Source organism: Polyodon spathula, chromosome 22, assembly GCF_017654505.1.
Source record: "Polyodon spathula isolate WHYD16114869_AA chromosome 22, ASM1765450v1, whole genome shotgun sequence".
NCBI classification, from domain to species: Eukaryota; Metazoa; Chordata; class Actinopteri; order Acipenseriformes; family Polyodontidae; genus Polyodon; species Polyodon spathula.
The window spans coordinates 7,835,298-7,893,601 of record NC_054555.1 but is presented as its reverse complement, the minus strand read 5'-3'; the positions used below and the strand labels follow the sequence as shown (position 1 = coordinate 7,893,601).

The following is a 58,304-nucleotide window of genomic DNA, read 5'->3' as shown; positions in this document are numbered from 1 at the left end:
ACTTTCCATGTACTGGCGATAGAACCACGATGGGGAACCTTGAATTTATTTTAAGGACACGTAATTACAGAATGTAAACTGTTGGATTTCAACACCGCCCAGTGCTAATGCACAGGACATTGTCTTTTTATATGACTATAAAATAATTCCCAGTCGTTTTTTTGTAACGTTTCGATCTCTCAGATACACATTTTATGTACAGGACGATATTAGGCTATTCAAATCAGTAAATAGTCACACAGAAAGCATAAACTATTTTACATTTCCAACAGTGTCCTGGTGGTGACATTAACACTAAAACAAAACCACATAACTACAGCTCCCATATTCCTCTTCGGTCCAAACTCCGCCCTTTATCCTCTCTGGTCCAATAGTGCTGTCGAGAACACAAGCGTAACCAAGTTGTCTCTAGGAAGAAAGCTCGACGGAAGCGGTGTTGACCCACCCCCCACGTGAGACAGTTGCACCACGCGCGGAGACAGCGAATCGGCTCGGGTGGCGACGTCAGTGCTGCCGAAACCTCACACAAGAGCGCAGAGCAGGATAAAATACCGTGCGGAGCGGAGGAGCCAGGTACCCGGGGGGCGAGACAGCAGCCAAGCGAGTCCGGTGATAGAGCCGGGCCTAGGCGGGGTAGGGACACAGTCGCTGGGCTGCTAGGGGAAGTAGCAAATTGGTGGGCTTTAGGGCCTGGGTGGGATTACAAGCACCGCCGCGCACGTAACTGTGAGACAGAACCAGTCAGTCTTTTATTGTCGGCAAACCTAGGTAAGCGCCATGTGGGAAGAGAGAGCTGCAGTTATAGGATTGTGAAGCGGGGGTTGGGGTGTAGTTACCGGCTCTGGCTTTGGGGTGGTTCAATTGGATTGTATCTCATTTGTTAGTCTCATCTGTGTGTGTGTCTCTCTCTCTTTCACGAAACTCGCAGGTGCCGAAGCGATTACACCAAAAATGGCGGACGATCCGACAGCAGCCGACAGAAACGTGGAAATTTGGAAAATCAAGAAACTGATCAAAAGCTTGGAAGCGGCCCGAGGGTGAGAACTGGAGGTTACGATTGGGCGGGTGTGCGTACTGGGTGTCAGTCTGCCTGCGAGAAAGATCGAGTGGCGCGGGCCTTTGGCCTGGAGCAGCTGGGAGTGTAGCAACAGCTGAAATTGGGCAGGGAAAAATACCTAGACCGAGTAAATTAGGGATTCAGGCTTGTTGGCGTGCAGATCGCCCTATAGAACCGAGTATTGAAAGACCACTGAGGAAGGTTAAGGCAACCTAACGCCGCGGCAAGGCATAGGGGAGGGGGGAATATTTCAGAAAGAGGCCTTTCTGATGCAAGTGGGCCGCAGTCTTTTTGGAATAATTACAAACAGTGTGTTTTTATATGTGCTACTGTTAAGTGAATGCAATGTGTTTGAATGGGAAAGGGTAAGTGCTTGCTGCCACCTCTTAAATGGGTACCATATTATAACATACCCAGTGATCCACAGTACAGCAACCATGTTGCAGTTCTGGGGAACTGCTAAGCTTTTAAAGTATGAGTCAGTGTAGTGCTACAGACTATGGTTTAAGCAGAGAAAGGAAATGGGGTCTTTGTTTTGGTTTTTTTTCTTAGCCACAGATATTGAAACTGGAGTGAGGCGTACTGTAGTTTTAAGTGGATTTGCGTATGTGAGTGCTCTTTATGGTAGCCTGAGCTAGTAATTATTTGCCCAGATATGTTAAGGTGTGTGTTTTTTTTTTTTTGTGTGGGTGTTTTCATACTAGTGAAGTTGGTGTATTAACCTGATGTATTACCAGCTAACTGATTTATGTTTTGGAGTTTGTATTGCATTGTAAATGAGCTAATTAATGTATAGATGGGGAGGAACCTTCACAGCCCAAATTGTGATAAGCTGGTGTGTAGGGTTTGTTTGTTTTTAATTGGCATGCAGGGGCAGATCATTCTTTGTTAAATTAATCATTTTCCTTAGTTTCATATGATGCGTCCTCATCCCCCCCATTTTAATTTTTGCAATATTTAATTTAAGACAATGTTATAGTTGTGTTTGTTTGAGAGAATTCTTAAATTGTCTGCAGTATTAGAAGTTCAAATAAAACTGAATTAAATGAAGTAAATACCTTGACTGGGAACTAAAAATCACAGTCAACACAGTTCAGGATTTTGTATCCATTAGCCAGACACAAGGTTTAACATACAAATCAGGGTATGAATATGGAGAAAAAAGAACTTTTAAAGTATCTAATTTACTTTCAGACTAGCGTAGTAAGTAGTTTCTCCATGCCCACTGAGTCTGGTCCTCAGCTACAGACACTGGCATGAAGGCAGTTCGTTTGGGAGCTCATTTTAGTAAAGTAACTACCTTGGATTTTAAAATTCTATGTCCAACTGTCAATTGTAATCATTATGGTATTCCAGTGTTCTCTGCAGGTCAGTGCCTCTGTGAAAGGAAATGTTTTAGTCATCTTTAAAACAGGATGGTGAAAAAGTAGAATTCTTAATGAAAATGGACTGTCCAGTGAAGAGACTAATCATGAAGGAGGATGGCTGCTATATCTTTACAAAACTGAAGCTGATAAGTGTAGGAAAGTTATCTGTAACTGTTTAGGTACTACACCCTTAAGTGAATAAGATTTGTGTGCTGTTTGACTGAGTTATAGTGTATTGTAAATACTCAGGAAAATTTACAAGCATTGAGTGTAATGACATGTTGTTATATGAACATGATGCTGGTAGTCTAAAGTAAATAGTTTGAGAAGCTAGTTCTGTTTGTTGTAAAACATTGAAATTGAAAACTAACCTTGAGTCTAATTGTAGGACTGCTTAACACATCTTGTGGAGCTATTCTTGTTTTTTTAAATTTTAAAAAAGGAATGTGCATTCTCAATCAGTTATACAATTAAGCCCAAAATTCCCCAAAAAAGAGAATGGCTGTCCAGCACCAGTTTGGATCTTCTGAAGGTTTCAAGTGATAGATGGAGGTATGCAGGCAGTGTAGAAATGGAAGCCTTTTCTGTATAGCAGGCCAGCGCTGTCCATGATGTACCGAGTCATCCGTGGGGCGGATACCAAACTGCCCATTGGAGATATAGCATAGATACAAATCTGCCTCATTGACAAGTCTTAATACAAAAACCTGAAGGTTCTACAAAGGCTTAATTTGTTACAGCAAAACTCCCTGGCCTTATAAATGTCACACGTTTAATAATTTCATTTTTTGGGAAAGCAAAGCTTGCTGCTTGATTATAAGCTCGTTGCTTACAGTTCAAGGGGACTGGCTTGTGATGAGATACCAAAGTTACGGTCCTGTCTGTGTAGTGCAGGGTTAGAGGTTAAAATGACTGCTGAACAGGTGATTAGGGGTTTTGCGCTTGCACAACACAGGCAGTTTCAAGTTACAGAGCCTAGCTATGCCGTGTTGGACCCCACCGTTTGAGTAGTCTAGACACGAAGGCAAGGGGGACAGCAAGAACTAAAAACAAGGTCCAGTAGACAATGTCTAACATTTTGTAATGCCTTAAGTTCTTCAGTTTTATTCAGACTTCATAATTCTGTGTTTAAAGAGAACTTGCAGGCTGTAATGTATGCACACCTCTAGTAGTACAATTGGCTCAATAACAGTTAAGACTGCCTCTTGTTAACGCGTTTACATGACGGCTACACTAGGTTTAAAGATTTCAGTTCCTTCTAAAGTGTGTCGGTACTAAACTGTAAGTATTGGAAAGGTATAACAGTGTCATCTACTTCTGTACAAACAGTTATAAAATATGTGAGGAGTCTTGTGTCTCAAAAGAAGCTGATATATGTCTGGAATAGCTGTTGATTACACGTGTTCAGATTCATGAGGCGTGTGTAACAGATTCCCGTCATTGTCTACTGAACCTTTTGTTATTCAAGTTCTAAACTTCTGCATGATCAGCATTTTTCTACATTGTCGTGACTGTTCACAAAGCACACATGGCACATCTACCCTAATGACTTGGTACTGTGCCAGAGTTTACATCCTGATTTTTTTTTTTTTTTTTTTTTTTTTTGCGTGTATGTGTTTTAAAGATGGACTAGTTTCGCCCATTTTACTTTAAAAAGGCCACCATGCACATTGAACAGTTGTTTCATTACACTGTTACACAAGTTTTGATTACCCAAAGCATTTTCAACTCGCACTGTGTAATTAGAATGTGTTCTAATTTTTCTAATGTGATCTAATACTTTTTCTGCATCAATAAGTAACAATCAGAGTTCAAGTGTGTACTCACTGCTGCATGAAAGTGTAATTTAAGCAACAGTCGAACTAGGGAAATGTGTAACCGCACAGCAGTACGTAGAGTAGTGAAAAAAGTTGACATCAAATCATAATGTTGGTAATAAACACGACATTTCAAAACTTTTTATGCATATTACTATAAAAACACCAAGCATGTATTTCACAAACTACAGTTGGTAATGTAAACAAACTGTTAAGCCAACAGTGTCTGGTTTCTGATGAAGCAGAGTGCACAGGAGGCAATCTTGGAAGAAATGTAAAATGTAATATGATTCTGGGACACTGCAGTTGTAAATATCTAGAGCCTGGAACATAAATTATTTAACAGTTGTCATTGGTCTAGATCAGGGGTTCCCAGCATTATTCAATAGAGGTCCACTTACCTCATATACTCCTCGCTGAGGTCCATGAACACACATCAGCACACAGCTAACCACACTTGCCAGGAGATCAGTCCAATATAGAAAATAGCAGTTTTGGCTTTGTTTTTTCTTAACTATTTACAAAATTGTCTGGCGTGAAAAATTACACTGCGTTGCCAACCTTTTGATGTCAGGGGTGTAGGCTGTGGTGGCAATGTGAAGACACTGCTGCAGGTGCTCATTAGTTATTCGGCTGCAGTGTTTGTCTTCTATTGCGCTAAAGCTGTGAAACCGCTAACTGAATTCGGTGGTAAGCTTACTCAAAAAATCTGAAAAAAAAGTACCATGAAAGGTTATTTTCTTCCCTGAAAGACTGTGATAACCATTTTCAAAGTTGGAAATTGAAAGAGGTCTATCGACTGAATGTCTTCCTGAAACTTGACCAACTTTTTCTTGAATGCTTTTCATGTTTTCCCAAAGATCAGCAATTAACATTTGTTTGCCTTGTAGTGCTAGGCTTAGTATATTTTCATGTGCTGCTCATCGTGCATAAAATTCAAAAATTCGTTCAAAAAGACGAATGTATAGACAAGAATAGCACAATGTCATCCTTCAAAGCAAAACATTTTTTTGGCGATGTTGCTGATTTACTACGAATGAAGTCCACTTGTCTTTAAAAACTCGGTTTTCTAAGTCAAAGGCAGCTCTAGTCTTTACCTGCACCAACAACTAATCTTAAATTGCACAAGTTTCAGACTAAACTAAAAGGCCAGACAAATGGCTGATGCACATGAGGTCTGGGAAAAAAGGTCTGCTAGTTGGGAAAGCCTGGTCTAGATAACAGAAGTTTGGACAGATTTAATAACAGAAATTGTTTAAAAAGCAGCAAAAACAAACCAAACATAAGAGAAAAAAATACATGGTCCTTTATACTGACACATTAAGAACCATTAAAATAATGGCACTTTGCAGCCTATTAGTGGCACCTTTCACCTTTAGGAATCAACCACCGATATTCTAATAAGGGCAGGGTACACAGAGTACTTAACCTAATGTCACTATACTGACAAGGCAAATAAAGTGGCTTTATAAATTGGACAGAAAAAAGGTGCCACTTAAAGGTATTTCTAGAACAGTGACCCTGAGAGCTTTATGAATCCAGCCCATATTTTGTGAACAGTAATTATTTATAAGATTTAATAAATGTTTATCATGTGCACATATGTTGACTTAAGAAAAACATTTTATAAGGTGATTTGTTTTAATTACACTTGAGTCAGAGTGTGTGAAGTGTTGAGAGGGAGAGAAATGCTCTTCTGTATAGTAAATGTGTTTTTCAGACATACTTTGTGTGATATTTTTTTGATAGCTATTTATGAATTCTGGTAAATAAACAAACACTTGCTGGTCTAGTTTGCATGTGGTGTGTGTACTGTGTCAGATTCTCAGACTCTTTGTTTTGTTTTCCTTCAAGAAATGGCACCAGCATGATCTCCTTAATCATCCCCCCTAAGGACCAGATCTCACGGGTGGCAAAGATGTTGGCAGATGAGTTTGGCACTGCATCCAACATCAAATCCAGAGTCAACAGACTGTCTGTATTGGGAGCCATCACATCTGTACAGCAGAGACTCAAACTTTACAACAAAGGTGAGACAGGAAGGTGATGAAAATCACTTTCTTCTCCTACCTTTCTTTCTTTTCTCCTAAACTTAAGAGAACACCGTTCATGTGTGCAAGACTGTGTATATATGGAAAATAATACAAAATATATATTAGATTTTTTAAAACAAATTGTCCATGCACTGTGCTGTGTAAGCATTAAGGTTAACACCTGTATTTTGTTATGCATATATTTTACACTACGCTTAGATATTTTTTGTATTAAAACTTTGTCCCAGCGCCATGAATATGTGATTGTATTAAAACAAAAATCTGTTAGAATGGCTAAAGAGAAGATAGGTATTACCAGATCTGCTTTTTTGCTAGATTGACTATGTAAATGATTCTGTGAAAACTCAAAATAAATACACAAAGCAGTCATCATAGTAAAATGCCCCCAAATACTTTAAAAACAAATATTCCCTTAAAACTCTGTTAGACGGGGCTGGTTTCAACAGCTGGTTCTACATGTTGTCTTTGGTGCAATCACATTCCTGTTGAAACAGCTGCTTGAACAAACCCTGTTTTAAAGCAAGGTGGTGGTTGTTTTAGTGCCTTTGAAATGTTAAGTCAAACCATCATCTGAATTGTGTCTAATCCTGGATAAAACCGGAAAAGACATGACAACTTTCTTATGCAATGAATAATGGCTAATTCCCATCCAAACTGAGGGTTTCTAGCATGACCAAAAAATGTATTGTAACAATAGAATTGGGCAGGCATTGTACAGTCTGAATGACGTGTGTGGCCTTGTGTTTGTGCTGCAGTGCCACCAAACGGGCTTGTTGTCTATTGTGGAACAATCGTAACGGAGGAGGGCAAGGAGAAGAAAGTTAACATAGACTTTGAGCCGTTCAAACCCATCAACACGTCGCTTTATCTGTGTGACAACAAATTCCATACGGAGGTGAGATGAAAAAATACCTCTTCATTCTTGACTGTACTTTTAGGTATTATAATTTGTGCAAATCCTCCTTACACTGCCTCTGTCTCATTAGGCTCTGACAGCGCTGCTATCAGATGACAGTAAATTCGGCTTCATCGTGATTGACGGGAGCGGGGCGCTGTTCGGTACACTCCAGGGGAACACGCGGGAGGTCCTGCACAAATTCACAGTCGACTTGCCCAAGAAGCACGGTATGCGTGTGGGGGAGAAGGCAGGGGGGTCGAAACAATTCTTTATGATTTCAGAGTTAAAATGCAACAGCAACTTCTATTTTGTTGTAAATGCTTTCTGGTTGTGAGTGTCTCTAAGTTTAGTCATCTTGGATTGTCAAACTGGTTTTATCTGCATGACGTGAGAGATCGGAGATCGCCGGTTGATATGGGTCTGTGTATTTTTGTTTCTCCAGGCAGGGGTGGTCAATCTGCTCTGCGGTTCGCCAGGTTACGAATGGAGAAGAGACACAACTACGTGCGAAAGGTGGCGGAGACGGCAGTGCAGCTTTTCGTCTCCAACGATAAAGTCAACGTGGCTGGGATGGTGCTGGCCGGGTCTGCGGACTTCAAGACTGAGCTGAGTCAGTCTGATATGTTTGACCCAGTGAGTCAGCACACTCCATGATGAATTAGACACAGAATATTGCAGTATTACTAGTTTTTTTGCTTTAAAAAAAAAAAAAAAAAATTGATTGTTTCATAAACCTCTCTGGTTAGGGCTCCATTGCTAATCCCATATAACCGTTTTCAAATATATTCTGTTCATTAAAACTAGTCTCAAGACTTTATCTTTAGTGCCTGAAGCACATAAGTTAACAGAAGCTTTGCAATATATGCTGTATACAGCAAGAACTAATTATTTTTCTGGTAGGTCCACAAAGGCTCGATTTATGGAATGCACTAGGTCTGTGTCGGCATTATTTATGTAATTACAACTCAACCTAAATTACTCTTTGTTTAATTGAGTGTTTTCTCTTGCGCTCAAATACGCCAGCTAAAGAAACCCTTCCAGAACTGTTCAGTTACAAAAATAATACTGTATCTGACAGTACATTAAGTTCCGTGTGACCTGCGCATGACTGCAAACACCAGAAACCAAGCAGTACGGACCGGATGTTTATACTGGAAGCAAGGAGCAAGAATTTCCACTGCAAATACTGACTCACAATACTTGTATTCGTTTTACTTTTATTTTGCTCCCAAAGCAAGTCATTGAGTATTGAGGCTACTTCTGGTGGTAGATGAGTTGATTGGGTAGTTTTGTTTTTTCCTCTGGTGTAAAGCCAAACATTAGGGAGTTTAGTTAAGTATTAAGCTTAGTCTGAAAATAGTATTGGAGCTATTGAGAACGTGCAGTGTACCCTTCAGTTTTGATTGTAAAAGCACAATCCCTGCTCTTATCCCTGTGTAACTAAGGTGGCTCTTGCTGTGTTTCTGTGACAGAGATTACAAGCCAAAGTGCTGAAGCTGGTGGACATCTCGTACGGAGGAGAGAACGGTTTCAACCAGGCCATAGAGCTGTCTGCAGAGGTGCTCTCCAATGTGAAGTTCATTCAAGAAAAGAAGCTAATAGGTACCGGCCAGGCATCAACACCGTTGCTTTTGTTCCATTATAGTTTAAAATATTAAACCAGCTGGAAGAACTCCCATTATGTGGAGACATTGCATAATAAGTTATCTGGGGGTATAATTTACCAATAGTTACCAAATAAACATCAGCTTTTCAGGATCTTGGAAACATTTGATATTGCTTGTAGGTGATTAATACATTTTATTGCAGAAGTACTGGAAGCAGTAATTTAAATGAGTGTTCTCTTTAAATGAACATTCAGAATTCTGTGCCTCTGTCGTTTTGTTCAATTAGAAACATTTAGTGGAGACTGTCACAGCATACAAAACAAATGGTCTTAACTGACCAAATGGAAAAAACCCTACTGGCAGCAATGAGCCATGTTTTCCCTTGTAATACTGTATATTCACACCTAGTATTGTTTAGCAAATGGTACAAGAGAAGTTTGCAGTGCAAGAGTGTTGGGTGGAAAGTGCAGTTTGTGTTTGTCAATGTAGTAAAAGCCAGACAGAATAGGCTGCTTCACAGAGAATCACTCCGATTGTCTGCCTGTGTTGGTGCAGGGCGGTACTTTGATGAGATCAGCCAGGACACAGGGAAGTACTGCTTTGGAGTGGAAGATACACTGAAGGCTCTGGAGATGGGGGCTGTGGAGATCCTCATTGTGTATGAGAACTTGGACATCATGCGATATGTCTTGCGCTGCAGTGGTTTAGAAGGTAGGTACTGCAGTCTCACTGCCAGGATGAGTGGCCTTTTCCACTATGATTGTCACCAAAGGTTTTGCATCACCCTATGAATTAACTAATTTTGCTTCATGAAGTGGAATGAAACCTGTTGAAAAGATACATTATGTAATTCAGTACATTAACATATTAAATTACATACCGCTTTGTAGTTTTCCATGTGACTACTATTATGGCTCCTGGTAGACTTTAGTGATATCATTTTGTGATTTATTTGATTAAATATCTAATGTTCGGATAGTTTTTTTTGTTTAATAGTCTCAGTCCTAAAATTGTGGGTGATACAAAACTTTTGGCCATAGCTGTATATTAGGATACATGCCTTTTTTATTGTATAGTGGCTTCATATTCGCAATACAATTCTCGAGATGAGTTTAACCCAAGTGAGACTGATCTCTTTTTTTTTTTTTTTTTTTTTTTAAGAGGACAAGGTGCTCTTCCTCACACCAGAGCAGGAGAAGGATAAGTCACACTTTACAGACAAGGAGGTAAGACTCAACAACCCAGCGCCCAGGACATAATACATTGATTTTATTATTTCCAGACGTTACCAATGAGAGATTAGGCTTTGTACTACTGAATCAACCTGATAAAGAAGTAAAGTCTGTCAGGTAGATTTAGCAAGTTCAGTCGTTGACACTTTTGGAAGCGCTCATCCTTGTAATATCTTAACTGTTTCCTCTCCTCTTTCTCAGACCGGGCAAGAGCATGAGCTGATCGACAGCATGCCACTTCTGGAGTGGTTTGCCAACAACTACAAGAAGTTTGGAGCCACACTGGAAATTGTGACGGACAAGTCGCAGGAGGGCTCCCAGTTCGTCAAAGGGTTTGGTGGGATTGGAGGTGAGGACCACAGACTTAACAGGCACACAAAGTTTTAACAAACAGTGTACCTGCTAGATAGAGGGTGCTTACTACATATTACCTAGAGCTCTGTTGAGATGCAAGCATTGCCCATTAGGAAGGTTAAGTTGTCTATCTGACAAGATGTAGATAAGTTTAATATAGTACTGGAATGATTTTGCTAATTTTAAAAGATTGTACATGAAAGATGCTTTTTTTGCGCTCTCGCTAACTGCTGTCTCGTTTCATCCCCAGGAATCCTGCGATATCGAGTTGATTTCCAGCTAATAGAGTACCAGGGAGAAGATGATGAATTTTTCGATTTGGATGACTACTAGGTAGTCCAAACATGGCTTGGGGATATGCAACTATCCCTCCTACCCACTGAGAGACCACAGAAAGAAAGAACAAGAACAAGAAAAATAAATAAAATCTATCCCTGCCTTAGAACACAATGTCACAACTTCATTGGATATAACCATCTAGATCTCCACGATTGTAATAGTGTCAATGCAACAGCAAATCCAAACTAACTACTGTGTTACCTATACAACAGTTTTGGACTCTTAATTTTTTTTTTTTTTTTTTTTTTATTTCTTACCTCCTGCGGTTGCTGTTGTATTTTATGAAAGTGAGAATTTTTTTACCTCTGTATGTAGAGGCGAAGTGTATTAAATTTGAACTAAAAATAATTTGCCAGTCAAGTGTCCCATTTCACTGATTTAATTATTTTTTTTTTTATCATTCTTTTAGAACAGGGTTTTTTTTTTTTTTTTTACAACAAACCCGGCCATTGGCATACTGACATTCTGTGTGACGTCATCCACACAGGACCTGTTTTGGGAAGGGTGGTTGGTGGAATTTAGTTTTATTGATTAGGACCAATCTGCAATAAAGTACCCATAAATGTAGAAATGTACAGAATGTAGTGTGAGGTAGCATCTGCTGTACCAGGTGTTGGAGAGAGAAAAAAAAAATGTTGGGCTCAAAGTCTGCACACACCACACAGAGTGCTCCACAATTATCTATACAATACTAGCTTCCTTCTCCAGATATAACCTGTATTCCATTCAAAAAGTTTTTTTTGTTGTTGAAAAAGCAAATTCCATATATGCTAGGAAACTACAGCTCTGCATGGGCTACATATTTAATGCAAGTTACTGGATGTCCCTAAATCCTGTTCTTTTAAATAGATCTTAAATAGAGACCATGGTGATCAGTACAGTAGCATGGAACCCAGAGGACAAATAATTAAGGTTACAACACACAGTATGCGAAGTAGGAGCTTGAAGGTTAAGTAAGCTGAAATTTGTTTTTTATGTGAAGGTAATGTTGCCACAAAAACACCATCTGAAATCCTGTCTCTTGTGTGGTGTGTGCATTTTGTAAGAAACACCCCCTACCTAATGTACATTTCTGTGGGATTTTGCGGACTGGATGATCAGGAGCCAGGATCTCATGGGAGCTTTATGCAATGGGCTTCATAAACCCACATTACAGGGATTTGTTTTTTTGTCTATAAAGCAGCTCCCCTAAACCTTGTGCTACCTTGTTTAGTTAGTGTGAGCTGCTTCCAAAGCCTAATAGAATTATAGAAACTTAATTTAAGGTAAATGATTTGGGTGGTGCGGTGGGTAGTGCTGCTGTCTCACAGCTCCAGGGCCCTAGGTTTGAGTCCGGTTTTGGGTCTGTCTGTTCGCGTGGGTTTTCTTTGGGTACTCTGGTTTCCTCTCGCAGTCCAAAGACATGCTGGCTAAGTGGATTGGCCTCTAAATTGCCCCTTAGTTGCCCTGCGATGAACTGGCGTCCCGTCCAGGGTGTAGTCCTGCCTTGCGCCCTGTGTCTGTCGGGTTAGCCTCCAGCTCACAGTGACCATCTATAGGATTAAACGGTTACAGTTGATGGATGGATGGAAAGTTAGATTTATTTGATTTCTTTTTGATAATCTGTATAGTCATGTATTATATTTACTACATCTTGAATATCCCAAAGTGCGGCAATTTTTTTTAAAATTATTATTATTTAATCAAACCATGCTTTTCAGATAAGTAAATGCTTTTAAATACTCCCTGCTATGTTGATTTTTACCTGCAGCATTGTACATTTCTATGAAAAAAAAACACAAAAAAAAACAGTACAAACAAGTGCACTTAAATACAAATCCTTTGTCATTCAAAACACCCCTAAATTTGTCCTAACATTATATATAGGTTGAGAGAGAAGTTTCTCTAAATTGAAGTTTTTCAATGAAAGACGAATTACACCTATGAAGCATTGCATTTGTAAATACAGTAGTGTGTGACAAAATGCCCACATTTCAGTTAGTTTAGTGAGACGTTAGGATAGTTAACATACAGGCTAAAAAAAACAGCCCAGCATTCTAGAAATTCGGCTGTAATTCTTGTCTTCTGTTTAGCTTATGTAACTGCATAGTGAAGCAGACAGTTCAGACTAAAGGTTTGATTCAAATTTTATCCAACAACTATTTTTGTGAGTCAAACAAAAATTGCATTTGAACACATTCTTCACTTCCATTCCCTAAGGTTTTGTGAGTCCAAACAATCTATATATATATATATATATATATATAATTATATATATATATATATATTTTTTGCAGTAATTTAAATTTAAATTATGACATTTTTGGCTGTTAAATAACTAATATGGTGTCTATTGGTTTTACTGTGCTTTCAGCCAATTTACCTGATTTTCAATAAAGTTTTATGACACCTTGGCATATTGCCTGTAATTGATAAATATAAAAAGTAAGAGAAACCTTATTGATCATCCTGTCCTGTACTGTGTTTACAACATCTACTGTGAAGATTAGTCTATTGGTACGCAGATGATTTAAGTTTAATTTAGCTGAAAACAAAAAACATTTTTTGTTTTTGTCACATCTCACTGCTGGCATGTGGAGGCTAAAAGCTGATGTCTTTGAAAGTTGTTGCTTAATGGCCAATTAGTGTGAAAGGTTTCCATTGGGATAACAATAAAAGCTATTAGGATATGTTGCTCATTTATGTAGTTACCAAGTTTCATTCTTCTGCTGTGAAGTGGAAAGTTACCAACTTTTGAGTTTGTGTACCAGATAGTGATCAAATTTAAAATCACCTGAATTTAAAGTCACCTGGCCTTACTGGAAAAATGACCTGGAGTGATTTTTATTAAACACTGATTGATTACTCATCCTAGGCTAAATGTTTCAATTGCCTTTGTGTGTGTGTTTAATTTTTTGTTTGTTTATTGAAATGCTTGTTATAGGAAGCTGCACTTGCCATTTGTTTAAAAAATGAAAGCCCAGCCATGTCTGCTGTGGAGATCAAAAATACATTAAATAGGTGATTCTACTGAAATCATTTTGAAATTAACACTTGGCTCTATGCAAGCATATGAATGCCGCAAACAATGTCCCCTTCAAAGTTAAATTTAATCAAACCGAACCGACACCACCTTTAGTATACAACTTGAGTCTGAGATACTTGGACGCTAATGTGGAAGTGAACCAGTAAAACAAGTTAGTTTGCACTAAAGGGTGATGATTTAAAAAGGAACCAATTTCAGTTGAGGATATATATATATATATATATTATATATATATATATATATATATATATATATATATATATAAATTGTCTAAAACCAAGTTGTAATCCCATTAGCAGAGCTAGGTAGTTAGGGTGAACAGATATCCTGGTTTGACTGCTCTTATGAAATGAAAATATATTTAAATATATTGAGAAATATAATTTTGTATATTACCAAATGTATTATACAATGTATGCCAACATATTTAAATCATTTTTTGTTCCATGAGGGCGTGACAGTTCCCTTTTTCCATCAACTGTCCCTGTGTTGACATTTTTACCACAAACCTCAAAAACATACCGGTTTGCAATGGCACCAGATAGCACTGCTTACGTGAGTAATGTAAACAGTCACTAATCATATTAAAATATGGTTCCAGATTTTGTTCATATTGGTTACTGTAGGCCTACTAAACTAAAGTATGCAAAATGAGGGTTAGAATAGGAATTTGTATTTTATAACATAATTGTAAACGTGGACACTAATTGGAAAGGGACAGTGAAGTGGTTGTGTTGACATTGGAGGTTGTTTTTTGCATGTAATCTGAAAATAGCAATAGTAATAAAAGCACTATATTCAAATATGCATTCTTCAAAAGAAAAAAACAAAGGTATAGCTTTAAATCTTTCCCTTGGTTCTTGGGACAGGAATGATTCTGAATTCTGTTGTCCTGTGATAGGAAGTACAGGTTTGGTAAACACATGCAGTTTGCATCTCTTACACTGGCCCATACCATTGCACAATGGTACTTGAAAAACAGGAACCGACATTACAGAACATGCATCCATAAACTAGTTGAAAAAAGTGAGTATTGGAAACATACAATTAAGGCAATAAAGTGTTTCTTTGAAAACATATGTCAATCAACAGACACAATGTTAGGTGACTTAGCATGTGCTTTGTCATCTAGCTTAATTGCTGATTCTTATTATCAGTAGTAGTGTATAATTATTGTAATACATTTTAGGTGTTCTAAAATTACTTCAATTAAAGTTTCGGAATGAATGAACTCGTCTTTAGGTAAAATAATATGCCTTCTTGGGTTTGTTTGGCTGCTAATTTAAACTCTAATAAGCACAGACTAGGCAGAGAAAGATACCGCCTTCTCCGCGCCCAATGTCCAATGGTCAGAGCTGATTAGACCTGCGTGTAACAGTGTGTCGTCCCTCTGGCTACGGTAACGCTCCTTCTGCTTATACGCGTTGACGTACGCGCCGCTGACGCAGGGCTGGGTTTCCATTTTCGCTGCGAGTTTCGGGGAAACAACAACATGGAGCCCGAGATCGAGGATAAAACACTGGAGTTAATGGTGAGTCACCACCAAGCGGGACAGCTACACTCGAATAGTAGGGCCGCGAAGAGAAATGGCTCTGATTGTCGGTCCAGGGGCCGCGGGGAAAAGATATCCCAACCCGACAAAGGTGGAGTGAGGAGAGGGAGCCAGAGGTCGATTGTTTCATGATCGGTTTAACCAACTAACCCCCCCCCCCCCCCCCCCCCCCCCCCCCCCTTTCCCCACTTTTTTTTTTTTTTTAACGCACTCATGAAAATACCGATAAAATATATGTATTACACTGAAACCAGATGCAATTTGGGAATACACTTGAGTATGAAAGCAGTAAATATGTTATATTTTGTATATTGCGGCGGAATTTGAACCTTTTCTTGTTGTGTTGGTAAGGTAGGTTGGAATCTGGTATCGTGGTGGTACAGAGAGAAGTACGTTTTCATACTGCGGTTACCTTGGGTACATTTACATAAAAATACATTACATAACTAATTTTAAATGCAGCAACAGATAAGGTTTTATTTTGAAAGTATGCGTACCATGTTAAACTGTTTTTTTGGTAATCGGGAGAAATATGTTTTGTGTCTTTTTTTTTTTTTGGGGGGGGGGGGGGGGGGATCCTGACTAGGACGATATTTAATGTAACGACGTTCTAAAAGATTATACTTTTGTCATAACTGTGTGTGTGTGTATGTATATATGAATTTTAAATTGGGTGGAATGTTTTAGATGCTATAATGGTTTGGTAGGAACAATAGTGTACGAATAACCTAATTTGTCGTGTATTTATTATTTTTCCAGAAACTTATTTATTTCTTTTGTATTTAAGATGCCGGTTAAATATTAACATACATCCCACACACACTAAATCGAGGTCTATCCTTTGTTTTTGTTATTAGTTACCAACTGCGTTGAATGCAGTGTCATTGTTTGTCAATGACAAGGATTGTTGTAAGTAACATATTTAATTGGTATTTTATATTGAATAGTAAAATATATATTAATATATATATATATATAATATATATATATATATATATATATATATATATCATATATATATAATTATAGAGAGAGAGTATTGCATTTTGAGATATATATGTATGTGTTGTAGGTCTTCAAGAACTTGCATCTAAAATAAAATGCTGAAACAGATCAATTATATATTATATAACCTGTTCTATTTCAGCAAACCCTTGAGAGTACCAAATTAATTTGCTGAAACTCTCCTACAGATTTCAAGGTATAGGCCATTGTGAATGTCAACAACAAAGTAATAACAATATTTCAATGAAATTTTATGACAGTTCTGGCAGAACTGATCAGGGAATATTAATTTTGACTCAAGCTGTTCTGTCAATAAGGGATTTATCCCTCAATCGTACTGTATTTAAAAAAGACATAGGTTATAAATTAGTCTTGAAGAAATATTTTCACATTCAGACAGACTCTTGATATATTATTTCTTGGCAAAAATGACAATTCATATAACACAATGTACAAATTAAACCAGTGTCTAAAAGCTCTCTCAAGTATGTGGTTTACTGTACAGAAGAGCCTTTCTCTCATTTAATAGGCAGTTTGATGGATACTAGATGTTTTTGACTAAGATGCTGCAAATGGAATTTAAGCAGATCAACATTTAAATTCAAAATTTGTTTACATTTTGAAAGAATATAAACAGAATTTGTTACAAGCCTAAAAATATAATCTAACAATAACAACCCAAAGAGGGGCTTAAAAGGGGCTTTAAAGAAGTAAGTATTTGGTATGCTAGTTCAAAATTTTGTTAATTCCTCTCATCTTGAGGGTATTGCAATGATTCTGGTTAAATCAATGTGATCAGTACATTTATTAATACTTGAACACCTAAAATGCTGATGTCTTGAGGAACACAAACCCGATATTTCTACACTGGCTCAGTTTTCAAGTGTAGTAACACTGAATACTGTTTCCATGATCACAGGCTAAGTTGAATAAGTAATCCACAATTAAGGAAGAATGTGTTATTGTGACTGTAACCAAACTTAATTCCTTGTCTTGCTTATGATTTTAGATGTTAATGTATTTAAATTTAGCGTATAGTAATGTGTGGCATAAATGTGTAATGATCCTGTGTAATGATAATGACCAGTCAGCAACTGATTTCTGTCCAAGAGGCAGGTAAACAGTAAATCTAAGCTGGGGAGGAGGCTGTCCTAACCAGAGAGGGATGTTATTAGTCTGATATTGACCTTGTGTTTTGAGTGGGAGGGGGTGGAACATGCAGGCTGTAAAACACACAAAAAAAACCCAAAAAACAGTGGAGCTGTGGATAGTGGATTGAAAATAAACTTTGGCTATTAAATATTGATAAGTGCAGTGTTAGCAAAAACAAGTGATATTGCAGTGTAACTTTAGGGAGGAAGTGTAGGTCCTGGGTGTGAGATTGCACATCCCTCGAGCTGATCATTAACATGGACAATGTGTGCTGCTGAGGCTCTGTATTATAAACTGGTTATAAATATAATGTTACCAGCTAGCTCGGGGAATGGCAGCTGTGTTTCCCCGCCAACCCGGGGACAGGAATACATTATGGAAATGGGTGAATACTTTATATAAATACATGCAGGGCTGTGCTGAGAGGACAGGAGATGTCTTCTCTACAGTTGACCGTTAATTCACCAAGCCATGTTGTTCACGTTTGATGAATTTGCAGTTTTACTTCCATTGTCTGCAGTAGTTGAGATAGGATGTCCATCTACTGCAGCTGAGAGGCAATTAAAGGGTAAATCCGTGTACTTGGATTGTGGTTGAAAAGCAGTGTGTTGTATGGGTGGGGGTGGCATTTTACAGACACGATGAAGATGAAAAAAATTGGAGTCGTTTGTTTTAAAGACATTAGACATATTCCACAGCAGCTAGGGGTATTGTTATACTTGTTCCTTTGCCCAGAAATCCAGGGCCGTCATAATCTTCCCAACCTCTGCAAGGGGCACAGGGCGTTTTTACTTTGTAGGAACAAGTCACTCAAATGGGCCACCTTTGTATTACTAGAGATCTGTTGAAATAAATACAAAATATACAAGTGGCATGACTCCAGATTACAGCTGTGATGGCGGATTCGCCCTTGTGATCCTGAGGGCACTGCGGTTTGTGCGCGGTTCGGATAACAAGCTCATTATACAGCCCAGGTCATAAATTTTTCTGTGAACTGCAAATCCCAACTACTGCTGTCCTGGCTTTGGCTTTATATTGGATTAGGGGGACTGATTTTATAGGGTGTACTATGGATGGCGGGCTCCCAGCATCATCTTTTAGTGCAGGGATCTTTCCAGAGAATTAAAAAGTTAAGAAAAAAAATAGTTTCCTCCCTGAGTAACTTAGTATCCAGTAACGAAGGTGTTTTCAACCGGGGTTATGCATACCCCTGGGGGTACTTCATCGGGGGTACAGAGGACAACTCAGAAATGCACAAATGAAAGTTAAAAGAAAATAGTATAAGTGTTATTATATCTAAACCATTGTGCACGCATGTAACATTTGTTTGGCAGCTTAGTGAACCGCAGATGGGGTGGGCGCGACAGAATCTATCATGTCCGTACTTTCCACAGGTACGCATGCGTGGTTTTGATTGAGTGATTTTCCACTCTTGATATGGGTGGATGAAGCAGGGGTCTGGTGATTCATCCTGTGGAGAGCGCTCTGTGCTGCTCATTTTAACTTTGCTGTTTTCAACTTGTATAATTGAATACAAATCAGTGAAGCACACATTTGTTTATTTATTTATTTAAAGTATAAATGCTCTGGTAAACATAAATAATAATCACAATACTCATACTTTGACTTTTTTTTTTAAATTTTATTAGGCATGGCTGCATGTTTTGTAACAGCAATAGGGCTGGTTGAAATGGATACATAAGAAAAAACAAAGGAAGAAAACACAGGAGTACAGAAAATGCAAGTGACAGTTATACCAAATCGCTTTGGACTTTTTTTTTTTTTTTTTTTTTTTTTGTCTTTAATCAAGAAGTTTATCAATGTTAGTTATTTTTTCTTGAGGTTAATGTTTTTGATATTGTAAATATTTTAAATGGCACACAGTTATGCTGAGATGGGAAGTAAATGGTAATGTGATAAACATTTACAATGCAGACTATTTTGTATTATAATAGCTTTGGCAATAGAAAGGGAATACCAGTTTCCAAAGAGATTCCTAAATACTGTCTTTTTAATTCTGTGCATGTACTTAAAAGTTAAGAACTAGGCCTATTGTTTAGTATTCTGGCTTAAACATATATATTAAATGCAATATGTAATATTCTGCCTTTTATTGCAACTGTGGTACCATTCAGTCGAGGGAAAATTGTAAAGGATACTTTAGCTTAAAACTCCACACAGAAGGGGTAGAGTTTCAAAAGAAGGTTGTAAACGCCTGTAGTAACATCAGTACAAAAGTATGTAGAAATGTTTTGCAATTTCTGAATTGAGCATAGGATTGATCTACAGTGTTTGGATGAGCACAAATATATATTCACTGTTTTAATAAAATATATATATATATATATATATATAATATATATATATATTATATATATATATCATATATATATAGCACAGACCTGTCCAAAACAATAGATGAGCAAACATAAAAGTTCGCTACCCTAAACCAAGAAAAATAGATGAGCAACAATATTTTCAAGCATGATGGGATGTTTTAATGCTCTAAACAGCATCTGAACCTAACATTAATATCTTAATCTCCCAAAGGGTGATTTATTGACCCTTTGCTAATATTGCAAAACACAATCAAAATACGAGTGAAGAGGCTTGTAATTTCCATGGCCAACAATGTTTTGTGCTACATATTCAATATCTTTTTAGTAATATTTGTTTGAGCTTTACACGTGTATGTTTGTTCTGTGGTCTTGTTTGGACTCTGTAGGATACCTTTGGGACCATACTCCGTGCATCAGATTTTAAAATTAAAAATGGTAGTATGGTGCTTCTACTGTCTGAGATTAGACGCACCACATCCTTTGTAGGAAAAAAGTACTATGTCTTGGTAATGTCTTTTAGAACCCCTTAAAACTGCAAGTATAACAGTGGTGAGAATAACCCATAACTACTCCTGTAAATATAAAGCTCACCAGCAAGTTTCATCTTTAATTCTCAAAAGGTTTAGCAGACTCATTAAATATTACCAAAAGGCAGACAATTCAACACTAAAGTGAAGTACCAGTACCCTTCTCTTTAGACGCATTTGTGTGAAAAGAGTAAATTCTCGTCTGTTTTATGTTTGAGGTCAGTATTTTACTGTACTCCCATCCATTCCATAAGAAAATAAAAAGCAAACTGAACAGGACATTAGTATTACTGGTACCATACATCGATATGCCAAAACTGCCCTTTTTTAAAAGATTTTTATACATAAATATTATTTTTGATGAATTGTGCTTATTTTTTTCACAACTGATGGGTTTATATCCCAGAATTGATTATCGGTTAAATTTTTTCAAATTTACTGTGGGGGGTAAAAAAAACACCCTGTGAATTCTCGTCATGCTCTGAAGTCTGAAAGATGCTCCCAGTTGCTTTTGTCCACATTGGAGTTCAAATAATATTTTGCTTTCTTATGGATTATGGGTTAAAGGTTTTGCTCTGGGGAGCCCCTAGTAGCTCAGCTGGTAGAAGCGCAGCCGTGTGGTGCGCAGGGTGAGCCCTACAGCGCAGGTTTGGATCCTGGCTGTGTGAAGTAGGCTGGTCTTCGATGGAGATTCTGAAGGTACTGTTGCATTGACTCGGGCGCTCCCGTGGGTTAGGGTGTCAAAACCTGCAGGGGCTGTTTCTCTTCATCGCGCTATAGCAAACCCTGTAGGCCAGCCAGTGAGCTCAAAGTCGGACACTTGCAGGGCTGGCCTTTGTCCTCCAGAGGTAGGCAACTTGCTGACATCCGCTCTCGAGTTCCTGGGTAAAAATGAAACTGGCTTAGTCGTGGGATCGGAGGACGCCCACTGAACCTTTGGGTCTCCTTAGCCATGTAAGGAATTGCAGCAGTGAAAAAATAACTGGACACAAAATAAAAATAACTTTTGTTGTTTGCAATAATTAGTAATAAAAATTAAAATAAGAAATACTAGACCATTGCAGAATATTTTGGAAATGGGTGCAAACAACATTGCTAAATGTGATGAGGTTGAGGATGAATCTGCATTGTTTTAATGTATTTTTAAAGTGTTCTGGATTTCCACAAAGTCGGTGAAAGGATCAATTAAGAGGTAAGATTTGTTTTATTTAGGTATTTTTTTGGAGGTGCTGGGGTATTTTGTATGTGTTTGTTAAACAAGCTGCAATACCAGCCTTATGCATGTAGGGATATTCACATTGCAATTGGACTGTAGTATTAAGCTTGTGCATTAACAACAGTGAGCATTTTACTTAGACAAACAACTGGGATTTTTGTTCCAAGTATTAGGTTAACGAGTTTATGGTGCGGTGTGCTTTGTATGAAATGTTTTCGATTTTATCATTTGTTTAGGTAGCTTAATACTTTTAAAACAGCCCGGTTATTGAACAGAGGCATGTTTTCGATACTGTTTATCAATTTAGTATAGTAATGAGCAAGTCCTGCAGAGGCTGCACTTCACATCCCTGACTCGGACGTGCCATGCTTCAGTGATTTCCAGTAAATTGCCTTCCCGATCGGGTGACCTTAGTGATGCACCTTGTGGAGCTAGGGTGGTCTCGACAAAAGTTCACTGAACTTTGTTTGCAACTGGTATCGGTGCTGGACAAAGTTTGCCTTTAAAATGTTGAATATTTCCTTTGTCAAATGTTGAGGAAGGAAGAGTGAATGCTGAATTTGGTCATTTTCACTAGTGAAATAGCACAGGGTGGGTGTGAAAAAATGGTGGTTTCAGGGTTGCCTAGAATTGCAGCATCTACATGTAGAGCTGAGCGGTGAGGTGATATAGTGGAGGAGGGAGACTGTGGCCTCGGGTGAGGGGATGCTGCTGTGTTTGTGTGTGTCTAAGATAGGGACTCCCTTGCTGGGACAGCCCTTCCACCCCAAAGGAGCCAGCTTGCACAGTGAGTTGGGCAAGGAGAGAAGGGGTGGGTGTTGTTCTGCTGTCTGAACACGCTTGGGAGATCAAGAACTGAACATGCTGCTGAAGCACTTAATGGAACAGTAGGCGTGTTTTGCATTTACAAAGCCATTTTTTCTAAAGCAAGCAGTGTCCTGGTTACTTAGAGCAGCCTACAATTGTGACAAACCATACAAACAGTTGACTCCACAGCCACCACATACTCTCAAACAATATAGAATGGATAAATGCCCTTTGAACATACAGCGGAAGCTTTATTTTATTATGCACCTGACCATTTAAGTCACATGATGCTTAAATTATTTCTTGCCATACCTGTTTGTGCTTTGATCTCTCTCTCTCTCTCTCTCTCTCTCTCTCTCGCTATAGCAGCCCTGGCCTGTATTTGTTTTAATGCAACCTGTCGATTTGCTTGTTGTAAGTCAGTTTGAATCAAAATAGGAAGTCTGCTGATCTGTTCCATAACTGTAAAACACATAGTGGTGGTGCCAGTAGTAATCTTCAGTGTTTGTCACAGACCATAATTCTGACAGATTGCAGATTGAGAGAGCTGTTCATGGTAGTTACTTCATTGACAGGGGTTTGTGTTGAAGAGGTGATACAAATTATTGATTTACAAAGGGCAATCCCAAAAGTGTTTTTTGAGAACTTAATGCGGTTTTTCCTCCAACAAAATGTGTGTTTAAGACGGCTGTGTAATACCCTTTCACATTTTACACCATTAGCCTGCTGCTTTGTTCAGGTGCATACACCTGGACAGGGTCTTGTGGATGCTTATTTTTCTACAAAATATAAAGGGATGGAAAACCAGTTATTTTGGTTGAAACAGACCTGCCATTTTTTATTTATTTGCAAACTTAATACGCAAATGAAAGTATCGGTAATAGCATAACTTAATAGTATTAAATACAAAAAAAAGTCAGACGAGGAATAAGAGCCCTGTGGTTGATAGGTTCAGTGCACGTGGGTCAAACAAGCTGATGCTGCTTATCCTTTCTGTTTTTCACTTATTGCCAACAGATTCTTCACTCTGGTCCTCTGCAGTGCAGTATCAGCAATATGGTAGAAGTGGGTCATTATGGGATTTCTGCATTTTCACTGTTGGCTGCCAAACGCTGTTGACTTTAATTGCGATATTTGACAGGTTGATTTTGTCAAATATATTTAAAAATAACACCTTGAAATGACACAGGGCTTGCCTCTGAACGTAATCACAATAACCTGTGTGAATGTTTTAGTTAATTTACATTCCCTAAAGATAGAGACACAAACTGCAGCCAGTTGTTCAGGGCACCGTGATGAAAATGTTAACTGCTGCCTCTGCAACTGCCTGTGAAGATAGTGACATCACACTTGTATATTCGGCAAAGCAGCGTCACACTTGTTGTTTATCATATTTATACAGTACAGGATGGCAGTATGTTTAAACCAGCCCCTGACTATTCTGTACTGTAACCAAGTTGAATCATTATCTATCAACGGTCATTTCTTTATGGAGCCAGAAATGAAATAGGATCTTTTTCACTAAGTCGGGGGTGGAACTTGCAATATGCTGTACTAACATGCCAAGGATAAAGAAGATACAGTAAGCAAGCTATTTTAGGACTCAGTTTAATAATGTTCCTTGCTTTGGGATGGGCACATGCATGCCCAGCAAGAATTTGGAATGGCTGCCTGGTGGACTCTTATTTGTGTGTGTATCTCTAAGGCAAGGGTGGGCAACAAGTCCTTGACTGAACAACAGTTGGATGGAAGTTTTAAATGTATTCAATCAAAACATGTTGAACATGGTTTGAAAGTGGAGCTGGACTGGAATGGCTCTGGTTTCCCAGCTGTGCTTTGAGGACTCTGTCTGGAGGATGTCTGATGTGTGCAGGATATCCAGGCTGACTAGACTAACATTGCTGTGGCTTTGCTGACATGTTTTCCATCCTCACCAGGTGCTTTTGTAACTGCTGTCACACCTACTGCATAGCTGTGGCCTTTTTCCTAGCATTTATCTTGGAAGTGCAATTATAGTACTAGTCACCAGCATGTACCTTCCTTCACATTTTGTGTCTTTTTTTTTTTTTTTTTTTCTTTCTAGATTACTGAATCTTAGATACTGTATGGATACTAAGTTTTACTCTATTGGAGATCGGGTCTAGCAAAGAGTAGGATTGGGAGCCAAGTGACTAACAGTGGGATGCAGTCATTATTAGTAGGAAAGCTGTAAATATTTGATACTGAATTAAATATTCTGAATTCAAAGCTATAGTCAAATAATTTCATAAAAGCAGTAGTGCTGTTTCTGCTCACAAAGTGGAGCTAATCTTTAGTATTTTGAACAGGTGGCAAAATGTCTCCACCTGGTGGATCAGTTCACACCACCCTCTCCCAAACTGAATTGGAAACTGGCAAACTGGTTCATGCGAGCAGTAGCTGTGGCAACCGCAGTGTACCTGTGTTTGTGATTGTGTGTGGCCCTAACTGCCTCTCTCTCCCTTCCTCTCTTGTTTTTTTTTGTCCTCCTGCAGTGTTCTGTGCCCAGGTCTTTGTGGCTAGGCTGCTCCCACCTGGCAGAGAGCATGTGTGCACTGAGGTGCCTGCAGAGCATGCCCAGTGTCCGGTGTCTTCAGGTGCCTCTCTACTTTCCTTGTTGTGCAGTGTTGACTGATCGTGTCTGCCTGTTGCCTGCCAGCCTGCCTCTGCTTGCGTGCCTGTGTCTGCTTTCTTGGAGCTTGCTCTGAATCGGTCATGCTTTGATGTATGTGTTGCCTGTGAGCACTAAAACCTCTCATCAGTTTTTGCAGATCTGTCAACTACTGTGTCGTGGGTGACTACGGTGACCTTATTGGGAATGGTCAAGCATGTGTTATGCTAAAAAGCATTAATACTTTTACTGCATGAATGTTGTCATAGGGATCTGTTCTCATGAGTCCTGTCAGCTACAGCTAGGTCCTAACTTTTAATTTGAGAACTAAGCAAAGTGTGACTGCAGATGAGGCCTCACTTTTTGAAAGTGTGATCTCCTGCAACGTTTACTTTTCTTATTGGAAGTGCTGAAAGTTGGGAGTGGGTTGAGTCTTAAAGGAGGAAGTGTTTTCTCTTTGGTAGAGAGTATTTCCGAAATGTGTAAATTCAAAGTGCAGCAGCAGCAGCATTGTTCCTCATCTATCTCTGAGTTTCCTGTGTTCAAAGCCCAGGAAACCTGATTCCTTTATTGCTTCTAGCATTTCTTTAGGTACCTGCCATTCCATCTTCTTATTTTTATTTTTTAACAGTAGTTGGTACAGGCGAGTGTGCAGGAAATGTGACTGTTTTGGCTAAGCAAATGGTTATACCTGTTGGCAATGTAGTGTGACAGAGCACTGTTGGCTTTCAGTATTTCTCTTGCAAAGGGAGATTCCGGTCAATGTGTTCTACCTGTACGCTGTTTTAATAGTGCGGAACGGGTGGGTGGGGGATTTTGAAGATGGCTGGTGCCCTGTACTATAGTAGGTCTGACATGGAGATTAGCTGGTGTGTGGGAGTCAGTGCTGTAGCAGGGCAGGATGTGGGACTATGTGAGCTACAAGACTACCAAGATGTAATTTAAACTGAGTTATCTACAACAGTGGTTCTCAACCCTAGTCCTGGGGACCCACTGTGTCTGCTGGTTTTCATTCCAGCTGAGCTCTGTTACTTAAGTGGACCCTTAATTGAACGGATAGTTTGCTTAATTGGACCTTTTCAGTTGTTTTCAGCGCTTAAACAGTTGCAGAGCTCAAGTTAAGTATAAAATGTTATAGCTAACTGATTTATAAGAAGAATCCTCATTTCTGCCTGTTTGTTTCTGGCACCGTAGCTGATGGAGACTTCCTTTTATGTTTGATTGTAGTCAGTTCATTCCTGGTTTAAATGAACACCTTGGGGTCTATTCAGTTAATTTTAACCAGCGACAGATCTCAATATATGAACAGTTGGAACTTAGATTTTGTTACCTTGGGCCTTTTTTTTATTAATTGTTTAAATGCTGGTGGAACTGTTATACATCATAGTTCAGATCAACTAAATAGATCCCACTGTTTTACTATAGCCATTTCTAACTAGGATCACAAAACGACGGTCTTGTTTCTGCTGTCTGATATCTGACCATGACTACACTGCCTCACACTGACTTGTTGAGGAGAGGGATGGAGGAAGATATGACGAAAAGCTATAAATTCCACAACCTGCCAATCCTCATGCATCCACATATAATATTTTTGATCAAATTTAATGTCTGCTTTAGTTACCTTTCTTTTTAGTTTGAGAATTGAAACAACTCGTCTGGTTTTCAATGCATGTGTTAAGAGGTGTCAAACCACATTGACTGTTTTGACGGGTTTGACAGATTATCTGATCAGACATGATTTATCAGGTTAACCAGGCTTTGTGTGCCTGTGTAGAGAAGGATTTAATCTTGTCAACAGAAAATATTTTTGAAAGGCTGCTTAACTTCTGTGATCTTCGACCTGTTTTTTCAAAAGCGCACAGGAAGTCTCTCCACTACTGCATTTGCTCACATTCCTGACACTGATCAAAGCAGTCTGCAGTCTCACCCCTGAGCAGGATTCACGCGATAGTGGTCTGCCCTGCAAGGGCGCTGTGATACTTTTTTGTTTGAGGCTCTAAAATGGCAAGTGGCACAGGTATTGTTGTTTTCAGACCCACTTGCGTGTTTACCCCTTTGTTAAACCAGTGTCTGTGCTGCAGGACCTCCTTCCAGGATTGTCCTTGTAAAACAAGACTATTTGGAAATGAGTCATATAACGAGTTTACCTTCTATCTCCCATACTTTTTGTAGTTCTATGAACACTGTGAATTTGTTCTCCCAACTGCCACAATCTGACTTTTTTTGCTTACCGACAAAGTGCTTTGAGAAATTAGATTTAAATTTGATGCAGTTTTTTTTTTTTAGTGTTGGGAAAATATTGAAAATCTTTGAACAGGTAATTGCTGGATTAAAAAAAAAATCGTAATAATTGCAATTATTGTTTGCTGCTGCTGCTGGTTAGGCAGATTTAAAAAAAAAAAAAAAAAAAAAAAAATACAGTAGTCCTTCGCTAAATCAAGGACCGGTTACCTGGGATAATCAAGTGTCTGGTTTTAAAAAAAAAAAAAAAAAAAAAAAAAAATGTATACTGCTCCTAATTTAATGTGTTCTTTGTACACATTACATTAGGAATGACTGTACAGTATGGTAATCAGATGAATACTCATTTTTTTACTTTAGCATATAGGTTTCTGTAAATAACTAACACACAATAAGTCATGTCTTCTCTGTACAAATTACTTTAGAATTTGGAAATAAGATTATTTTAAGTTGAAATGAAAGGAATTTGGCGCACTTTTTACGGAACTACTTAATGCACAAAACAATAGTTCCCTTTAATGCATTTATAGCTATGCAACTATGCAGTACCATATATATATATATATATATATATATATATATATATATATATATATATATATATATATATATATATATATATATATATATATATACTGCACGCAAAGAAATAAATCAATTTTAAATTTAAATAGAATAGTTTAGTGTATGCGTGGCTGCAAGAAACACAGCCTACCTGCTGTTTTCTGAAATAGTCCACAATTGTTTTCTGTTGGTATAATAACCTTGGTGTGGCATATTTTGCACGTAGGGTACCATATTTTCTCCAAAAATACAGAAATAGATAATTAACTTGTTTTTTTTGTTAAGCTGGTTTGAAAGCATGCTCACTGCTGCTATCACTCTGCCTTTTCTCAAAGAAATCTCGCACAAGCCTTACAACCACTGGCTCATCCTTGGGGCGGAAGTGGCGGCTTCTCCAGTACACTACAAGACATACTAATTCAATACTACTAGATCAGATGGAATACTTGAAATTGCTTGTAGAATAGTGAAACCAAAAATAGCATAAATTCAGCTGTCGTTAAAAATCACCATAATCAATACAATATCGTACATTTCGTGACTTCTGTTTGATACGATCTTATCGGAAATCGTCCCAGCCATAGTCTTTTTTTAGTTCTTGGGATATGGTATGGGTATTGTCAAGGATGTTTGTTTGAATTTTGTAATTTCTTCATGGAATATAAATTTGAATAATTTAGTAACTTTTTAAATCTGGATTTTGTTTCTGAATCTTTTTTTTATTATTAATATTATTATTTGTTGCTTGGGTGGCCAAACAATGAAGTGAAACAATGTAGGATTGAAGCATAGGAAGCAGCTATGTTTGAAAGTCACAGCAGTAAGTCATTCACAGATTTGGGAAACAGACAAAATGGAGGAAAAAAAGAATCTGGATCTTTTTTATGACCTAAATTGATCATGTATTCTTATACCTCCTGAAATCCACTCATTACTTACAAAGAGTCTAATATTCAACACTTGACACACAAACTCTAGAATAGACATGTTTGAAACTGTTTTGTGTAAATCAGTAAAATCTAATTCAGCCAGGAAGTAACTAGTTATGAGAAACCTTCCTAGCAGTATCAACCTGGAGGTGTCCCTGTCTGCGTCGTTTTTATTTTTTAATTGGATTTGGCCAGTACTGACTGGATGTGAAATATTAAACTCCAGACCGCCTTAAAAATAAGATCTTCAGAATAGGTTAAATTAGACAAATGGCTTGCTTCTGTGTGCTGCGGAAGTGGGTATTCATGCAGGTGTCTGTCAACGTGCATATATTAGATACCTACTTCTGCTCTAGTAAAGTAATGTACAGTCTGGAAGCATTGCCCCCATGTTTGGGATAGGCTGGTACAGTCTGGGGTGTGGTTAGTTGTCTGCCAGGATATAGTGCTGGTGCTGCAGTGGCTCTGCAGTGTTTGGGAAGAAGCTGAACCCAGAGTGCTATGATCCTCTCCTCAATCCAGTGATAGCGAGAGACTGGTGCAGGGATGAGTCATCCACAGATAAAGCAGAGCTGCTTCAGACAGGGGAAGGGTGGGAAAGTGCTGTGGGAGTAAACCATGAATCAGCACTCAATCATAATGTTAGCATTCAGGAGATTGCCCTATTGCAAACACAAAACACATTTTAGCATGATATACAGAATTCAGAATAGTTTAATTAGTTATGTTTATTTTTTTGTGCAAGTGATGACAATATTAGTCCAAATAACAATAATATACTGGAAACCCATTTTACAGTCAACTTCTGAAACTGTATTCCTCAGTTTTATTGTAGTGCAGTTTATTAAGCTTCATTGACAATAAACCATCACAGATTGTGACTGTACAAATATATTGTAGAAGTAATTGGGGTGGGGGACTGAGCTACATCCCTTTCTCCGTTTTTAGTCTGCATGCTTGTTGGTCGTGTATATCTGACCAGCTGTCTGTCAAGAACGTCTGCTAGTGGGTCACGGAGAAGCTTTTTTTTTTTTTTTTTTTTTTTTTTTTTTTTTTAACTGTACCAATATTCTTTCAAAATTCAAACTAATAAATATACTTTAATTTGTTAGTTTTAAAAAATATTGCAACAGCTGTCATTTATGCATTTGTTCTTTTCTTTACACAGTATGTATTTGTACACATTTTAGAAATTGTCACATGAACTTGATCTTTTGCCTTTTTGAATATAACTGAAGCAGTATTTTTGTCCCAGCACTATTTTCCACAAGCTACTTGTGTGGGTATTGTTTTCTCTTGTCTAACTGGGGTCTGCTCATTGAATCTTATGATCCTGTAAACGCTTCTGTCTCAGTTGCTCACTCGCTCACAACATTTCTGCCTCATGCTTTTTTTTTTTCTGTGCCTCACACCTTTTTTCTTCCCTTTTTTTGCAGAATACTTCTGTAATGGAGGCACAGAATGAAGACGACTCCCCCAAAAAGAGCACAGTGTTCCAGGTAAATGGACGGCCCTGTCATTCTAGCTCCCACCCACCGCTAGAGCTTTTGATAAGGTTCTGATTGTTCTGTCAACAGCCTGTCAAGCACTTCAGATTATTGGATTCAAATGTTTTTTTTTGTTTTTGTTTTTTATAAATTTTCTTGCTCATAGTACTTGAAGCTTGAATTAAGTGTGTAATACAATTAAAACTTCAAACAAGAAGAAAAATGCTATAAGCTGTTAAAACTAACCTGCCTACTGCATTTTTCTAGCCATGCACTTCAGCAGGCACAGCTAGTGTTAAACTCCTTGAGGTGTTTGCTTTTGTTCCCCTCCAGCAGCTGTCCCTAAACCACAGCCTGTCCTGTTCTTCAGGGGCACTTGCAGTTCTAGCCTCCCACTCTCCTCCTTTCACAGATCAGTAACGGTCCCTCCTCTGTGATTGTGTCACGGAAACGGCCCTCGGAGGGGAACTACGAGAAGGAGAAGGACGTCTGCATCAAATTTTTCGACCAGTGGTCAGAGTCGGACCAGGTTGAGTTTGTGGAGCACCTCATCTCCCACATGTGCCACTACCAGCATGGACACATAAACACCTACCTGAAACCCATGCTGCAGCGGGACTTCATCACTGCCCTGCCAGGTAAGGAAATGCAAAAAAGCATAAATCAAATCTGCTAAGATACTGCTACTGCAACTACTGCTGCTACTACTACTGCTGCTGCTGTCAAGATTTACAGCTTGTGAGCCATGGTTGTAATGCAGCCACCTCTGGATTGGAATTTAGCAACTTGGATCAGCTTACCAGTTGGATTTCTACAGTAATTTCCCAGTCCGAAACACAGTAAACTTTTTCCTTCTGACCAGTGTAGATCATTTGAGCAGATATGCTTTTCTTTCACGCTTTGTTTGTATAGGGCAGCTCAAGTTTATGTTCATGTTAGTTTTCTGGGATGTGACCATGTTTCTAGCCTTTGTTACCTGTTAAATAGGAAACCTAACACCATCAGAAGGAATTGGAGACTAGTCACACTCAAATCTCTAAATGAAAAATCCTATAAAATGTTTTACATATTTCAGTGCCAGCAGTCAAATAGCACGTCATGGACATAAAACTTTTGTTGCAAAGCAGTGCGAGAGAGCCTAGCTGCCTTTCCCAGGTTTTACTATGGGCTTTATTTTCCACCTGACCAAGTATTTTCATCTTGGGCATCAATCTGCAAAGCTGTCTAAATCGGTGCAGTTTTGTAGAGTAATAGTGGTACTGTAACTAGACGTCAGTAAGAGTAGTTTTAGATGGACCAGAATTGTAGCATTTTAAGGTGCACGGGTTAGGGAGCAGTTTTGGTGAGTGCAAAAGCTGTTTGTAGTTGGACTGGTTTCCTGTAATAAACCTGCAGGCTCTCCCTCAGTGGTGGTGCAAGAGACAGGGGTGGCAATGTAGCTTGTCTCTGCTGCACCAGCTGCCTCTGCAGGGGAACGGAAAACTGCTGTAGCCTCTACACTGTCCAGTGGAGGGGAAAAAGAAAATGTGAAATATCTGCTTGCTTCATACTAATGCCCTGCTGGCATGGGGATCTGGTTTGTTGTCTGGTTCCGTGTGACCACGTTGTGGGGTAATTGCTGTGTTTGTAAAGCTTTGCTGGAACTATAAAGATCGCGTGACGGCCGAGAACCTTGCCAGGGTGTCTGTGACAAGTGAGGATGTGTAATAGATTCCTATTGCTACAGTTTATAAGTGATTTAAGTGGTCTGTTTTTTTTTCACTAACCACTAGGTGGCAGAAGTAGTCCTCATTTCACTGTCACTCCATTTTATAAAAGGGTGCGCAAGAGTAACTTTACAGAAATTTCCTAGGAAAACTAATGAAATGGTTTCAGTGTCTACTGCTGATAATTTAAAATGTACAATTGTCCCCTCTCTCAGCCCAGGGCCTGGATCACATTGCAGAGAACATCCTGTCATTCTTGGATGCTCGGTCACTGTGTGCAGCAGAGCTGGTGTGTAAAGAGTGGCAGCGTGTCATCTCGGAGGGTATGCTGTGGAAGAAGCTCATTGAGAGGATGGTGCGCACTGACCCGCTGTGGAAGGGGCTGTCCGAGAGGCACCAGTGGTGAGTGAGAGGCAGACCAACACTCCTACAGATAAACTCCAGGGTTGAGCAGCATATTATAATTAGAAAGATTCTAGCTGTAATTTGGATCCAGTGTGCTGTATTTTTTGTAATACCTTGTCTGCATTTCTTTTTCTAGGGAGAAGTACCTTTTCAAAAACAGAACGACTGAGATCCCACCAAACTCTTACTACAGGTCGCTGTACCCAAAGATCATTCAGGATATTGAGGTAATGTTTCAAAAAGATTGGGCCAGGTGGAAGAACAGAGCCAGTTTAAACTGAAACCAAACACACACACAACATACTGGGTGCTAGTAGAAATTCATCATAATGAATGAGCAGTCCTGTTCATATCCACACCGTCTTACAAACTTCCTGGGTCATGCACGGTTGACCTTCGCTGTGCGTGTTTCTCTTTTCTTTCCCGCTTTACACAAGGGGTCTGAATTGCTCTCCAGTGAGGGAGGCAGTGGCTGTGTTTGGAAATGTAAACTGGTTTAGCTGGCTTGTTGTCCCCCCCCCCCCCCCCCCCCGAGAGTGTTTACAGAGTGACAGCTCTCCTGAAATTTACTGGTCCTGTGCTCTACAGCTGCTTCATGTGGTTTGCAGGTTTCTAAATTAAAACTCTGGTTAAATGCCATACTCATACAGCTGTGTTTAGTGTCCTTGGGAATGGAGCTGGTCTCATTCTCATCTTTTTTCCTTCTCTACAGCACACACCTCTTTGTGGCCTCCTTTCCTGATTCATATTCCCATTGGAGGTTATGGCACAGTTTTTCACCATTCGTTACAATGTCATTTCCTAGTGCTTATCATGATCAACATATCTAGATGCTTTCTTTACCTGGGTAGTTGGGTCAGGCAGAACAATACGTTTTAAGATTTAATTTTAGCAAAAGAATCAGAGTCTTGGACATCCTTGGGCAGTGAACTCCAAAACATGAGATGAGACAATTAACTAAACTCCCAAGGAAAGTTTAACAAGTGGTTTCTTTTGTATTTCTTGTTATTTTAAACATTCTCTGTACCCGCTTCCCCAGAGAGGCGAATGCTTCTGGGTTTCTGGACAATGGGGAAGAAGCAGATGTCCTTGGTAGCTCAATTATCGGTCATTAAGTGTAATCTCTAAGGTTTCATGTAATCCCAGGGATTAACTGTGGAATGGTTTCAATGTTGGAAATGGGTTATGGAGCAGGCAGTATTGTGCTCTGTTTGCAGGGTTGCCAATAAATAGCCTAGAGCTTGGCAGGACAGCAGGTCGCTGGGACGTCTTCAGATGAATCCTATTTATGGAAAAATTGACATTTTGATAATTGACTCCTACAGCAGTTGGAGATTACACAATAACATATTTAATCTTTGTGCTAACCCGATTTTGGTGTACTTACATTTTACAACGAGACCTTACTACCACGAAAATGTAAAAAATTAAACTATGATGCACTACACCTTTTAAATGTTGCCAGTCTCTACTTCACCACTGCATCTCTCCCTTCCAGACGATCGAAGCAAACTGGCGGTGTGGACGCCACAACCTGCAGCGGATCCAGTGCCGCTCAGAGAACAGCAAAGGGGTGTACTGCCTGCAGTACGATGATGACAAGATCATCAGTGGCCTGAGGGATAACTCCATCAAGGTGAGTTAGGGTAGCGGACTTGTTGTGGAACTTGACAACTCCTTAGAAATATCTTTGAAGTAGAGGTTGTATCTCTCTGGTTCTATAATCAGAATAAACTAAGCTTGCAGTTCAGATTGGACACCAGATGGCAGAATATTGCACTATTTGACAGCAAGTTTAAACATGTATACGCTTCAGTTTACCAAAGCATTTAGTCTTTTTCTAAACTTTAACCAAGACTAAGATGTACGAGTTTCTTAATTCTTAAAGTACATTGTTCATTTGCTTTACTGTATATGAACAGTTAAGTACATTCTGTATTACTTACTAAATGAACAATGTTTCATATGTATAAATGAGGTTTGTTTATATCATTTTACTTTTGACTTGGTCCCTTTCTAAATTTGGCTACTGCAAATGTACTTTTACTGCAAGCCTCAAACAATACCAGCCCAATTCGTACAATTTCTACCAAGTGCCTCTTTGCTGTGCTCTTAGTGTCTTTCCTTGCGCCTTCCTCCTAGATCTGGGACAAGCAGACCCTGGAGTGTCTGAAGATCCTGACAGGCCACACGGGCTCTGTGCTGTGTCTGCAGTATGATGAGAGAGTCATTGTTACAGGCTCCTCAGATTCCACAGTGCGGTAAGAGGAGCTGCGCGATTGTTTGTGATCTCTGCGGCCAACACAGGGGCATCACAGTAGCGTAACACACCATACAAAGATATCTGATTTTAACAGTGGTCCTCCTACAACTTGGAATTTGTTATTGGGTATCATCCTTGGAGTAAAGTGTGTCCTTGTGACAATGGTGAATGTCCTATAGTGGTGCAGTGGTTTACTGATGTGTTTCTGGTATGACGGATGATTCCTTCTCTAGGGTGTGGGATGTAAACACTGGGGAGGTTCTCAACACGCTAATCCACCACAATGAAGCAGTGCTTCACCTGCGCTTCTGTAACGGGCTGATGGTGACCTGCTCCAAGGACCGGTCGATCGCGGTGTGGGACATGGCTTCCCCAACTGACATCAGCCTGCGCAGAGTCCTGGTGGGCCACCGTGCGGCAGTCAACGTTGTCGACTTCGATGACAAATACATAGTCTCTGCCTCTGGGGACCGGACCATAAAGGTGAGACTCCAGACAGGGCTCCAGCACAGCAGTCTGCTTGTCTCCCTGTCAGAAAGGTGTCGATAGCAAGTCAAAGGATAGCTGTTACTTTTACAATGGCTTGGTGTATGCCAAGACTAGGAGCTATATCTCTAATGGTCCAATGAGTTGTAACTTCTTGTTTTAGAATGACTTCCTGGGATGCAGCAGATTACAGTTCACAGCCCTAAATAATATCAATGGTTAGACATTTGCATTTTGGAAGACTCTTTAATGAAAGGTTTCAGTGGTTTTATACTTGATTGTCATGCATGTCATTTAAATACGGACAACTTGGTGTTAGCTTTTCTAGAATGTAACTGGATTGTACAGCTAAAACTGTTCAACCTTATCTTTTAATAAACATTTACCTTGTTGAGAAATAAATCCGTTAAATGCATTTCATATTGTAAAAGGCCAGACTTGGAGAGAGAGGGTGGGAGGGGGCATCTGGAGCTCAGTAAGGACTCCCTGTTGATAACGTGTGTTACAAACCACCTGGGAATGTCATAGTTCTCTGAATGCATCTCCTCTGCAGCTGTATTTTGAGAACTTTTCTCATGATAAGGATTTAAAAAGAACACTTCTCAAAGCTGTCTGTAATAATCCTCTTGTTGAGTAGGTGCAGCTGTGTTACTGGACCATTGTTTCTGTCTTTATTTATTTTTATTTATTCCCCCCTCGCAGGTGTGGAGCACAAGCACGTGTGAATTTGTGCGCACTCTGAACGGACACAAGCGCGGCATTGCATGTCTTCAGTACCGGGACCGGCTAGTGGTGAGCGGGTCCTCGGACAACACAATCCGGTAGGTCTGGCCGTTTTAAGTGGACTTGTTTTAAATTGGTAGAGCCATTGACTGGTGGACATTAAGTGAAAATCTGGCACCAGAGTTCTGTAGTTTGACTTAAACGAAAAAAAAACCCCCCCCCCCCCCCCCCCCCCCCCCCCCCCCGCCCCCCACCAACCCCCCATCCGAATTCACGTTTAGGACCCGTGGTTCTCAAAGACCATCATAACTGGCCTGAGAAATTTTAAATGCTTTAAAAAAAAACAAAAAAAAAAAAAAAACAAACAATAAGAATAAAAAAAACAAAAAAAAAAAAAAAGAAAACAAATACAAAAAAAGGGAAAATTAAAAAAAAAAAAAAATTTAAAAAAAAGCGTTTTTTTTTTTTTTCCTCCCCCCCTCAGGGGGGGGGAGGGGGGTATATAGTACTTCCTAGACTATTTAACTTCAAATTAATATGCATATTATACGTTTACTTTGAGTTGTAGTATAGTTGTGTTAAAAGAAATCTAATGTTGGAAAACAAGTATAGAAATTTAAGTCGGAAGTTGCATGTAGTATATGTTTGTTTCAAATGTGTCTATTTTTGTTTTCTTTGTGCACCTAATAAGTAGTTTGCATTGTGGTCTGCATATCACCATAATCAAAGCCAAGCAGGTTCATTGGCATGCTGACCTAATGCATCATTTTCCACGTTCTTGCTTCAAGAGTCTTAAAACTCCATCAGATCAGTTATATCACTATTCCGGTGTATTTCCACATGAGTCAGCTGTGCAAAGCTCATTTCAATTATGGGAATTTTGAGCCTGTACTTTTGACAGTCACTATGTAACACAATTTTTGTTCCTGGGTAGTAAGTGTTATTTCCTAATTGCTTATGCCTCAAAAATATAGAAAATGGCTATTATTCCCCACAAACTTTGCTTTTGTGACCAGGACAGTGATATTTCAAAATATCACTATTTCCAGTGGGAAAACAGGCAAATGTGTGCCTTTTCGTTCACATAGTCAGAAAAAAACAACATGAATCCAAATTAGCATGTATTTATACTAAAGTAATACAAAAATGACTACAAAAGATTTAAGTGAGTAGTTTTTCGAGATTTCTGATTATACTGTATTTACTACAAAAGATTTAGAAGCGAGTAGTTTTTCGAGATTTACGATTATACTGTATTTACAGTATAATCATAAAAAAATTGTTACATGGTGTGATCCTTGCAATTAATGGAAACAATCGTTTTAAGATGGAAATAGTCATGGGATTAGTTGGATAGAAATAAGGCACACTTCCCATAGCCCAGCATTTGAATTGAGCAACTTGAGTGTCCTGTTTTTTACCCTTCCATGTGCATCCCCAGGCTGTGGGACATTGAGTGTGGTGCCTGTCTACGAGTTCTGGAGGGCCATGAAGAGCTGGTCCGCTGTATCCGATTTGACAACAAGAGGATAGTCAGCGGAGCCTATGACGGGTGAGTCTCGCAGAACATTGTCCTCGCCATGCTTCACACATCTGAACTTGGAGAGATGCATCTCGTCAGACGGATACATAATTAAGGCCCCTGTAATGAGTGAGAACAAAAGAAAGGTACACCTTCATCCATAACACTTAATCATAAATGTGTGGCTCATGCATTGATCAGCTTCACTTAGCAATCACAAATTCCTTGTCTGGGGATGTCAACCCTTTGACTTTCCTTTTTCCAGAAAAATTAAGGTGTGGGACCTGCAGGCTGCTCTGGATCCCCGTGCCCCAGCCAGCACTCTTTGTCTGCGCACCCTTGTGGTGAGTATCTTGTCCGTGTCGTGCACTGTGTGTAATTGCATCTCATTATCAGAATGCGTTTCTCACTCCTTGTTCCACTCTCCTCTAGGAGCATTCTGGCCGGGTCTTCAGGCTGCAGTTTGACGAGTTCCAGATCATCAGTAGTTCTCATGACGACACAATCCTGATCTGGGACTTCCTCAACGTGGCATCAAGCATGGCTCCCAACGGACAGAACGAGGGGCGCTCTCCGTCCCGCACCTATACCTACATCTCTAGATAACAGACTGCAACCCCACCAGGTACTAAATTCTCCAAGTCCCCTGTACCCCCTTGTTTCTGCAACGCCCCCCCCCCCTCCCCCCCAGCACCTACACCTACCAAGATCTCCAGGTAACTCCCTTTCTTCCTCTTGCACCAACATCTCCAGAGAACGGGTTACTACCCAGCCAGGTAATGAACCCCTCCTCTCTGTACAATTCTTCCTTTTCACACAGCTCCTACAAATTTAGTGGTACATTTTCTGTGGCACCATTTTGTACATCTGTGTGTGATCACTGTAAATGTTCTGTGGTGTCCCATTTAAATGTATTTGCAGATACAGATGAACCTGCTTTGTCACGATTGCCGTCCATGACAACACATTACGAGTGCGGGGGTGGAAACTAAAGAAATGAATTAATGAGCAGTTTTTAATACTGTACATTTAGTTGTTTATATCTAAACAAATGCATATAGTTTACTGCAAGACATACGTTTTGTATCATTAACTGGAACGAAACAATTTGCCTCTCCTAAAAAAGGCATGAATTGTCGCCCTGATGAGAGCTATCAATTAGGCGTTGCACTTGGGGTTTTTTTTTTTGTGTGCATTTGTATAGGATTGACTGTTAAAGAACAACAATTTGGTGACGCTGGTGTTTTGTAACTGAACTGTATCCCGTTAAGACCGCCCATGCAGCATTTAACAGGCTGCACAAAATGCCAGTTTATCAGCAGAGATGATTAATGGTTGTTAGTTGCATTGGAAATTAATTATATCCTGCGGTTACTTAGTATAGCCCGGCCACGCAGAATTTGACAGGCTTCACAAAATGTGATAAGTGTCTTTTGTGAGATGATTTTAAGAGGTAATTTCTTAAAAAACCTGTGGTACATGGTGAGTGGTTTTGGAAAAGTCGTGATAAAAATGGGGTATGATATTAAGTAAGGTGATATAAAATGGGTTAATCTGTATTTTTAAATGTATGCTCAATGCACATTGATGACAGTTGGTGGTTATAAGAATATAAACCCTGGCAGGATTTAATGCACACCCTGTGTTGCTCCCAGCCAGCACAGCCATGTTTCCAGCGTTCCCTTGTAAACACAACTAATAGCTCAGTTACGATTTACAAGAGCCCACATCTCTGTTCTCCAGCACTGAGGCAGGATGGCTTTTGACAGCTCTGGCAGAGCCCTGCTGGAGAGAGCCCCAGCCACTCTGCTAAATGCATTGTGATCGATGTAATGCAGGAAAAATTGCTACCAGATGAAGCCCTAATGTTTTGTGCAGCTCAAAACTGTGAGACAAAAATATATATATTTTCCCCTTTTTTTTGGCAATGTTACACCTTGCTGTTTGAGAATGGAAAAACGTGCTTTTGAAAAAATTGTTCCCATATGATATAGCCACACTTTTTTTTTTTTTTTTTTTTTTTTTTTAAACTAAGTAGTGGAACTTGTACTGAACAGTGTGAATGTCAGGCGAGAGATTATATTGTAAAGAATGTCTCATTTTGAGCTTGCTGGTGAGCAGTCATAGACTGTGACGGACACTCTGCATGTCCTATTAATTCAGTACCTGTTGTCTGCTGTACTGTGTCGATCACCCCTTGAGTGTATGGTGGGTTCCAATGAGGCACTGTGACCAAGATTAGCCTATCATGACACATGCTTTCTAAATCTCAAATTTGTGTCGCATTTCTCATACAGCCAGTGTTATTTTAACCCTTTGCGGTCCTATGTCGGACCAGGTCCAACATTACAATTTTCCCTTTCCAGTCCGATGTCGGACCCTGTCCGACATCAAAAAGACGTAAAGCACCAGGTCTCTAGTTGTTTTTTCTCCGGAAAAAGCAGAGAAAACCTTTTAAATTGCAGTTAGACCGATGGGAGCAGAGAGAAGTTGTTAAAAAGGGCAAGTCTGATAGCCCTATGCACCACAGAGATAACAAGGACGCAAACAAAGGAGATAGTCTTAATGTAAGTGACTCTGCATATAATACACAGTTCTCAGCCTACCTCTGTAAAGCGCTTTGTGATGGTGGTCCACTATGAAAGGTGCTATATAAAAATAGCTGCTATTTTAGCTGCTTCCGCAGCCATCGCTCAAAGATCATCACAAACATTTGCAGAGCTTTTTGAGATGTTATAGTAACAAAATAATGACTTGGATCGCATTATTGAGGAGTTTGGTGATAAAACGAGTGATCAGGAGAGGATTTATCGGTATGCACGTCTATAAAGAGGTATGTGAAAAATACAGTGAACAAAGGGTGGGGCTTGGCTGGAGATACACTGCTGATGTCCTTTTGCCATACACTGCCTTTTTAAACCTGTTTTACTCTGCTAAAGAAAATTTAAACGGCTCATGTAAAATAAAAGGTGAATGTGAAAATAAATTGAGACCTGATGCACCTGAATAAATGGACCGCTAAAGGTTAAGCTATTCTCTCTCTGTTTTAGGGGGTCCCCCATCTCTTTGGCTGCTGGATACCTGGCTGCTCTGGTGGAAGCTATGGAGGTACTGAAGCCTCATGTCATCTCTGCCGATGGGAATGTGCATCCATCTGTTGCTGGGGGGGTTGATGGACAGACTTGGACAGCAAATCACCTCCATCCTCTCCTCCTTTCCTATTTTCTTTTCCTTTTATGGTGACTATTTGAACTCCAAATGTTACTCTATACTCACCCCTCCCTCAATGAAACCCACCAGTCCCTTCAAATAAGGACCGGCATTTCACCTTTTGACCTTGCTATATCGCCTTTGCTTTTGTCTTGTGCCTCCTGGAGAGCCCCAAAGTGCTGGACAGACAGAAGGAGCAAAGCGCTTTGTGCTGGGAGGACTGGCTCCTAGTTGCATTGTTGAGAAAGGACTTGGCTGCCATCGCGGTGCTTTGCACTCTTTCAGGTGTGGTGAAAGTTTGGAGGGGTGAGCTGTTTGGAAACTGTCTTGAAATCAGGATGCCTCCCCAACTGGAATCAGTTGAAGAGAGAACTGTACCTCCTATTACCCCTGGAGAGATGGATAAATTCCTTCTTTTTCTTTTTTGTGAAAACTCACCGCCATCACAGAGGGTGTGCATGTTGGATCTGCGATAACGGGCGTTATCTGACTTTTTTTTTTTTTCTAAAGTTTCTTTTCCTTTTTTTTTTTTTTTTTTTTATATATAATATTGTACTAATAAGAAAGCAATGGAGGCACACTCTGCCTGCTTAGAATTTACATTTGCTGTGAATTCAAGCAGAGTTTAGCTGTAAACAAATGTCTTGTCAATTGTGTTGTATATTGATTTTTTTTTTTTTTAATATTATTTGAAAAGAATAAAATACTTGACTCTGTATCATAGCCCAGTAACCCAATGTAAACGCATGTAAATAGACTGACGCTGTGCTATACCTTTGTCTGGACTTGCCTCTTGGATCCATATAGTATTCTTAACAGATTTTATTCCCAAAGAAGCTGCATTAGAGCTGTGAATGTACTGTGCTGATTCTTTCAAAGCAAGGTATTTAACCCTGTGTTGTGTGCTGTGGAACAAACCACAGAATCAGTCTAAACCCAAATTAAATCTTTCTAGATGAAGTATCTAGTATGCTGCACAAGAGCATGTATTAATTCATCTGCTGTAAGAAAAATGTGCAAAGAATCTAGGGCTGTAACAAAGGCTACGTTTTGACTTTTTGAAGGTTTGGAGCATATTACCGAACAAAGGTTCAAACCTTTGAGGGTACTCATTTGCAAAATGCACTGATGACGTTACCATAGCTACTAGTTTTATAAATGAAATAAAACAGAAGTAGTTTTAAAAGGTGTCATTTATAACAGTAATGCTATAATTTAAATAAAAATGCACATTCTGTGTACACGTAACTGATGCTGCTTGCAATATATATAGTAAGCTTCCATAGCAGCAACACCTTATTGTTGCCAATTAAAAGAAATGCAGCTGACTCAGGCAAAACAAAACTTTAAATTATTGTTCCAAGCAAATTATTTGTCACATTTTACTAATTTTAATACTACTAATTAATAATTTGAACTTATGCTTGTCAGGTGATCCCGGAGTTTGGTTGTGCCTCCATGATACAGCAACAGTTGCTTGCACAGTTTACATTAAACTTTTTTTGGGTCGCCTGGGCATTTAACAAAATCCCAAACAGCAGAGGATTTTCGAGATATTTCTTTCAATACAGCTTACGCTATGCAATGCTTTGCTGTTAAGCTGGCGAATGAAGAAATTAAAGTTCTGCCTCTGGATAACTTGAGCTGGGGGGGGTGGGGGGGTGTGGTGCTCAGTTTTTTAAATTCAAATTTTGTATGTTTCATACTTATTCTACCATGGCACTTCTCTTGCAATGTCTTGTACACTAGATATTCAGTACATATTTTACTGAAGCAATACAACCGCTATAGGTACCCCTCCAGTGTGTCGGGGATATTATAGCCTGCTCCCATGCAAGACAGTTGCGCCATGTAGAGTTGCTACGTATGCAATTTGGTTGTATTAAAATGCACTACAAATTTTGTTAAAGTAATGTGCTTTATACAAATCAATATATCAAATTTTGCATGCAAGTGACATTTAATTTGTGTATTTATTAAACAAACGGTGCGTGAATGCCGCCTGAAGAACGTTCAGAGGCTTAGAACTGCCTTTTGAATTCATGGCTAGCGAACAAGCATTTGGACTCAGCCCTGAAAGAATCAGAACACATTAATTAATTAAAGTAATAATGTTCTGGGCAGAAATCAGCCTTATTCAGTGTACTTGACACAATACAACATAAGGTTAAAATAGTTTGGCATAATAGTTGCTCAGTGATGATATTTCCTGGCTGCAGTGTGAAAGGTAGTGGGTTTGGGTGGCTCAGTGGTAGGAAGGGGTGTGAAAGGTATGTGGTTAACTAGTTCAGTGGGTAGTGTGCTAGGCAGCAGTGTAGACCAGAAGGCAGAGGTTTCCTAGATGCCCATATCTGATTGCCTACAGATAAATTGAACATCTGGGCTTTTCTGATAAGTGTTGGTTCTAAAGGCGAGTGTCTGGTGCTCAGATTTACAGGTAAACCTGTAAGTTTGGGGGGAGGGGGGGTACACATTATTTACCCAAGCCCTTAATGGTTTTTAAAGTATAATCTTATAGTTTCATTGCAAACCTAAATTGTAATTTGAGACCACCTTTCCAATGTAGATACATTTTTTTTTCCACTATTGAATATCAAGATAGTTATTCACAGTGTTGCTTTGGGGTAGTACGTTTGGTGCAAGTTTTATCCAGTTCTGGACTGCTTGCTTATGGGCATCCCTGTATAGATAATCATGTGCAATTTTACTAAGCAAGTGTTCTCAAGAGAAGTGGCACCCCAAAATGCTACCTATGTACTGTCAACCAGAGTGATGAACTGTCAAGACTAGAATTGCAATTATTTTTAGGCTCAGCTCACCGCTACCACACCTGCGCTGACTCGAGCGATGAAGACGAACACACACTGTCCTCAGAAGCATGTGCTGTCAGCCAACCACTTCTTTACACACTGCAGACCTACAATGCAGCCACATCAGAGCTACAACATCGGAGGACAACGCAGCCCTGGGCAGCTTACAGGCAAGCCTACAGGTACCCTGCCAGACCACAGGGGGTTGCTGATATGTGGTGAGCTGAGGACACCCTGGCTGACCTGCCCTCCCTCCCCCGGGTGGCACTCGGCCAATTTTGCACCACCCCCTAGGGACTCTCGGTCATGGTCGGCAATGATATAGCCTGGATTCGAATTTGCGATCTCTAGGCTATAGGGCACATCTGCGCGGCGCATCCAGTAAAAGTGCTGCACCCAGGAGCCCAAGAAATGCTGTTTTAGTAAGATTTCTTTCTTTACATTTAAACATTCCCTACTCTCTATTCTAGCCATTGAGTGCTAGTAGGTTTTGTTGCTCATATTAAAGTCAGATACTCATAAAATCTTTTTATGAATATCTGGCTCTACCTGCTACTGAGCCTCCTTTTGAGCTTGCCTGGACAATCGTCTGCCTTATATTGAACAACCTTCCTCATTCCGTTCAGGTTGTGACTATGTGACCTTTGAATTCTGCCAGCAGAGTTGAAAGGTCACATTTTTACATGATTTGCATGGAAGTCTCTCTACATTTTCCCAGCAAGTGCTGAGCCAGCTAAAGACCCATATATGGAAATAAAGCTTTGTTTGTTCTGCTTTAATCCTACCATAATAAAACATGGATGGTTCTAAAATGTTGTATATATGCTTATCACCTGATAACTGATTTACATTCAAACAGAGAAGTGGTATTTTAATGAGATTTTATGAGTTATGATTATCGCTTAATTGTTTAGTCTTTAGCTGTGAAGCTGTTGGTAACTTTCATGAATGTGGTTTGCGCTTCTGTATTGAGGAAATGTTTGCCTGAGCTTGTAACATGAGGTTTTTCAAAATGCAGTTGTACATGTGTATGTACTCCTGATATTTGTATTGAGAATACAAATGGAATGCTTTAGTGAAATGAAAGAGGGAGTGGAGAGACTCCACTTTCCCATGGTGCGACAGGGCTGGGCCAGGCTGCGGGCTGTGGCAAGGCCGGCTGCAATAACAAACAGAGCGAGGGAGGAGGAAGGTGCTTGGGTTTGAAGCAGGTGCCAGCTCATTCCTCCTGCTTTTCCCTGGGTGTGTGCTCTCTCCTCTCCATCTGCAAAAACACTGGGGCCTCCAGCCTCGCACCTCAGGAATTTCAAGATAAAAAGGCTGTCATTTATTTTTCCACCCAAACAGGGTGAGAGAATGGAGGGAGTGGGGAGAGCAAATTTTATTGACTTTCTTTTTTTTCAGGAAATTTCATCATGTCTCCTAGAAAGAAAGAAAGAAAGAAAGAAAAAAAAAAACTTAATTGAACTCAGGTTTTTTCAATTTTTTTGCAATCTGAGTTGAGGCAGGTCAGGCTGGGGTTATTGCTGTTCTTGTTCCTCACACCAGTACCACTGATTCACTTGACCAGCCATATTGGTAGGTAGCATATTTAAGACAGCAACTATGCAACTCAAGTATATACACCAGTATCATCTAGTGTATGAAAAGGTGAAATTAATTATTCAGTACCTGATCTGACCAGCAGGTGGGTGTTTCAGGAGTCATGTTAACTCCACTGTTTGTGTTTCTACATGAATATTGCTGGTGGGTGCCTTTCTCATACCCCCAAAATTAGGAATGAATCTTGGTTTGAGTTGGATTTGGGGCTGGTTCAGTCATGGAGGGGAAACTCTAGCCCTCAGGGTTGAACACGGTGGATGGAAAACACATATTTCACTTATGTCAAAAAATGGATTATTTAATTGTGTCAGTCTGGGCTTCTGGATCTTGCAGTTGAAAACCAAGGGACTGACATGGCAGACAGAGGGGCTTTAGCTACAGAAAGGCAAGAGCAGCTCCGCCCTGCCAGCTCTGACCTTCCCATGCAGTGTAATGCAGAAGAGCTCCTGAGCCACCAGACAGCTTATTACGAGGAGTCAGCGCTCAGGAGAGCAGTGGTTCATGTCCTGGCTGTGTGAAGGTGCTGATCTTTGCCTGGGATTCCACAAGAAGTGGTGTATTGGCTCTGGAATGCCTGCAGGTTTGGGAGGCAAAGTCATTGGTGACTGATTTGCTGCGCCAGGCACTGAGCTCAAGTGGACACCTGCAGGGCAGGCTTTTAGGGCCAGTAGTTCACCGACATCCCATGTCAGGTTCATAGGGATAAAAAGCCAATTGGCTCAATTGATGGTATCGGAGGAGCCCCACTGACCTGCAGTTTTCCTAAGCTGTAGGTCAGGTGCTGCTGCAGTAAGGGAATAAACTTAAACACTAAAGAACAGGGGTGAAACAACTGGCATACATTTCCTGTTTTTAACAACCGTGAGTTGATTCAATCCTTTTGCAATCCACTGTTCTTGTAATTGTAAAACTTGCTGTTTTCTCCAGCAGATTCCAGACAGATTAATCCACAGAGTTAAGTTTTGGGTGTAATGTACACCAGTAGTGTTTATTTAAGAGGAATCGTTTACCCTCCATTCAATCCCAGACTCACCCCTCCTCTCAGTCGTAGGGCTGGGAATGTGTCTCAAAAGAAAAAAAGGAGCTTCCAGTTTCATTGCGTCTGCAGAACCCGGAGTGACCGTCTGTCACACCCAGTTTCAGTGTAAACATGGCATGAAATGATAGACTCTTATAAAATTACTCCGAGTCTGCCCTGAGGAGTTGCAGCTCTGGGGTCCGTGATTGCTGTGTGCTGCCAAAGCCAGTTCTTGTGTAGCTGGGCCTGTTTGCTGCTAACACTCCCATAGTCAGTGGACCACAGTCTTCTTGGTGATCTATATATGATGCAAATCAATACAGGGTAACATTGCCATTGTTGAAGAAGGTTTAACAGCAAACTATGCTCATTCTTATTTTTACTGACAAAGGCCATAAAGCCAAAAAAACTTAAAAATCTGTCTGATGTATGGTCCGCACATGCTAAACTGAATAAAATGTTAATTACATTATCATTAATAATAATAATGGTTGTATATACAATTTTTTGATTGTATATACATTATGATTTTGAAACACAGCATAGCGGAATATGGTGACTTGATACTTTTTGATTGTTAACAACAGTGAACAGGGAATGAGGGGCAGAAGACTACACACCCTGGCACACTGTGCTCTGAGACCACAAGACTAGAAGGATGCCTGATGCTGCCATCTAGTGACTGCCTAGGTAGGCACAAGTGGCACCTTTGTTGCACTGTTCAGGGATGGAAATTTGTAATAAGAAATATGCAAAACAAATATTAAACAGTTAAAAAGTAGCCCATTTTTTAAATGTTTTTACCAGTGCTTGTACTAAGCAAACACCTAGGTTTCGCGCCTTACCTTGTGATCAGAGGATGCTGTAGCCTCACTCTACCCTGACCTGGCTGCAGGGTGTGGTCTCCTCACCACAATCCAGCTTCCTTCACCTCCAGTACTCCCAACCACAGGAATTCATAACTGGAGCCAAAATCAACAAGCCTGGAGTAGCCCAGCACCGCTCTCCCCCCAGCCGCAGACCCAAGCTCAGTGGAGCCCTGATCTCTTCATTCATAGGACTGTATGAATGAACCAGCACTCCGGGGATCTCCAGCACTCAGCTCTAATCGCCTCTGGGATGTGTTTGTGTAAATGATTTCAAACTACAAATAAACATGCTCCTACACACACCTCTAAATTAGAGTAAACCTGTCCCTTTATCTCTTTTTGTTATAGTAAGAACCCTCTTCGTCTATCCTTCCATGTTATACAGCACAATAGTCAGGAAGAGGGGCAGGAATAGCACTTGAGGATATTGAATCACACTAAAGATAAAATCTTATCTTAGAGTCTATAATAAAGTCTATCTCTGTCTCTTTCTACTATGCTCAGTTCCCCTTGTTCTTATCTCCTCTCCACTTTTATCAGGATAGCAAACAAGTTTCCAAAGCAGAGATGTGCATGATACCGAGCCTAGATCAATGACTCAATCCTGCAGTCATTTCCAAGCAAAGGTGTCAGATTTACAGTGTTGGGGGGCTGCCAGTGAAGTTTACCTGCAGTCTAACTACATTGCTGTTGTATAAATATTTTGACTTTTAAAACACGAGTATGGTTCTCCTTCATGATCAGTTGTTTAACACTAAATTTAGAGACCTACTTCTCCAATATCTCCTCAAGTATCTTTACACCTCAGCTGCAGTGAAACACTCTTCACAGAATCACTGATAATTACATCCATTGCATATTGTAACAAAACATGTGCTTTCCCTTTTCTATTCAACTCAATACAACACCTACTGCTTTACTGTGTGACACTAAAAGGCTTTCACACACTTCACTCCTTCGGGTCTTGCAGACCCCTGGGCTGCATAGCAGGGACACAAACAAAGCTACTGGCCCTCAGGAATCACTGGACTACACTGAAGACTAGTGTTGTATTGGTGAAATATGATATAATCCTGCAGATCCGCTCAGTTTCACTAGGGGGCGGCAGTTATTTAAATTACAGATGTCTGGCAGAGATGGGTCCTCCTGTTCCACAAAACACAGTACATAGGCTTTCCAGCACTAACAATTACTCTTGGAGACTTGACAGTTTGACTACTTCTTTCCCCCATCAAATATAGCTCAGTAATTCTGACCAGAATAACCAGCCTTGTCGTTCAGTCCTGAGCCTTTTCTTTATCTCCTGGCTCCCAGTCCCATCTCTAACCACTACACCTGATCTGTGCTCACTGTTCGCATGTTCTAACTACTGGAGCTTGTCTCCTGGTTTCCAGTCCTTCTCTCTCACCAGTAATGAAATGGCCTCTGCCAGACCAAGGAATCACTCTTGAATCCTCAGATCAGGGAGGGGTTTCAGTTACTTCCAAAAGGTGGAAGTCTGGTGCATTGCAGCAAGCTAATTAGATTTGGGACATTAGTAGATGGATTTGAGGGGGAGTTACGAGGGGGATGTTAGTGCTGACAGCAAGCACAGTCAAGCTTCCCTTTGCTCAAAGACCTGCTATATGTTCACGGGTGGGACCCCCAGGAATTAGAAAGAAATGGGCTGGGTATAATAATAATTGCAATCCGGAGTCTATTGTTGGTTATTTTGTTCAAGAGGATTTGCTTTGAAAATATGTGGTCAGGTTCTTTAATACATACAGTGTGAAGTACCGAACAATATAAGAATGATATGCTGTAGGGCAGTTTCTAAAAATGTTTTTAAGAAAAATAATATGTTGGAAGAATTAGAAGGCTTCTCAATGTTTACCTATAAAGGGGATTCAGTTTGAAACCAAATGACAGAGGGGTGCATGACAACTATTTGTGTTTGTTAATTTTCAATTTGAATCCATCTTTATGAGATTGTGATGCAGTTGATATTACTACAGTGAGGATGAGGATGCCGAGTGGTCCTGGTAACAAGCTGCCCGGCCTGTGGTCCAGCCCTGTTTCTCTTGAAGTCACAATGCAGTCTGGAATGCCAGCAGGGCCTATATTTAGAGCAGAGCAGAGGAGAGGGAGAGAGCAGACTATTTTTGTGGGCCTGGCACAGGCAGGGGTGTGTGTTTGGAAACAGAGCTGGATGCTACAGGCTCGGTCTGGGAGGAGGAATGCAAGGAATGTGCCCTTGGAATGCAAGCATTTAAAACGTGGACCACAGCACACACTATCTCACTCTGGTCAGTATTATTATTATTATTATTATTATTATTATTATTATTATTATTATTATTATTATTATTATTATTATTATTAATACTATTATTACTATATCAACAGTCCTGTGTTTCCAGCTTCTTTATTCTTGGGTTGCTTGGATCTATAATTAGCAGAGAGCGGCTTCCTCTTGAGGTCGCCTGGTTCTTTGATGTGAAGCACTGCTGTGTGTGTTGTTCTGGTTATAAAAAGTTTCATTATGGATGAGTTCCCAAGACAAGGCCAGAGCTGTTGATAACCAGCAGAGGTGCCTGTGGGAATGTTCAGTTCTGCATATCAAAAACAACACCTAAAAATAAGGTAACTGTGCTATACCTTAGACACTAAAGTATATTGATAAGAAACTTGGTAATACAGTATGGTAAATCATGGTAATATTTGGTGTATAAGAATAGAAAATAATGCAAATTGCATGACTTTAATAGGGACACAGATACCTTTCCATTGTCCAATCACTTTTCTACATAGGACGATTTCAGCATGGAATAAATTGCAACCATGCTTTTCTATTTAAAAAGCCCAATTCGAATGTCAGCTCATTGATGTGTTCCCTCTGTTAAGCCAATTGCTTTTTTCGTCCACTCTGGGCAAGGAACGTTTGCAAGCTTCTGAACTCTGGACATGAGTCCAAGTTTGGCTTGTCTATTCCTGGCCAATAGGGGTCGCTGGTCCTCAACCAATTTTTATCCCTGCACCACGCTCTCTCTTTCATGGCTCACTCTGTACTCAGGACAGTAGTGCTTTTACTAGGTGAGTATAGTCACTAAAATAAGTTTCATACATTGAAATGAAATTATAGCTTTGTAGGACAAATTACATTTTAAGCATGTCTATTGTAAAAGAAAGAAGAAGGTGTTTTGGGTTTAAAATGTAAAAAAATGGGCTGGAACAGAAACATGGTTTTACAGGTGATGATATGTCACTTGTATTAGGCTACTTGATGTAAGAGACTGAGCTTGTTCTTGCATGAAATTCAGTTAATAATTGCTGCTTTTACAACAGAACAAAATATCTGTACCTTTGTCTGGTTGACAAACCTTTTTATTATTATTGTTATTTTTCTATAATACAATATAACAGCTACGTCATATGTTGAAGCAGGTTATATATTTATAGTCTACTGGTTATTTAAAGTTGATGTGATGGGTGATGTATCCGAACTCTCAAAATGAAATAGAACTGATGACAGTTGCTGTTCACGACTCTGCAATGAACAACTTCCCCACGCACCCAAAGAATCAAGTAAACTAAACCAATATCAATTATAAAGAAATAATGTAGATTAATGTAGTTTCCAACATTTTACAAATCGAAGATAAAATCAACTGTAATTACTTTACTGCTTGGGCAACACATGTTAAAAAAAATGTAATTTTTATTTTATTTTTTCTAGACCTGTTTTAAATTAGAAATTTTATGACTTTTGTTTTCATTACTTTATTTACAAGATGGACATACAAAACTAAATATTCTACAATTTACTTTTTTTTTTTTTCAGGTAAGCATAAATATTTCAGCACGTTTGTATAATAATTTTGCATGTGACAACTTTAATAAACAGTATGTTTAATCGTAAAATATCTTCAAGTACCTATTTTTAGGCTGTCAAATACTGTGAAATAAGCCATTTGATTTTACTGGGGAAAAAACATGCAGCCCTAATTATAACACACACACACACACACACACAAGTATACTTCAGAAATACAAGCAATGGGTACAGATGCGCAGTCTCCAAAACGTAAAGTCTACGTTGTTTGTTAACAGACTTTTGCTCTGCTGTTGAATCTCACAACAATGCCTAAGAAATATTTACCAACATTTGTGTGGGGTGGGGCCAGTGTTGCCCGATTTAAAAAATGAAAATATCGTATTGGAGCGTCAAATTTATTGTATTTCACGAAAAGTTGTCCTACATTCCAAAAATTAAAGACCACGTGAATAAACTTTTTTTTTGTCCTTAATATATGATCATATTGCTGTAATTAACCTTGGGTTTATGTATGATAAACTAATATTGTTGAAAGTAATGCATGTAAGCATATTTGTATAATGCCCAAGTGCAGTTAGCTACATTTGTGGAGTGGTTTAAATTAAGTATTTTGAGATCCATATGATATAGACTAAACAGAATAGGAAAGAAAATCTTATACTAAATGGGCTTCAAAATGGTTGCAGCAATAGTATACATTTGGGAGAAGATTGGAGCCAAAGAGAATTTTGCTGCCCCTCTTTCTTGCTCCCAGGCAAACTATCTCTAAACTGTTTTTTTTTAGGTTGCATTCACCGGTCAATCTGGGTGTCAATACTGTATAATAATGTTACTAGCGCCTAAATACAACCTGGATAATGCACCTCACTCTTTGAGTTCCCCTCAGTGATCCGGATTCCACTCTTTAAACTTCCAAATATGTCTTAAAATAATGGAGAAAATAATGTCCTACTGTCACATGCAGCTATTAGAAGCACACACGCTCACGTTTAAGCATGTCTTTGCCCACAAGCTACGACACAAAGACAACCAATGAATCACTGACAACCTGCAGGAGCGACAGCCAATCGCTGAGGTGATGAAAATGGTAGTATCCTGTCTCCTCTCAATGACAAAAGATGAATATGAATTTGTTTTTTCAAATGCGAGTACTCTGTGGACCTTCCTGAATTATCGTACATTTTGGCAACCTTCACAAATATTTATCATACATTGTACAATGATCCAAATTATTGTATAAATATGATAATTATCATACGTCTGGCTGGGCCCGGATTGGTTAATTCATTAAAGTGACAGTAGCCCAATGTACAAAAAAAATAAAAAATAAAACTTTTGACAGTGTTGCGGTGCGAGCGAGTATCCAAATTCAAGACAAAGGGAAGCACTATGCAGGCCCTTTGAGGCGTGGGGCCCTATGCAGTTGCATAGGCTGCATAGGCCTTAGGTCAGCCCTTTTTAAATTGTGGGGGGCATGGCCCCTCTGCCTCCCAGGCTCCGACGTCCCTGACTGGTAACTACAGAAAGAAATATAAATACATACAATATCTAGGTATACAATGAATTTGGTTCTGAGGGTTCAGCACAGTTTTTCATGTAATTTTTTGTTTATGAATGCTTAGAAGTTCCTGACTTTACTTGCAAATACATATATACATTCAATGATGTTCTACTTGTTGACGGGTAGTGTACAGCACAAGTCCGGTCCTCAAAGTTCTGTACAAGTTTTGTACAAACACTACTGCGCTGTATACTTTCTCATGTACCAATTTAAATTGTTTAAAATTAACTGGAAGTGTATTGAATTTACACATCTAATTATTAACTATAAATTCTTCTCGACTTTTATAGCATGTCCCTGCCTTCTCCATGGGGCCTCCCTGTCCTGGTTCTAACCTGTCTCTAAACTAAACATTACTACCTGTCTCTAACCTTGGCTTCAGCAGAACAGCTAACCGCCACGAGATTAATGAGAGTTGGCTGCAGTATTTAATCGATTAGAGAGACAAGCTTTCTCAGCCGATGCCAAGGTAAACAGGAGCCTGACTGATGGATCAGGGATCTCAGGTGCTGTCCTACCTAATCCTCTCCACAACAGCCTGAAGTTTGTATTATCAGGCCCACCTAGGAGCCCCTGCTTGGCTGATAACTCACTCTGCAGCCCTGAGCTGATCACTGCAGCAGCTGTGTGCTTGAGAGAGCTGGGACGCTGATGGACCCAGCACAAAAGGACAGGCAATGTTCCCTCCTTTTCATCACCAAAGAAAAATATTCTGTTGCCTCCTGTCCCATTTGTTTTGACCACACACACAGGTCCAGGGTACGATTTGTCAAATTTCAAGTGCGGGCCACTTCATGATAAATTTATCCCCCCCTGGGATGACAGCTGAAAGTGCAGTTAGTCAAATCATACCCTGTACAGGTCTGTGCATTAGTAAAATGGAAGTGCTGTTTAGCTGCAAAACCCGTGTACCCAGGAGCTCAGCAGAGGGTACGTGCAAGCAAAGAAATCCCCAGCAAAGATCTCACCATACACTTGGATTACCACAGTAAATTTATAGGCTCATGCTTGGGGCAAGCTTATGGATTGACAACTCGATAGCACAAGTGCAACATGGGAAAAGACAGTCAGCTGCCCTACACGCTTTCAGTGCAACATGAATGAGGGAAACAGCAGGTTTAATGTCCCACGCCAGGCTGCTGTGCCCAGCTCAGTTGTACCGGCCAGCCTCTTTGCTGTCTGCAGAGGAGCGCTGTACTTCTGCACAAAGACCCCTATGTGCCGAAGGTGCTGGAATCTGAGAAAGGCTAATAATGGGTTGTGCTGTAAATCAATTAGCCGATAAACTCAGTCAAGTGATCGGATCGCTAAGTAATAGCTTTGAGGATTTGGAAAACCAGACTGGCTATTAGAGAGAGAGAGAGAGAGAGAGAGAGAGAGAGAGAGAGAGAGAGAGAGAGAAAAGGGGGCTGAGACTTGCACTATGCCGTCCCGACCAGGCTTTGTTAGGAATTGCTAATTCCAGGCTAACTGAAGGTCCCTCAAGGTCAGGAATGTAACTACTGTACCTGCGAGAGGAAAATGTCAGTGGCAAATCAAATTGAGTGCCCTCGTGCTGAGACAGTGATGGATCTGCCCTTGTTAATTTTATTAGTAATGTATTGAGGTTGCTCTGCAGCAAGGGAAAAGGGTGACGCAATATAAAAAACAAGGGAAAAGTGTGTTAAACTGGAACAAATAACTCAAGTGAAGTTAGACTGAAGGTGTAGTTTAGCAGTGCCACAATTACATTGCAACTGAAAAGAGAGCTCACAATGACTGTCACATTCTACTTAATAAACAAGCAATCTGGAGCAAGAGAGAACGCGACAAAAAAAAGTTATAATACAAAGGAAACAGATGAATAAATGACATCTGAAATAAATTACACACATTCTATTGTACACAAGTGAACTTTTTTCTTTAACAGAATTTTATGGGGTATTGGGTTTCTTATTGAATTTTTTTTTTACTGTAATACGGTATGAATTATATTGTTTTTCTTTAAATTTGAAAAGAATATTTGAACATGAAAAATCCATGTTAGGGCCAGCGCTAATATGGTAATTATTGAGTTTGGGCTAAAGGGAAGATCGCCACCAACTCAGCTTCCCACCTAGACTACACTATCCACTGCAACATTTGATATTCATTGGAAGTCCTGGCTTAGGGTTACCTTCAGTTACTCATATCAGCTGTTACTGTGGTATGAGTGGAGGTGACAGGTTAATATACTCTCCTCTACTCCCAAAGATAAAACTAATTTTGCATGAATTGGGTGTCTCACAGTAGTATGGCTTTAGGGTCCTGGCACTGTGGTCACTGCTGGAACAGTGTGGTGTTTGCTATGTGGCACAGGTGCCAAAATACCATCTCTATATAGATGAGAGGAGAGACGTGTCTTTCACTGTGTGCCACGCTGCTGTCAGAAACACTTAGAAAAAAAATGAATCCCATCTGCGGCAGATTAAGGAAAGAGAGGGGGAGATGAGGTTCTTTTTTCCCGCTACTTAATAGATTGTTTAGAAATGTATCCTATTTTGTTTTAAAAATATTATATACATTAATATTTCACTAGGGTGGTTTTGATTTTTAAAAACCCACAACATATATGCTGTCTTCTGCCAGACAGTCAAAACCATTTACATTTCCACATGCGTTCTCTCACCTCAGCTCAAACAACTAAGCTATACTGCCTCTTAGTCCCTTAGTTTTAACCACTGGCCCACACTGACCCTTATATTTCTGCTAGACCACACTGCCTCCCAGTCCCTCAGTTTTGGTCTCGGCCTCCAGCTGTAAGGTTGAGTTTGTGACTGACTAGGCTGCTTTGATCAGAATTCCCATACCTCATTGCACACACAAGATAGACTCATCACCAGCTCAGAATCGGTTGCTTTTGTTTTTCTCTTTTTTTTTTTTTTTTAACATGAGCCCCCATGCTCTTTTCTGCTGAGATGTTATGCTTTTCCTCAAAATGTCTGTTCTTCGCGACTCAAATATGTTGTAGACACTTTTCAACCAGCAGAAGCCATCTCAGGGAACTGAATAAAATTATTGATGCTGGCAGATTAGAGATTTATATACATTTTTCGAGAGGATCATAACGTATTTGTGATGCCGTGCCCTTTGCCAGAATCAACAAATAGCTGACTGGTTTTAATATTCCCAAATGTGGAGCTGGGCAGGCAGGTTGGCTGGCTGAGCATATATTAAGGTTTATCACGGCCATTTTACAGTTTACCAATCTTTTCCCATACCCCTACAGTGTGGGTGGATTGTCTATATTATTTAGTAAACCAAAATAAAACAGCTGTATTTATGACCTAAAGGTGTTGTCATTTCACACCAACCAAAGCCTATTGACTTTATAATAGCCTTGTAACATACCATGGTTTTTTTCAACTAAATTATTTATCATACTGTATTCATTTATTTTTTTTAACAGGCTTGTCAATGCTTTGCTTTCCTACACTTTTCCATGTTTTTTTTTTGTTTTATTTTTTATCATGTGTCTGAGGCATAATTTAAATGGAACTAAAATAAAACAAAGGATGTTACATATTAGAATCCCAGTTTAGATCATGGTAAAAATTGGGTCCAACACTTTATCAAAACAGGGCCATGGAGCGGGCGGTGGTCTGAAGTTTGATTGGCAGGTGGCTGACCTTGCAGTCCCTCCCTTCGGTAATGCAGGGTTGTCCTTGGCACTCAGAGCTGGGGTTGTACTGGTTGTCTTTGTGGTCGAGCCAGGTTTTCTCCCAGCTCAAGCCAGCTGTTTGAACTTAATGATTTAAATACCAATTGCTGATTCTTATTGAAAACTGCAATTTTATTTGACAGCTCATTGTTTGACAGCTCAGCAAAAGATTGTGGGTGTACATAGGGTTGGGTATCGTATTGTTTGTTTCTTACCACAAGGGATTGTGGGTCACACACTGGTAGATGTATGCCTGAGGCTGAATACTAAATTCAGAATCATGCCGAATTATGAGGCCATCCATTGTTTAGACTAGAGGTCTAGATCAATTAACTTTACAGCGAGGTGAAAAAAGAGGGACATGTGAAGTTCAATATATTGTATATGGATCACAATATATTTGGACTAATGAATACTTTTAAAAATACGATAAGATTTTTAACAGCAATTACTGGTAACTGATCAAGCAGTTCAATTGTAAATGGATTTCCACTTTGCAAAGTGACACCCATCTCAACCCTAGTTCTAGTTGAGCAACACACACCATACAAAGGACAATAGATACTTTTGTTAAGAAGGAATTACGAATCACTCTGCAGAGAATAAAAACTAACAAACAAAGATTAAAAAAAAATAAAAACAGTAGCTGAAGTATGAGCAGAAACAGAATCAAGCTTACGGGATTACTCTTAGACCTAACGAGTAAAGACTAAAGGCCTTTCTCAGTGTCTCAGAGAAAGATTTATAGTGGAAAACATTTGTCAGCGAATTGTATACGCTTCTGTTAGTATTATTACATATATCACTGAGTGTCTTATAGTTATCAATGCATTGTGGGATGGTTTCACAGACCCACTAATTTTGGATGCCCTAATGTTACCTTAGGGGCTAATAGTGGCCTAAACTGAAAACTAAGTCTGGGCTTTCTAAAGTAATGAAATTAAGATTAGTATTGAATTTAATTTAGATTTTAGATGTTATCAAACAATTAATGGCCATGTCTGCAAAGTTAAAATCCATTTCCAAGTAACAGCGAATATTAAAACTCATTGCTGTCTCTTTAAAAAAAAAAAAACAGGAGCTGGGTCTCGCTGCCTTTGAGAGCCCCAGTATGCCTAATGAGGTATTGATTTCCTGGGCTGCTGTCAGTCATCTCTCTCTGTGTCAGAGACAACCTCTCTGTATCGACAGCTCCTACCCCACTGCTGCAGTCACAATCAGTGATAGACTGGATTGGAGGAGGGAGGAGGGAAGGAGAAGGGGTGAAGAGAGGAAAAGAAGGACAGGCTTTTATAGGCAGATCCACCATGCAACAAACCAAAGCTTGATCATTCAACTATTTCTAGCTATGAGAACTTCAAACATAGTATGTTAACTAGCAATTTCATGTATCAGTTTTCCCTTATTAATCACCTTTATTGAATAATATAAAAATCTATGCAGAAAATTACTCTCTAAGCACAACTTGATGGAGCTCCCATTAATCTCAAAGAATCTCATTCTCCTTAGTAAGGTAGTGGAGGGACCAGCTGCAGTCATGTTGATATTTGTTAATTTTTAAGTTTAAACAATTACAGTGGACAAAATCACATACCAACGCATACAACCCAATAAGTGAGCAGACACCTTTTTTTAATAATATAAAAAATTGTTATTATAATAGTTGATACCATTGTCTCTGAACATGCATGTGGTATATAAAGCATACAGTTTAGGCATGCTATAGGTCTTAGAACATGGGCCAGATTTTTCTGGAAAGTGACATAATTACTGAGGTTTGTTAGCCTTTCTAGCCAATCTGTCCTCCTAGGTAGCATGAGAAGAGATGGTATGCTGTTGAAGCAGGAAAGATTGATATCTGCAACAGAGCTAATGAAGGCTGAACAAACAAAAACAAAATCTATAGAACTACAGTATAAAACCAATAAATTTGTTATGCTAATGAAAGATAATCCATTGGTTTTAACACCTCTAAATTTTATTTAAAGATGGTTATTCATGGCTATCCTAAAGCTCATAAAATAATCTGCCCAGCCTTAGCCTTTGATGTGTAATTCCTGAAGTGGACCATTGAGAACTCTAATTGAGTATCTCTGCTTGACAAAATCAACACCATTCTCTTCTGTCACTTCATCTTGAGGACAAGGCCCCATTTTGAAAACCTGCTTGCCTGCTGCTCAGAGGTGTTCCTGGTCTATACTTTTATGGAATATTCCAGCGACAAGGCCAGGAACTTGATCGATAAAACCCCTGGCCGGGCTGAGGCTGTCACCTCCAATTTTCTCACTCACCACCACCGGCTCCTGGTTTTTTAAAGAATAATATTGTGCTGCCTCATTCTTCTCTATGTAATCATTTGGATAACCGAGGAGAAACCCCTGGTTCGCGCCGGTTACCTGCTCAATATTCCGTGGCCTCTGTTTGTTTGGGCGGCT

At 39.6% G+C, this 58,304-nt stretch overlaps 2 protein-coding genes across 7 annotated transcripts; both read left to right on the top strand.

Moving 5' to 3' along the window:
* The first annotated feature begins 461 nt into the window (after positions 1-461).
* LOC121297268 (eukaryotic peptide chain release factor subunit 1) lies at positions 462-11,073 on the top strand. Of its 3 annotated transcripts, none has more exons than XM_041223476.1 (11): positions 462-633; positions 929-1,037; positions 6,096-6,271; positions 7,051-7,190; positions 7,282-7,420; positions 7,636-7,826; positions 8,666-8,795; positions 9,356-9,511; positions 9,962-10,026; positions 10,234-10,381; positions 10,637-11,073. In XM_041223476.1, the coding sequence occupies exons 2-11, from the start codon at positions 952-954 to the stop codon at positions 10,717-10,719; spliced, it is 1,314 nt and encodes a 437-aa protein (XP_041079410.1). In that variant the 5' UTR covers positions 462-633; positions 929-951; the 3' UTR covers positions 10,720-11,073. The 3 variants fall into 3 exon arrangements, with proteins under 3 accessions (XP_041079410.1, XP_041079409.1, XP_041079412.1); XM_041223475.1 differs by having other exon boundaries at positions 466-573; XM_041223478.1 differs by lacking the exon at positions 462-633 and adding an exon at positions 646-768.
* Positions 11,074-15,171: 4,098 nt separating this feature from the next.
* Positions 15,172-41,758, top strand: LOC121297128 (F-box/WD repeat-containing protein 11-like). 4 transcript variants are annotated; one of them, XM_041223193.1, is made up of 15 exons: positions 15,194-15,281; positions 16,160-16,211; positions 24,862-24,963; positions 30,151-30,213; positions 30,614-30,839; positions 32,123-32,309; positions 32,449-32,539; positions 33,811-33,948; positions 34,455-34,573; positions 34,809-35,058; positions 35,764-35,882; positions 37,226-37,336; positions 37,572-37,650; positions 37,739-37,931; positions 40,357-41,758. In XM_041223193.1, exons 2-14 carry the CDS (start codon positions 16,176-16,178, stop codon positions 37,910-37,912), a joined length of 1,695 nt encoding a protein of 564 aa, XP_041079127.1. In that variant the 5' UTR covers positions 15,194-15,281; positions 16,160-16,175; the 3' UTR covers positions 37,913-37,931; positions 40,357-41,758. The 4 variants fall into 4 exon arrangements, with proteins under 4 accessions (XP_041079126.1, XP_041079128.1, XP_041079127.1 ...); XM_041223192.1 differs by lacking the exon at positions 16,160-16,211 and having other exon boundaries at positions 15,172-15,281; XM_041223195.1 differs by lacking the exon at positions 24,862-24,963.
* Positions 41,759-58,304: the final 16,546 nt, after the last annotated feature.

Excerpts from the sequence above, each read along its gene's own strand:
- LOC121297268 (XM_041223476.1), top strand. The coding sequence starts at position 952 with ATGGCGGACGATCCGACAGCAGCCGACAGAAACGTGGAAATTTGGAAA. Across the intron at positions 6,272-7,050 it reads ACTCAAACTTTACAACAAAG|TGCCACCAAACGGGCTTGTT; the intron begins GTGAGACAGGAA and ends TTTGTGCTGCAG. Across the intron at positions 10,382-10,636 it reads AGGGTTTGGTGGGATTGGAG|GAATCCTGCGATATCGAGTT; the intron begins GTGAGGACCACA and ends TTTCATCCCCAG.
- LOC121297128 (XM_041223192.1), top strand. The coding sequence starts at position 15,243 with ATGGAGCCCGAGATCGAGGATAAAACACTGGAGTTAATG. Across the intron at positions 32,540-33,810 it reads AGATCATTCAGGATATTGAG|ACGATCGAAGCAAACTGGCG; the intron begins GTAATGTTTCAA and ends TCTCCCTTCCAG. Across the intron at positions 37,337-37,571 it reads GTCAGCGGAGCCTATGACGG|AAAAATTAAGGTGTGGGACC; the intron begins GTGAGTCTCGCA and ends TCCTTTTTCCAG.